This window comes from Sminthopsis crassicaudata, chromosome 1, assembly GCF_048593235.1.
Source record: "Sminthopsis crassicaudata isolate SCR6 chromosome 1, ASM4859323v1, whole genome shotgun sequence".
Classification (NCBI taxonomy): domain Eukaryota; kingdom Metazoa; phylum Chordata; class Mammalia; order Dasyuromorphia; family Dasyuridae; genus Sminthopsis; species Sminthopsis crassicaudata.
Window position 1 is genome coordinate 695,825,022 of NC_133617.1, and position 72,056 is coordinate 695,897,077.

At 39.3% G+C, this 72,056-nt stretch overlaps 1 protein-coding gene across 1 annotated transcript; it reads left to right on the forward strand.

Moving 5' to 3' along the window:
* Positions 1-29,764: 29,764 nt before the first annotated feature.
* On the forward strand, positions 29,765-59,605 carry RAB43 (RAB43, member RAS oncogene family). The gene is made up of 3 exons (XM_074283704.1): positions 29,765-30,183; positions 51,531-51,714; positions 54,159-59,605. Exons 1-3 carry the CDS (start codon positions 29,980-29,982, stop codon positions 54,407-54,409), a joined length of 639 nt encoding a protein of 212 aa, XP_074139805.1. The 5' UTR covers positions 29,765-29,979; the 3' UTR covers positions 54,410-59,605.
* The last annotated feature ends 12,451 nt before the right edge of the window (positions 59,606-72,056 follow it).

Below are 72,056 nucleotides of genomic sequence, written 5' to 3' on the forward strand. Positions count from 1 at the left end.
ATCCAGAAGACTTTAAAAATTTGACCAAAAGTCTTAATTTCAGTTAAATGTTCTAATTTTTTCCCCATCTAAATTTACAGATCTTCTCTCCCCCTTAAAAGCCTATTTTTTTAATGCAAAAGTTCATTGGCATATAATATTTTATGAACACATCACAAATTAGGCTTGTTAATGTTGCCCCTATCTGTACTTCACTCAGGGAAAATCTTTTGGAATTAGATATATAGGTTAGGAAGAGTTCTTTCCCATTAAGATTCTTATCTCCACCACCAGATCTACAAGAAAATGTGCATCATTGCCTAGAATGTCTTTCCTGTAAGAAATCATGGTTAAAAAGTAATAGAACTCCAAATGTGCATCTCTGCTCAGATGGGTGCAGGCGGCTGCTATCTGCTGAATTCAGTTACATTTACTCTTCCCAAGGGAACGTTCCCAAAAGCCCCCTAAAGAGAAAAGATATCATTCCTTTCCCATATTACAGTCATAGGTTGGTGGCTAGGCTCTTTCCCCCCACCCCCACCTAGCATGGCTAATTTGATGATTGTTTCTAGGAGTCAGGATTAAGAACTTGTTTCATCTTCTCCCCCAGTCTCTACTCAGGACCTGCCCAACAGCTCTGCTTCTGGACTCCAACAGGTCTTTTTGTGGCTCTAGCCTCCCTGATTGCTGCAGCCCATGGAATACCCAACAGAGAAATAGGGGCATCGAGGTGCACATTCTCCCTGACCTCTGACTCTGGAGGTCTGCTACTGTCCCCAAGTCATTGTTTTTCTCTGTCTTTGTCCACATGGAAAATGTCTCTACTCTCTGAGTTGAAAACTAGCCTCTAACTCTCTCAAACTGACTGCTTTTGACTAATGGAATATTTTAAGGGTCACCAGAGTTTGGGCAATCTTTGCACTTTCCAATTCAAAGAAAACTTTTTTCACACTGTCAAGAAATACATAGAAACATCTCTCTAGATAGGTTAACACCTTGTTAGATGTTCTCTTTTTTCTCTGATTACATCTTTGTCTCCCTGGCTATGGGCTAATCAGAGACCAGCTCCCTGAACAAAAAAAAACAAAAAAAAAAAAAAAAAAAAAATCACCCTTTTTGTTGTCTTCAGCCTTCCTGGCTATATTGAGATCATTCTGCACAATAAGACTCTCAAAACAATTCTTTTTTTTTTTTTTTTGCATTTGTAATCTCCATTTATTAATCTGAGGGCTAGGGTTTATATACATTTTAGGCTAGTGTTATTACTATCTACCTTCAGATGACATCATATACCTTCCAGGGTTAATGCACATTTCAGTATAAACCTTAGCGATTAATACCAAAGTACTTATCAACACAGAGTTGTAGATAATCTAAACTGTGATGCTCATCAATACCAACAGTCTCTAGTTGTGATGTTTATTAATAACAAAGTATTGTTGAAACAGAGTAGTAAATAGCAGAAATAATTCTTTTAATGTATTTACCTCAAGTATGTCTTTAATTCATTGTAGGGGCAGCTAGGTGGTGCAGTGGATAGAGCACTAGCCTTGAATTCAGGAGGTCCTGAGTTCAAATCTGATCTCAGACACTTAATACTTCCTAGCTGTGTGACCCTGGGCAAGTCACTTAACCCCAGCCTGGGGGGGGGGGATTCATTGTTAAGGGGCAAATAGCATAGTTAAAACACCTTGTTCCTGTCTCATGCATTCTCCAACAAGATTATCCTAGATCTATCAAGTATGTCTTTATAATTCATTTTTAGGGAAATGGGGAGCCAATCAAGTTATACCTGGACTGAATTCTTGCTGTTTAGGGACACCCCTCTACAATTCTCCATCAGTTGTATCTCTGGAAATGGATTTTTTATCACAAATCGTTTGGAATTGCTAAGAGAATAGCTGAGTCCCTCAGTTTCAAAGAGGTACAAGGAGAGGTCAATTCTTAAAGGACCCTGACACACTCACTCATTCCCCAGGATCTCTTCTTGCTTCCATCTTCTCATAAGTCAACAATGATAGAGAGGACAGTTCACTGGACTTGGGTTATCGGAAAAATCTGGGTTCAAATTTCACTTCAGAGACTTACTAGCTGTGTAACTTCGCTATGCCTCAGTTTTCTCATCAAGAAATGGAGGACACTTCACAGGCTAATTGTACACTATTTCAAAGTCCGATTCTTTTTGTACAGCAAAACAGCTGTTTGGACATGTATACATATATTATATTTAATTTATACTTTAACATATTTAACATGTATTGGTCAACCTGCCATCTGGGGGGTGGGGGAGGGAAGGAGGGGAAAAATTAGAACAAAAGGTTTGGCAATTGTCAATGTTGTAAAATTACCCATGCATATATCTGGTAAATAAAAACTATTAATAATAATTTTTTAAAAAGAAATGGAGGACAGACAATAAAGTGAAAAGGCTGTGCTATACTATCATTCAGATCCCTTCTAGCTCTAAATCTAGCTACTGAGAGTTCCCTGTGCATCCAAAACTTCCCTTTGAAATACATAATGAAATCTAAAGGACTCAGATAAACAGGAAAATCAGTTGGAGAAGCAGAAATTTCAGGTCACTATGTTTGTACCAAACCAGGAGGAAAGACAAATGGACTGCCAGAGAGAAATTTTTTTTTGACTCATTTTGGCTCTAAAGTTTGGGGATTTTTTTTCTTAGTAACTGCATGTATTCCTTATCTCAACTAGACATTGATGTGCTTGTATGAGCATGAGCAGGCAGATGCTCTTTCCTAGTTCCAACTCAGAATTCCAATCTGAACTTCTGCTGCCTCCTTCCTCCAAACCTTCCACTTATTTTTCCAAATATATGTAAAGATAGTTTTCAACATTCATTTCTGCAAAACTTGGTTTCCAAGTTTCCTCTATTACCTCCCCCTCTCCCAAGACAGCAAGCAATCTGATAGGTTAAATATGTGTAATTCTTTTAAATATATGTTTATATTTGTTCCATATTTGGAAAAATAAGTAAACCTTATACCTGGCAACCAAACCATGGTTCTTCCTCTGGATGACTGACTCAGCCTATCTATATACAAGTGGGAATCTGAAAGATCTGAATTCAAATTCAGTCTCAATTACTAGCTGTGTGACCCTGTGTAGTGTTCTGTTTCTCTTAAATCATAATCATTCTCTGGGGGGCAGATCTCTTGGGGAGCTTCTGGAGGCAGTCTTAGTTTCAGTTCAGTTCAATAATCCCAAAATGTAGCCAGGAGTTAAAGTCCTTTGCTGTCTCTTTCCAAATCTTATCTCGAGATCCTTTATTTTCTCCTTCAAGTCTTGTCTCCTTCACTTGGGCTCGGCTAGCTTTCTTAGAGACCTCTCTCTCTCTCTCTCTCTGGTTCCTGAGAGCTCTTGTCCAAGTGTCTCCAGACAGCACAAAAGTCGAAGTTGGAATGAATCAGACTCAGCCTCTGGGTTTCCCAGAAGTCAATCCTAGTTGTGAATCTCCCAAAGTCTTCTCCTCCGAAGTCCCCTTTAGTTCTCTCTCCGGAGACTTGACTCCATCCAGACTCTGATTCTCCCCACTGAATCCTGGTTCCTTATATCCTCCCCGAGAATGGGCTTGTGGGTACTCCCTGGGCTTGTGGCAGCTCCTTAAAAATATGCTCTCTTAAAGGTGTGAATCTCATGGAATTCTAGTAAATACATTACTGAACTTAGAGAATTGTTAAGTACCATGCTAAATTAGATAATTGTATCCATTCCAATGACTTAGCACCTTGTAAGAATCCTAACAGCCCTGGGCAAATGACTTAACTTCTGTTTGCCTCAGTTTCCTCAACAATAAAATGGTGATAATAATATTTACATCCCAAGGTTGCAAGAATCAAATGGGTTAATGTTTATAAAAGATAGGAAAAGGTAATGATAAATGTTAGAGGGGATATGGGAAAACTGGGACACTAATGCATTATTGGTGGAGTTGTGAAATGATCTGACCATTGTGGAGAGTAATAAGGAACTATGTCAAGCTGTGCATACCCTTTGATCCAGCAGTGTCTCTACTGGGTCTATATCCCAAAGAAATCATAAAAAAGGGGAAAGAACCCACATGTGCAAAAATGTTTGTGCAGCCCTCTTTGTAGTGGCAAGAAACTGGAAACTGAGTGGATACCCATCAATTGGAGAATGGCTGAATAAATTGTGGTATATGAATGTTATGGAATATTATTATTCTGTAAGAAATGACCAGCAGGATGAATACAGAGAGGCCTGGGGAGACTTACATAAAACTGGTGTTAAATGAAATGAGCAGAACCAGAAGCACATTGGACACAACAAGACTATGTGATGATCAAGGGTGATGGACTTGGCTCTTTTCAACAATGAGGTGATTTAACAATTCCAATAGACTTGGGATGGAAAGTGCCATCCACATCCAGAGAAGGAACTATGGAGACTGAATGTGGATCAAAGCACAGTATTTTCACTTTTTGTTGTTAGTTTGCTTAGTTTTTTTTTTCTTTCTCATAGTTTTTCCCCCTTTTGATCTGATTTTTCTTGTACAACATAACAAATATGGAAATATATTTAAAAGAATTACACATATTTAATCTATCAGATTGATTGCCGTCTTGGAAAGGGGGGAGGTAAAGTAAGAAGAGAGAAAAACTTGGAAACAAAGTTTTACAGAAATGAATGTTGAAAACTATCTTTACATATATTTGGAAAAATAAAATAATATTATATTAAAAAAAACACTTAGCATAATGCCTTATACCTTCCTTCCTGTCCACATAAGACCCTGGCCCTGACCTTTTCTCAATCCCCAATTTCTCAAAAGACCATGCCATGAGAGACTCAGCCTCAGCAGATGCATTCTCTCCACAGGCCCAGTTCTGCATGGGTCTGACAGGACCCTCTGCATTACAAGCAATTTAGAATTTCTCAACATGGAATGTCTCATCCTCAACTTCTCAGAAAGTAATTCCATTTGACTGTCTTCTAGTTCTAAGGCTAGAAGATAATAAACTTAATTAACATTAGCCCAAGAGGAGTAATCAGGTGGATGTGGCATAAGGAAGGGATAAATATACATATAGGGTATAAGGGCTTCTTTAGGGACTTTATAAGTCAAAAAGAAAGCTCAATAAACCTATGAAGAAAGACTGCTTGGTCACTTTCGTTTTCTGAGAAGTTGCATAATAGGAACAGGATGTCAGGTGATTTTGGGCAAAATGTGTTTGGGGTTAGAACACGTTAACCATGTAGTATCAAGAGTTGCCAAAGACTGTTGATTCCAATGGGATAATGCCTTTCTCTGAGGTTAGTCTTATCGTGGTGGGGCCAGAGCCCCAATTCAAGTTAGAATCTTCCTGTTATCAAATAAAACACAGCCTGAGGAGTTATCTCCATTTACCTTATCCCCTAGATCTTTTACTTTGATTTCTAATGTTATTTTTTCTAGGGAGAAACTGTTTTTCCCAAATTCACAATCTCTCCTCCTTTAAAATAGGAATTTATGGATGAAGACCAAGCCTCTAATAGACCTTTAGGGATGTAGAAACATCATAAAAATTCTTTTTAGTTTCTCTTGAAATGTTATGACATGATTTTCTCTAAAACTCTTTCCAGACTTCTGAAGAAAGCCTCTTAGAAAGGTCAGAACAAAAACACAGAATTGTGTCAGAGTTTTGTTTTGGTTGTTTTATTTGTTGTTTTCTTTTTTGCTTGTTTTTTTTTTTTTTTTTTTTTTAAAGGGAGATGGATAAAGGTGATACCAAACTTTTCACATTTGTAGCACTGACTGGCTGAATACATATATTTTTTAAATTTTTGAATAGTATTTTATTTTTCCAAGTCCATGAAAAGATTTTTTTCAACATTCATTTTTGTAAGATTTTGAGTTCCAAATATTTTCTCTCTCCTCTCTTCCCTCCCATCTCCCCAAAATAACAAGCAATCTGATAAAGAATATAAATTTATGTACAATTACTTTAAACGTATTTCCATATTTGTCATGTTGTGAAAGAAAAATCAGAACAAAAGGGGAAAACCATGAGAAAGAAAAAGCAAGCAAACAAACAAAAAAGGTGAAAATTGTATGCTTCAGTCTCTATACTTCTTTTTCTGGATGGGTTTATCATTTTCCATCCCAAATCTATTGGGATTGTCTTGGAACATTGCATTTCTGAGAAGGGTTAAGTCTATCACAGTTGATCATCACATAATCTTGTTACTGTGTACAATGTTCTCCTGGTTCTGCTTACTTTATTCAGCATCAGTTCATGTAAGTCTTTCCAGGCTTTTCTGAAATCAGCCTGCTCATCATTTCTTATGAACAATAATATTCCATTACCTTATAAAATAATTTCATTACATTTGTGAAAAATGGATGAGCATTTATTTGGTAATCTGCACTTTACCTGAGTGTGTGTCTCTCAAACCATGTTTTGTGTGTCAGAAACTATGCATCCTTTCTCATGAGAAAAAGACTTTTTTTCTTGCACTCATACTCAGACTTCTGTCTGTGGTCGCTACTGTAACCACACACATAACTTATTTAGCCATTCTCCAACTGATGGGAATGCACTCAGTTTGTAGTTCCTTGCTACTACAAACAGGACTGCTACAAACATTTTTGCACACATGGGTCCTTTCCCCTTTTTTATGGTTTCTTTGGGATACAGACCTAGTAGTGACACTGTCTGATCAAAGGATATGCACAGTTTTATAGTCCTTTGGGCATAGTTCAAATTGCTCTACAGAATGGCTGGATCAGTTCACAACTTCATCAAAAAATTGCATTAGTTCCAAACGGTATTTTCCTTTTCCTTGTTCAGGATTCTGATGTTTCCTGAAATCTTGGAGGATAGAGTTATGTCAGAAGGTATATGAAACTATGCTGGGTTGGACAGTTCTCTCTCCAACATAGAAATGATTTGGATGTAGATTAAGAATATTAAATTAAATAAAAACTGTTTCTGGTATAGCTGAGCGTAAGGCAACAAGGTGGTATAAGTAATAGAGTTCTGGGCCTGGCATCAGGAAGACTCATTTTCCTGAGTTCAAATCTTACCTCAGACACTTACTGGGAAATCACTTCATCCTGTTTACCTCAGTTTTCTCATCTGTAAAATGATCTGAAGAAGAAAATGGAAAACCACTCCAGTATCATTACCAAGAAAACCCCAAATAGGATCACAAAAAATCAGACACAACTTAAACAATTGAACAACAAATGACCTGGATCTAAAAACACAGGAGACATTATTAATATTCATCTTTTTCTTTCTTTGATGGGGAAATTCCTAAATTACTAGGGGATGAGCACTGATTGTAAAACTTTTCAATGGAGTTTATTTTAGACTTAACTTAGGCTGATAGGAGCCAGAACAGTACAGGTGAATCCTAGGGACAGCTGTCATTCAGGCAGAGAAATTGAAAGAAAGAAGGTCCTAAATCTCTCAGGTGCTGCACTTCTCCACTCTGTCTAGCAGCGTGACTCAGGGAGGGGAAAACTGGAACTGGTGTCAAGAACATGTGACTTCAAATCTTGTCTCAGACACTTTTTTGTTAGTTATGTGATCTTGGAAAAATCATTTTAACCTCAGTTTCTTCATCTGTAAGAATGGGGATAATAATTTCATGTTTCTCTACTTTCCATATTTACTGTGTGGATAAAATACATCGTATTTGTAAAGTGTTTTGAAAATCTTATTATGGAAATTCTAGCTATTTATTATTGTTATTGTTGTTATAATTATTATATTCCTATTGCTTACTGAGTAAAGTTCAGGCTCCATTGTTGAGTCTGTTTAATCTCTCAGTCTAGACCTATCTCACATTCTCCTTTTCTGTGCACTTGATGCTCTAATGAAATTTGGATTTCTCTCTTTTCCCTGAACACACACTATATCATCCTGCCCTCATGTCTTTGCTCCAGCCTTTCCTCGTGTTTTTCCTTTCTTTTTCTTGCTCTTTTTTCCACAGCTGAGTTCATTCATAATCCTTTAAGTCCCATTTAAAATATCATGGCCTCTGGAAAGACTTCCTGGATTTCCACAACACCATGTGAGTTAATTTTTTCTAATTAATGACAATGATTATATCTCTCTTTTACTAAAAAAAAAAAAAAACAAAACAAAACACAAAAAAACACCCTTTTGTAGCTTCCCCATTGCTAAAGAATAAAGATTAAACTTCTGACATCATTCAAAGTCCCCCCAAAATTATTCCAAACTCCTGGTCTGCCCTATTCCTCTTTCACATGTTCTATATCCCAGTCAAACCAGATGACCACTGGTCTCTATTCTCACATGACCTTTTCCTGTCTATGTCTTCTTTGCTCTTGTCATCCCTATGCTGGTTGGGTCTTTTGTGCTCAGACATCACTATGTCAGAGTCACTGTGCAGTGTGTCTGCCTGTGGCTGGTCAGACCAATATGAGCTTGGAAGACTCTCCCACAGGTCAGACACAAATAGCCATGTAAACATTTGGAGTGGAGATGTCTCCCGCTTTGTGCATCTCATATTTCTTCTGAGTTTTCTCAAAATTCTTTGCTCACAGAATATGGTCTCTACTTTAATGCAGACATATCATGCTGGGTGGTCCTGTGCTAGTGTCTCTCATGTCTCCCAATGAATACCAAAGTTCTTCAGAGAGACCTTGAAAGTATCTTTGTATTGATTCTTCTGACTCCATGTGAGCTCTTGCCTTGTCTAAGTTCTCCATAAAATAATTTTTTAAGGGCAATCTACTTTCAGCATTTGAACCATATGTCAAGTCCATCAGAACTGCACTCTGCTGCAGAGCTTGAATGTTTTGTAATTCAGCTCAAGAAAGAACCTCAGTTACATATAATGGATTTAACATATATTTTAACATGTATAACATATATTGGATTGCTTGCCATCTAGGGGAGGGAGTGGAGGAAAGGAGAGGAAAATTTGGCACATAAGGCTACGCAAGGATCAATGTTGAAAAACTATCTCTGCATATGTTTTGAAAATAAAAAGCTTTAATAATCAAAATAAATAAAGAGAAAGGACCTCTGTGTCCAATATCTTACCCAAAAGTCATGCAAGCATGCCGTCATTGAATCGTGAGCACAATTCTGATGAACTTCCCTGGGCCACTAGATTTTGTCATGATTGACATTATCAAAGGCCTTGGTCAGATCAATGAACATCGTGTACAGACTTCTATTCTGCTCCTGGCATTTCTCCTAGAGTTTTGCAGCAAAAGCCATATCAACTACCTAAGCCTTTTCTGAAGCCACGCTGTCTCTCAGACAGATGGCCACCTTCCAGATGAAGGATGAGCCTATTGAAGAGGACGTAGCAATGACTAAGAGAAAGACCCTTCTGATAACTGTCACAGAACAACCCCTTTTTTTTTCCCTGTTCTATAAGGAAGTTGAAGGGGATAAGCATTATTATTATTATTATTGCTTATTAAGCAATTACCACATGTCAAGCACTATGCTAAGTTCTTCTCATTTGTTTATTCTCCTATAGATGTTATTAATTAGTGTCCATTTTGCAGTTGAGGAAACTGAAGGAAAAGGGAGCTTAAGTGACTTGCCACATTCAGGAAGTATCTGAGTCCAGTTTTGAAAAATTACTCTCCTAAGTTTTAAAAACAAATATAAAAAAAATTAATTATTTTAGGGGCAGCTAGGTGGTGCAGTGGATAGAGCACCAGCCTTGAATTCAAGAGGACCTGAGTTCAAATTTGGCCTCAGACACTTAACACTTCCTAGCGTGTGACCCTGGGCAAGTCACTTAACCCCAGCCTCACGGGAGGAAAATTAATTATTTTAAAAGTAATTAGGGGAAAGCATTAAATATTTTTTCTTAAAAAAAAAAGAAAAGAAAATTTTTTTCTCCTTTGAGTTTTGTCTATTGAGGATTCTCTCTTCTTCAAAGCGTAGTCCAAGTGACTTCTTTGTTATAAAAATACAGAGAACCCAAGATTCCACTGTACTTGTTTGCTACTTTTTATAAGCTTGACTCAATCAAATAAGTATCCCCTTAAAGCTTATCTCCCAGGCAAAGGTGAAAATTATGCAAGATTCTTTTTAAGATATGACACATATGACCTTGGGCATTGATATTCTAATTAATCATTAATATTAGGTGATTCATAAAAATAGAGAGGCTTTTGCTTAGCCAGAGTGTTCCCCCCTGTCAAGGTGGAACTCCATCACAGAGTCCAAGTAGAAAAAGGATTCCCTATAAATACAGAACTTTTCCATGTTCTCCTGCTTACACGTGATGTTGTACAGATTGCACCCAGCTGCAGGAACTTTATTGAGACTTCCTAGACAAGACCCACAATCACTCAAGACTTTGGAGGCCACAAAAAAAGGCAAGTAGATATCCAGATTACAACAAGTATTTGGATAGAGGGCCTCTAGTGTTTCTCTGTCAGTATACATGTCTTAGTCTATTATCACAAAAGAACAAAAGTTGGACACTGAACTCAGGAGAAGAGTGAGCTGGATTGTCTTTGGGAAGATATAAGGAAATAAATAAAACCAAACTGTTTTCTGAAACAAAAAGCCTCTATTTTCATATAAGGATAGTCTACATAGTCTGTAGGTAGGGTTGTATGAACCAGAGTCCTACAAGACTACAAGTTATAAAGAATTTAAAATTAATGTCTCTAAAAGCCTTGGACTCCACCCTTGTATCTTCTGGTTCTGATGAGATTTCACTAATCTTGGAGGCCCCAGGCCTCCAGGTCAAAGGCCTTCATACCAAGCCATCTGCTTTCCTTACCATCTTTCTCCTCCCACTCCCTTTGGAATATAGGTTAAGTCTACACTCAGCCAGCTTCTCTTTATGTTTTTTCTTCTGTTAAAATGATAACTCCTTAGGACTGGGACTGTCAGAATTGTTCCAATTTGTAGCTCCAGGAAAGTGCTTAATAAATTCTTTTATCTCTCTTATCTATTTATTTATCTATAAATATCTCTATTTATCTTTCATTTATAATCTAGAGGATAAAAAACTCACCTGTTTTGTCCCTTCCCTTTTTGGGTATCCATGGATAGATCTGGTTTAGAAGTAATATGTTTTTTGAAAGATGGCAGGGAGAGTAATTGAAGAAAAAAGAAAAAAAAAAGGGGGAGATGGAGAAAAAGGGAGAGACACCTAAACAGACAGACAGAATCAAGAGAAGACCTGCGAAAGAAATAAATGGACTTCAACACATAACAAATGAGGAATAATGAAGGAGAATTTTAGTAAAGGATGCCTGTAATATGCTGTTGTCTCCAGAGACTGCCAATCGCTCTCTGGTCTAGAGGAGAGACTTCTCCCTCCAGAGAGCCACCTCAAGTCCGGTCCAGACCAGAGACTCTATCTCTCGAGTGCCACCCTCTTTTATCCTCTCAGAGAATGGGTGTGGGATAATGCAAAGGCTTCTGGGAAAAATTACTTCAACCAATGAACTTGCTCCTCCTAAGCATGCAAGCTCCTCCCTTGGAGTTCACAAGTAAAACTCCCAGTAAAGGCCGGAACCAGAGAATTGTTAAGTACCGACTTAGCACTTAGTAAAAATCTAATATCTCATTATCTCATTAGCACTTAGTAAGAACCTAACAGATGCCCTTGAAAATATTTGATCTACAATGGACAGAATCAGCTACACCCAGAGAAGGAACACTGGGAAATGAGTGTAAACTGTGAGCATTTTTTTTGTTTTTCTTCCCAGATTATTTTTACCTTTGGAATACAATTCTTCCTTTGCAACAACAACAACAACAAAATTCGGTTCTGCATATATATATTTTTCCTAGGATATATTATAACATATTTAACATGTATGGGAATGCCTGCCATCTAGGGGAGGGAGTGGAAGGAAGGAGGGGAAAAATTCGGAACAGAAGGGAGGGAGTACAAGGGATAATGTTGTTAAAAAAAATTACTTATGCATATGTACTGTCAAAAAAAAGTTATAATTATAAAATTAATAAAAAAATATAACATTTGTAGAAAGAAAGAAAGAAAGAAAATATTTGATCTACATTATACATGGCAACAAGATTATGTGATAATCAATTCTGATGGATGTGGCTCTTTCCAACAACGAGATGATTTATGCCAGTTCCAATGATCTTGTGATGAAGAGGGCATCTCTACCCAGAGAGAGAACCATGGGAACAGAGGGTGGATCACAACATAGAATTTTCACTCTTTTTGTTGTTTGTTTGCATTTTGTTTTCTTACTCATTTCTTCCTTTTTGATCTGATTTTTCTTGTGCAATAAGATAATTATATAAATATATTAGACTTAACATATTTTAACATGTGTAACATATATTGGATTACCTGACATCTAGAGGAGGAGGTAGGGTGAAGGAGGGGAAATTTTGGTACATAAGGTTTTCCAAGGGTCAATGTTGAAAAGTTACCCATGCATATATTTTGAAAATAAAAAGCTTTAATTTTTAAAAATTTGATCTAAATTCTGATGGACATGGTCATCTTCAACAATGAGATGAACCAAATCAGTTCCAATAGAGCAGTAATGAATTGAACCAGTTATGCCAGTGAAAGAACTCTGGGAGATGACTATGAACCACTACATAGAATTCCCAATATCCCTATTTTTGTCTGCCTGCATTTTTGATTTCCTTTCCTTCCTACTGCCAACAGTGTAATTAAATTTTTGCCTCTTGATTTGGAGACCACCTAAATCTACAAATTATTTTGAGACACCTCAAGACACTATTTCTAAACCCCAATATTTTGGGGGTTCAACCCCATCAACTATATTCCACTCCTAATCTCATGCTAACTGTGATCCAATAACTGAATTTGTAAGTATTTTCATGAGCAAAAACTATCTCTATCTAAAGCCTGTTTAGTCATACAGAAAAGATGGAGGGATAATCATATGTCTTTACTGTTTGGTCATTGAGTCAATGGAATGAGAAGTGGAAGATTTTTTTTACGGATTACACAGGCTAACCTCCCTCTGAGCTGGAATGCTGTCTACAGATGAGCCTCTTTACATTCTTTGAGTCATGAACCTCTCTGATAGTGTGGTGAAGTCTTGCTCAGAATCATGTTAAATGCATAAAATAAAGTATTACAAAAGAATTCAATTATGTTGAAATAATTATTTTTAAAAATTTAAACAAGTTCATGGATGTCAAGACTACAGCAGAAGTATCATCCAGAGTGCTAGGGAACAAGATTAAAATAATGTAACATGTAACATGTAACAAAATAAATAAAAACACGATATAATATAGATACTATTTATCTGTTGTTTTTACATTTAAACTTGGCAGTTGGTATGCTAAATGTAACACATCCTTGTCAAAAAAGTGGATAGAGTTCTATGAATTCACTAAGACTCTTCCAATTAAATCAACTTTAATATTAAGGGACTAAAATGCAAAATGACATGGGCTGAGACAGTCTGAAAATATACTGAAAAAAGTTGTAGGGAATAAGGAATGAAAAAGGCCAAATACCTATAAATTCCACAGAAGTCTCAATGCCCAAATATCATGAATCCTTTCTTTGAGAAAATCATTAGAAGACACTCAATACTGTGAGCACCAAATAACATAACAGAAAAAAAAGAATTTATGTTTTAAGAATTTATTCTGGGGCAGCTAGGTGGTGCAGTGGATAGAGCACCAGCCTTGAATTCAGGAGGACCCGAGTTCAAATCTGGCCTCAGACACTTAACACTTCCTAGTTGTGTGACCCTGGGCAAGTCACTTAACCCCAGCCTCAGGGGGGAAAAAAAAAAAAAAAAAAAAGAATTTATTCCTTGGGAAAGCTAATTGGTAGGGTGGATAGAGCACGAGTCCTGAAGGCAGGAGGACCTGAGTTCAAATCTGACCTCAGACACTTAATACATGCTAGCTGTGTGACCCTGGGAAAGTCACTTAACCCCAATTGGCTCAGCAAAAAATTAAAATTAAAAAATAAAATAAGAATTTACTTCTTTAAGAGAAAGCTAGGTAGACATAGCAGATAGAGAACTAGACTTGGGGTCAAGACCTGCATTCAAATCCTACTAGATTGTTGCTTTGATCCTCCCTCTACCAGTCTTGATTGTCTTTTTTCTTAAGTGAGGAGAGCCATGACTAGAACCCACACATCTTAACTGAACCCAATGCTATGGGACCTTGTCAAGTTTCTTCTTGCTTCAGTTTCCTTAACTACAAATAGATATTCATAAAAAGTCCATTTGTATTTGGCACATAGTAGGCACTATCTAAATACTTATTTTCTTCTCTCTTCCTTAAGAAACTGAAAATAACTTGTCACTGGCATAAGCGTAATTTCTTAATAAATTGACTATGTATAGTCAGTCTACTAATTTCTTGGAACAAATATAAAGTTTAATACAAAACTAAAACAACAAAAATGATACTCAAAAATTTGGTATTTGGATAAAATAACTACAAACTTACTTATTTAGACAAGTTATTGATGCTGAATATAAGTAAGTGGAGGAAAGAATATTGACACCATTTTATAATAATTTTATGTAAAAGTTTTTTTATATAAATCAAATTGCCATACTAAAGAAATTAGAAGCCTTAAAATTATTTCATCAATAAATTCTTGACTTGTTTGCAAGAAGACAGCAATAGCAATCAAAAGTAATATTGACTTAGAATAAAATTGCTTTTTAAAATCATATTGGGAAAGATGGAAGACCATGAGCAGTATTATTTCACATGGCAACAGGAGGCAATGGAGAGAAAAACCAGTTTGAAGAAATATTGGTAAAAGACCCAGCTAAACTAATTTTTGTTTGAAAGCTTTTTATTTTTTAAACATATGAATGAATAATTTTTCAACATTGATTCTTGCATAGTCTTGTATTCCAAATTTTTTCCCTCTTTTCCTCCACTCCCTCCCCTAGATGGCAAGCAATCCAATATATGCTATACATGTTAAAATATATGCTAAATCCAATATATATGTAAACATATATATATAGTTATCTTACTGTATAAGAAAAATCAGATCAAAAAGTAAAGAAAATGAGTAAGAAAACAAAATACAAGCAAACAATAACAAAAAGAGTGAGAATGTTAAGTTGTGATTCACACTCAGTTCCCACAGTCCTCTCTTTGTGTGTAATGGTTCTCTTCATCACAAGATCTTTGGAACTGGCCTCAATCGTCTCATTGCTGGAAAGAGTCACATCCAATCAGAATTGATCATTGTATAATATTGGTGTTGCTGTGTACAATGATCTCCTGGTTCTGCTCATCTCACTTAGCATCAATTCATGTAAGTCTCTCCAGGCTTTTCTAAAATCATCCTGCTGATTGTTTTTTATAGAACAATAATATTCATATACCATAACTTATTCATCAAAAGATAATTTAAGAATGAACCTCAAAGGAGAACATCAAATAAGACAAAAGATGGTGAAGATCTGAGTCACATTTGGATGCTAATGTAACAGTTTTAGAAGTAAAAATGGCTCCGAAAAAACAAAGAGGGAAGCTTCCTAACTGGACTAAGCCAAGTACATACACAAAGAAGGCCCACAATAGAGGATATAGAATTCTTAGATCTTCAAAGAATTAATTCTCAAGGTATCTGAAGGAAGTGAAGAAAACAAAGGAATGGGGAAAATAAATCTCAGACCTTATTATTTCCACTAAGACATCAATAACTGACAATTCATAAGTCTACTTTCCCACCTAGTATCAAATATCTATAAATATATAAAATAAGCACATTAAGGAATGGTATTAAGTGTATTGGACTACCTGCCATCTAAGGGAGGGGTGGGGGAAAGGAGGGGAAAAGTTGAAACAGAAGGTTTTGCAAGGGTCAATGTTGAAAAATTACCTATGTATATTTTGTAAATAAAAAGCTATAGTAAAAATAAAATAAAATAAAAAGAAATGGTGTTAAGCACTGGGGATACAAATATTTTTAAAAAGACATTTTCTATCCTCAAAAAGCTTACAATCTAACAAGGGGACAAAAAACATATAAAAGGAAGCCAGAAGCAAAAGGGAGAGAGTAGGTTTGGGAATGGGGAGAAGAGGGAGGGTACCAGGAATTACATGATAGAGAAATGTAATGTGGGAAACAGATGTTGGGCCTGGTCCCTCTTAAATGGAAGTTTTGGCTCTGCCTTCCAAAGGAGCAGAGGGTACTGATGAAGTAAGAGAACCAAAACTGGGTTGGTCTTGCAGGATGATGATTCCCAGTGATGAGGGTCCTAGGGAGAAGGCTCAAGAAGTAGAAAAGACAATTCTCAAACAATGTCAAATCCATGTAGTCTCTTATTCTTTATTAAATACAGATCCTATGATCAGGTATCTAGTAATGATAGAGACAATGAACATGTCAATGTAGACAGGATAGAAGAAACTAGATCTGTGACTTCACTGGAATATGGTAAGAGTTTTCAAACTATGGTCTGCAGAGCCTGAGGCTCTGGAGAGGTCAAAACTGTTCATAATGATAACAATTAATTAAATTCATGATTTTTCTCTTTTTACTTACCTTCTTTAATGAGTATACAGTGGAGTTTTCCAAAAGCTGCATGATCTGTGAATTCAGGTGCAAATCAAGGCATGATTCTCCTAATGTCACTGCACCTCTTTGATAACAAAGGACAAGATTATGGATGGCAATAACAACAACAAAGCTTTAGCTACACACAAAGACTGAGTTAATTTATCATCTGCAGAACTGCAACTTTGTCTTAGAAATAGACAAATCAATAAACATGACAAGACCTGCATTTAGTCTGTATTCCTCAGAAATCAGCACCAACTAATCATTGAGATCTCAGATATGAACAACAGACTTGGGCTTGTAGCTCTCCAGAACTAAGCACAGTGCAGATCTATATAGAACAGATCAATTCTAAATGGTCAAAGGATATGAACAGACAATTTTCAGATGATGAAATTAAAACTATTTCCACTCATATGAAAGAGTGTTCCAAATCACTATTGATCAGAGAAATGCAAATTAAGACAACTCTGAGGTATCATTACACACCTGTCAGATTGGCTAAAATGACAGGAACAAATAACGATGAATGTTGGAGGGGCTGTGGGAAAACTGGGACACTGATGCATTGTTGGTGGAGTTGTGAAAGAATCCAACCATTCTGGAGAGCAATCTGGAATTATGCCCAAAAAGTTATCAAAATGTGCATACCCTTTGACCCAGCCATACTACTACTGGGCTTATACCCCAAGGAACTACTAGAGAAGGGAAAGGGTCCTGTATGTGCCAAAATGTTTGTGGCAGCCCTTTTCATAGTGGCTAGAAGCTGGAAGATGAATGGATGTCCATCAATTGGAGAATGGTTGGGTAAATTATGGTATATGAATGTTATGGAATATTATTGTTCTGTAAGAAATGACCAACAGGAGAAATACAGAGAGGCTTGGAGAGACTTACATCAACTGATGCTGAGTGAAACGAGCAGAACCAGAAGATCATTATACACTTCAACAATGATACTGTACGAGGATGTATGCTGATGGAAGTGGATTTCTTCAACATAGAGAAGAGCTAATCCAATTCCAATTGATTAATGATGGACAGAACCAGCTACATCCAGAAAAGGACTGGGAAATGAATGTAAACTGTTATTTTTACCTTCTGAATCCAATTCTTCCTGTGCAACAAAAAATTCGGTTCTACACACATATATTGTATCTAAATTATACTGTAATATATTTAACATATATAAGACTGCTTGCCATCAGGGGGAGGGGGTTGGGGGAGGAAGGGAAAAAATCTGAATAGAAGTAAGTGCAAGGGATAATGTTGTAAAAAATTACCCATGCATATGTACTGTCAAAAAATGTTATAATTATAAAATAAAATAAAAAATTAAAAAAAAAAAAAAAAAAAAAAAAAAAAGAACAGATCAATTCAAAGCACATAACAGATGCTTTAAACATGTTTACGGACTGGATAATTTTGAGAGATGATAAAAACAAAAACAATCCTGTTCCAGAACATCTCTCCCACCAGTCAGTTTCTTCAAGGATGTCTAATGTTATCAATACATCTTCCACCATATGCTGAAAAATATGTTGAAATATTTAGTGTTGAATTGCTTTTTCTTTAATCTGACAGTTTTTCTGGGGACAACTGTGTTGACATTTGTACTAACAGTACAAAAGAGATAGTGAGTACAACTGCTGTCACCCTGGCACCAATTAAGGCAACAGTAGGAATAATCATTGTATTCTTCACCCCACATTCAAAGTTTTAAAAACTACCATTTTTACTTTCTTGATGAAACAAAAAAATATTAATTCTTATCAAATCTTGACCCTTGAATAAATCTTTTAATACATTTTAATATCATGTGACAAAATGTGAAATATGTGTAAAAAATTGCATATTCAAACAAGATGGTTGTCTCAAGAAAAATACTTGTAAAATTAATAATGCAAGTTGAGAACGGAACACCACTTTTACTTGAAAGAAACTATGGTTATTCAGAGAGGTAATTGGCAGACATTTTCTTTATAATGAAAAATGCAAGTCTATCACTTTAAGAAAAATGACAAACTATTGCCAACTATAAAATTTTAGCTTTCACAAGGAAAAATTAATTTTGGAATCCTTGTATCTATCACCATAAGTTTGAACAGCTTCCCAATACTTTTTAAAAAATTATTATTTATTTATAATACACATTGCTTTATGATTCATTTTGGGAGAGAAAAATCAGAACAAAAACCACGGGAGAGAAAAAAGACAGAAAAAAGTGAACATAGCATGTGTTGATTTAAATTCAGTCTCCATAGTTCTCTTTCTGGATGCAGATAGCATTTTCTATCCAGAGTTTATTGGGATTGTCTTGGATGACTGAATCACTGAGATGAACCGAGTCTTTCACAGTTGATCATTGCACATTCTTGCATTTTGTGTACAATATTCCTGGTTCTTCTTGTTTCACTCAGCATCAGTTCGTTCAAATCTTTCCAAACTCTTCCAAAATCACCTTGTTCAACATTTTTTATAGAACAACATTACCTCCATATATCACAACTTATTCAGTCATTCTACAATTGAAGGCCATCTACTCATTTTCCAGTTCCTTGTTACTACAAAAAGCTGCTACAAACATTTTTGCATGTGTGGGTCCTTTTCTCTCTTTTATGATTTCCTTGACAGACCCAGTGATGGAATGGCTGAGTCAAAGGGTATATACAGTTTTATAGCCTTTTGGGTATGGTTCCAAATTGCTCTCCAGAATGGTTGGATCATTTAACAACTCCACCAGAAACACATTGTGTCCCAGTTTTCCCACATTCCCTCCAACATTTATCATTTATCTTTTCCTGCCATCTTAGCCAATCTGAGAGGTCTGAGGGTCAGTCCTCAGAGTTGCTTTAATTTGCATTTCTCAAATCAATAGTGATTTAGAGCATTTTTTCATATGACATATAACTATAGATGGCTTTACTTTCGTCATCTGAAATTTGTCTGCCCAAAGGATATTAAGAGACAATTTTCAGCTTCCTACTACTTAAGACTTTTCCAATGGGATTGGCCAGTGGTATTAATGAATACAATTTTTAAATATTGTATAATGAAATGTATCAATATTTGGAAGATTTGCATAACTCAATCAATATTTCTGAAACAACTAATGCACAATATTACAAAATCATGAAGGGGTAAAAGACCTATTCGAGGATTCAAAGTACAAGACCAATGATTTTAATGAAATGTTTATTAATCCAGTTTTAGATTTCATGGTGAAATTTACCAAAAAAGAAACTATCATTTGTCTGGTTTTGATATCTCAAAGAATATCATTATGAACTGAAAAAACCATTAAAATCCTCCTCTTTTTTCCAGCTACCTATTTGTGGGAGACTGGATCTTATTCCTAAACTTTAAAACAACTTATGACAATAAAGTGAATATAGAAGCAAAGATGAGAATTTAATTGTCTTTTATTAAGCCAAACATTAAAGAGATTTGCAAATATGTGATATGTCACTCTTCTCACTAATTTTTAAAAATGATAGCTATTTTAATAAAAATGTTATTTATTTTATCATTGTTATTTAAATGTAAAAATATTTTAAATGTTATAAATTAAATTTCTAATGCGATAACAAGACTTATAACTACATAGACAAAATTTCTTTAAGAGTCTCAATAATTATTAAGAGTAAAAATAGGTCCTCAAAATTTTGATAATCACTGGTATAGGGAAATCCTGGATGAAAAAAATTCCTTCACAAATTGACACCTTCTCTGCAATTTTTAGTCATCAAGGATTATCTATGATTAGGGGTGAGGGACTTAGGATGAAGGGAATAAGCATTTTGTGTTAAATACAACAGTGGAAGAGAAAATGTTAATATTATTCCCATTTTACTGCTGAATGTTTGGGAAAGTATTTGTCTTCCACACTAGAGGTTTCCAACCTGGGGGGGGAGGGTATATCTCCAGGGCATATAAGAAACTTGTTAAACCTACACAGAATTTTTGATAACTATATCATTTTATTGAAATGCATTAATTTCCCTACTTTATTTTTTATGTACATGTTTCGTGAACTATAAAATTTATTTCCTTTTATATAGAATCAAGCATATAGGAATCAAAAAAAAAAAAAAAATTGGGAACTCCAGTTCTAGAGTATAGAGAGAGGGCACATTTTGTATGATAATCCCAAAAATCAAATTCATTAGGAAAGAATATTTAATAGAACACTAGAAAATTCAATTCTTAAGATAGAAGAATTTGCTTTACTAGACTGTAAATTTCAAATTGGAATCTTGTCTAAACTTTGTATTTTATCTAACATAAAGCACAGTGATGGCTAAAACAGATTAATCAATCAAACAAGCAACAAGCATTTGTTAAATACCTAATATATACCAAGCATTGATTAGGCTCTGAGAATACAAAGACAAAAATGAAACCGTTTCTGTCTTCAAGAAACTCATATTCTATTGGGTAAAACCAAATGCTTTAAAAATAAAAATAAAAGTTTATTTAATTGAGTTGAATGTATGTTCACAGCAAATATTTCCTGTTCTGATAAGTTTATGAATTCAGGTATATGGGAGGTAGCAGACTATGTTTTTGAGGGAAACATCTCTCAGAAAAAAAACTTTAGAAATCAAAGAAATAGAGCTACAATCCACATAAATACAGGCAGACCCTCTCAGGCTAGCAAGGACAAGAATAGCCTTATTTATTTTCTCTAGGAGACCTCCACTGCTTATCCAGTCTCATCAAAATATTCTGATGAGTTTACAAAGAAAACATCTCCACTGGAACAAGAGAGATTTCCTGCAACTCCAGAAATCCTGGTTAACATTCCAATCTCAAATCATCTATCACCCTGTCCTTATTAAAAATGTGTGCACCTTCACCTGATAGAGTCCTTTTGCTTTGTGTACCTGCTTATCAACTTGGCCACCTACCATCTTTTTATCTTCTTAGATATGATCATTGGAATCTTGCCTCTAAACTTGTTGAACTCCTGTCCACCACATCAAAGTGGGAGGAATTAGTCTCTGGGAGGATTTTAGAAACTCTAAAACGAAAAATTCTCTAACAAGTATTCCTTCCAATAGTCAGTTATCACCAGGCATTGAGGCAAATTAGTGAATAAAGCTCATCTGAGTTCAAATCCTGCCTCAGACATTTATTATCTGCACTAGCCTAGTTTCCTCATATATAAAATGGGAAGATAATAGTATTTACTTCAAGGAATAGTCACGAAGATCAAATGAGATACACATGTAAAATGTTTTGCCAATTTTAAAGTGCTATAAAAATGCTAGTTATCGGGCAGCTAATTGATAGCAGCTAGTGGATAGAGTACCAGTCCTGAAGTCAGGAGGACTTGAATTCAAATCCAGTCTCAGACACTTAAAACCTCTTAGCTGTATGACCCTGGGCAAGTCACTTAACCCTAATTGCCTCAAAAAAAAAAAAAAAAAAAAAAAAAAAAAAGCTAGTTATAATTATTCTAAACAGCTTTGGAGAGTTCTGAGCCAATTCACATTAAATGATTTGCCCAGAATCACATAGCTAGAAAATATCTGAGGTAGGATTTGAATTCATGACCTCCTAACTTCAGGACCAGGACTCCATCCACAGTACTTAGCTACCCATAATAAGCATTTATTAAGTGCTCAAAACATGACAAGTGCTATGTTAGCCCTGGAGTTTCTATTCTAATGAGGGAGACAACATGTAAATAACTAGAGACATACAAGACCTATGGAGAGTGAATTCTTTATAGTGACTCCATGGACCACAGCACACTGGCCATGGAGTTTTCTTGGCAAAGATACTGGGGGTAGTTTGCCATTTCCTTCTCCAGTAGATTGGAGCCTTTTGAGGACAGGAATGTCTTTCTTTCTTTTTTAGTAATTATATCCCCAGTGCTTAGCACTGTGACAGGCACTTAGTAGATGCTTGATAAATGTTTATTGATTATTGATTGCTCAGTGAGCTCCATTGGCTTCTTACTCCCACTAGGATTAAGCATTAAAATTCTGGGTGGCCTGATTCCTTTATACCTTTCCAATCTGCTTGCACTTCCCTCACCTCTGCATACTCTAGGATCAGGCTATACACACTCACCTACTTGCTGCTCCTTGAAAACAATATTCCACTTTCTGTGTCCAGACTTTGCATGGCTAGCCCTGGAATCCCTCCCCTCTTCCCACTAGGCTGTAGACTTCTTTAAGCCAAGGCTCAAATCTTCCCTTGATGTGCCCTTTCAGTTATTAGTGCCTTCCCCTCTCTGATTGCCTTATTTCCATTCTGTATGTATCTCTTATCTACCTAGTCATTTACTGACTCCTCCATTAGAAGGAGAGATTCTTGAAGATAGGGGTGCTACTTTTGGCTTCCATCATATCCTTTGAGTTTAGCCCAGAGCTTATCACCCAGTAATCACTCAATAAATGCCAATTGACTAAAAGCTAGAGAAACTAAGAAAGGGCTCCTGCTGATGGTGAGCAGTCTTCTAAATATATTCCCATATTTATCATATTGCACAAGAAAAATCAGATAAAAAAAAATCAGATCAGATCAGAAAAAAATGAAAAAGAAAAACAAACAAACAAACAAACAAGCAAACAACAAAAGGTGAAAATACTATGTTGTGATCCACATTCAGTCCCCATAGTTCTCTCTCTGGAGGTAGATGGCTCTTTCCATCATAAGTCTATTGGAATTGCCCTGAATCACCTCATTGTTAAAAAGAACCAAATCCATCACAGTTGATCATTTATCTTGTTACTGTGTACGGATGTTCTCTAGGTTCTGCTCACTTCACTTAGCATCAGTTCATGTAAGTCCATCAAGGATTCTCTGAAATCATCCTGCTGATCATTTCTTACAGAACAATAACATTCTATAACATTCATATACCTTATTCAGCCATTCTCCAGCTGATGGGCAGCCACTCAATTTCCAGTTCCTTGCCACTATAAAAAGGGCTGCCACAAACATTTTTGTACATGTGAGTTATTTTCCCTTTTTTATGATCTCTTTGGGAAACAGGCCCAGTAGAAACACTGCTGGATCAAAGAGTATGATAAATTATAGATTCTTATGCAAAACTACTTATTAACATTTCTTGTGAAGTTCAGGCCTCCCTTGAGACTCCCTTCCTGATGAAATGTATTTAATTCTGCCTCCCTCTGCCCCTCTTGGGCATACTGGCACTTTGGTGCTTTGTGGTGGCCCTGGACTGCAACCTCCTTGCATCCATTACTTTTTTTGCTACTTTGATATTAACCTGTATTTCAGGTTGAGGATAGGAAAGATTTGTAAGGACTTGCAAGATTGTCAGAGGCTAATGGGGAACACAACCTGCAAACAACTATTTATACATACACTAACATCTGTTAATGGAGATATGTGAGCCAAATGAGAATGAAAATTTGAGAATAATATGGGAGAGAAAAAGCCTTTAATAAGCTCTTTATTGTGTACCAAGCACTTTACAAATCTTATTTTATTTGATTTCTGAACCAATACTGAGAAGTAGGTACTTTTACTATCCTCATTTTATACTTGAGGAAACTGAGGCAGAGAGAGATTAAGTGACCTGACCAAATCATCTAGATAGTTTTTGAGGGTAGTTTGAAACTCAGATTTCCCAGACTCTAGCCTCAGTACCCTGTATAAGTAACAAAATGCCTTAGCAAGAAATTGCTGATGATTCCAGGAAAAGATTTTTTTTTTTATGTTCTTGTTAATAGACGTGATTTTATAACCTATCCCCAAAACATTAAGTCCTTCCCCTCATTCCCAATTGACTGGGTACTACAGAGGGAGGTTACAGCCTATCAGAATATCTAATTTCCCCATGGGAGTCCCCACCCCTAATTACATCTCATAACATGTCTCTTATTCTAATTTTATGACTTCTGTCCATAAGTTTCCACATCAGTCTAATCTTTAGATTCCACTTCTTAACTTTCAATTTCATTTTCTGGTCTATGTTTCATTTCTCTGAGTTTCTCCATTTAAGTTTCATAACTGTAGAAACTTAATCCTCATGCAATTCTCATACCCAATCCATTATATCCCTTAAACACATAACTTGGATAACTAGGAAGATAGGATCCTGAATAGTAATGGGGAAGTTGGAAAGGGGTCAGAGATAAAGAATAGTGTAAATTGCACTATATCCCCACTTCCCAATCTTCCTTCATCTCATCCCTGTCCTCCCATATATCCTCTTATAGCAGGTGTGACCAGGAACATTCTGGTCAATCATCAAGGTCAAAGGATGATCAAGGCTTTGAAGATCTCTCCCTTTGGAAGCCATAGATTTCACTACCTACATCTAAGTCAGGTAATAACAGAGTAGGATTTGGTTCTAGAGGAACTTATTTGAAATTCCAGATCTATTGCTTATCACCAGAGTGACCTGAGATGGTCATAGGATGTGAAGGGTCTCCAAGGTCCCACTGTGTTCTCTTCCTTACACAGTATTTTCCATCCCCCAACTCTGCAAGCACTGGCTGTCCCTTGTGCCTGGAAGGCGGTCCCTTATCATCTCCATATCCTAGCCTCTTTCATATTCTAGCTAAAATTCAACCTTCTGCTTCCCAGTGATAATATCTTCCCTCCACTATTCTCTACTCAGTATTCTCTCCAATATCTTGTTTGCATAGATTGTAGTTGTTTGCCTCTCCATGCTGTGTCCCCTTTAGAGTGTGAACTTCTTGAGAGCAGGACTGGCTTTGGCCTTAATTTTTTTGTTTGTTTGTTTGTATTTCCTTATTTTCTTTTTTTTTCTTTAAAAAGTTTTTTTTATTTTCAAAATATATGCATAATTCTCAATATTCACCCTTGCAAAATCTTGTGTTCCAATTTTTTTCTCTCCCTTTTCCCCCCATCCCCTCCCCTAAACGGCAAGTAATCCACTATATGTTAAACATGTGCAATTAGGGACAGCTAGATTCAGTGCATAGAGCACCAGCTCTGAAGTCAGGAGGATCTGAGTTCAAATGTGGTCTCAGACACTTTAACACCTCCTAGCCTCAGCAAGGAAAAAAAATGCAATTCTATACATATTTCCACATTTATTATACTGCACAAGAAAAATCAGATCAAAAGGAGAAAAAAAAAAGATAAAGAAAAAATCAAACAACAAAAAAGATGAAAATACTATGTTGTGATCCACTTTCGGTTCTCTTAGACTTCTTGCTGGATGCAGATGACTCTCTCCAACAAGTCTCTTAAGAATGGCCTGAATCACCTCATTGTTGAAAGAGTCCAGTCCATCAAAGTTGATCATCACATAATTTTGTTGCAACTCCCTCTTTTTTTTTCTTAATAGTTTTTATTTACCAGATATATGCATGGGTAATTTTACAACATTGACAATTGCCAAACCTTTTGTTCTAATTTTTCCCCTCCCTCCTCCCCCACCCCCAAGATGGCAGGTTGACCAATACATGTCCAATATGTTAAAGTATAAATTAAATACACTATATGTATACATGTCCAAACAGTTGTTTTGCTGTACAAAAAGAATCAGACTTTGAAATAGTGTACAACTAACCTGTGAAGGAAATAAAAAATGCAGGCGGACAAAAATAGAGGGATTGGGAATTCAATGTAGCGGTTCATAGTCATCTCCCATAGTTCTTTCGCTGGATGTAGCTGGTTCAGTTCATTACTGCTCTATTGGAACTGATTTGATTCATCTCATTGTTAAAGAGGGCCACGTGCATCAGAATTGATCATCATATAGTCTTGTTGTTGCCATGTATAATGATCTCCTGGTCCTGCTCATTTCACTCAGCATCAGTTCATGTCAGTCTCTCCAGGCCTCTCTGAAATCATCCTGCAACTCCCTCTTTTAAAGGCTAAATCCAGCAATGGGTGGAAAACACACCCTATAGTGCCTCAGTCTATTTTTCTCAATGAATGAATGAAAAGCATTTACTTAGGTCAACCAGCATCCTTAATTCTTTAACCCCTCTGGGAGTTTACTTTATAAAGAAGGACACTATAATACCAGGGAAGGGTGGTCAGGAAAGACATCAGGATCGGGACAATTCTTAGAGACCAATGCAACAATAAGGGCAGTCAATTAATACTCCACTTGGCTGTCTAAGAAGCAAGAATACCCCTAAGGCAAGTGAACTTTTTGTACTCATAGAGAGTGTCAATCAAAGCCTGATCATTTGACCTTGCAAAAATTGACCTGGCTGCTCTCAGTTACAACTCCTACACTCCCCAGAGAATATACCCATGGCCCCATGGGCTGCTTCAGTCCCTGTTTAGTCTTATTGATCTACAATCTGATAACTAACATTTCGGTTTGAAGATAGTGATCAACCCACATCTTGTTCTGATCGTTCAATTCTTTGCTGATAGGAAAGTAGGCATATGAGTTATGGTTGTTTGTGTCCTTCTAATTGCCTTTTATAAACCAAGAATTTTTTTCCACCATACTTTAGCATCTTCCTGAATGAGATGAGGTGAGATCTTTCAAGACAGTTGTGAAAATCGAGTAAGGCTTCATCCACTTCAGAGTTTGAGTAGGCCTGAAGGACTTTGAGCATTGATTCAAAGGCACAATTGAGTCCCCTTCTGGCTATCCTCTCATGACACAATCTCCTCCCTATTTCAGTCAAATATGGGCAACTATGTACTTATTGGTCAAGTTCAATTTCGTGGGTAGATCTGAGTTTAGAATGTAAGGCTCTCAACCAATGAGGATGAGGGTCAGTGCTGGGAGGGGGGTGTTTGCATTAGGGATTAAAGGGGCTGTCCTGCCCACAGGAGGTGCTTCCTCTCTTCAATTGTCTGCTCGAAGGGTGGGACGCCCTTCTCCTAGAGAGAATGTAAAATAAACTTTGCTTTACTCTAGAGCTCTCTCCAGCTTTTTTTATTAAATGGTGACCCCTCACCATTTCCGTACCACACATTCCTCTCCCAGTTGCTTGGAAAATCGATCCTTTACTGCTTGCCTCCAGTGAGGTTTTCTTCAGAGTGTACAATAATTTACAAATAGATCATTATTTTCTTTTCCACTAAGAAGGGAGAAAGGTCTAATCATTCCTGAGCAATTAGACCTTTTGTTATTCAACATTCGAATATAACCTCAGATGTGAGTCAATAAATCTAAAGAATTACTGGTGGCTTCTGTTTGTCTTTTGAAATAAATTACCTCCACATTATGCACATCCACAGATCAGTTTACTCAGTACCTAAAGTGGAAAACTCAGTAAGCTCAATGATTTCAAGGTCATTGCTTCTTTCAAGGTCAAGGTCATAACCTCTTAAATAATATTTTGTAAGATCAGGAATTCCTTGGGAAAGGACCACAGGCAGACTCAGGATTGTAAGTAACATGGACTCATACTTTTTTGTTGACTTTATAATCTATAAAGTTGTTGTACTAATACAAAGAATGTTGTACTAATGAGCACCAGGAACAGTTACAAGGCACATAAAGATAAATAATTGAGGTAGGGAGCAATTTCTAGCTAAGGGTTGGGGTCATCACCAAATGGGCAGTGTTCGGAAAAACTCCAGTGTACTGAAGCCCCAGAAATTAAGTATCCATCCATTAAACGAATATTTGCTAAATACTGATTATGTACAAGACACTGTGATAAACACTAGACATCATTATCATCATCATTATTATTAAGACAAAACATGAAGTTCTCAGTCTTATAGTAGAAAGATGTAAATCTTTTGGATTGTTTCTAAAATCATATGGAAGATAACTTTAAATTTAACTTAATGCTGATTGATTATGAAGGCAGAAAAAGTGTGCATTTGGGGTTGTTTCCATGACTAATATTTGCAATAGAAGGAGAGCTAGCTGAGGGCAGGGGCTGTTTTTACTTAGTATTGCCAGAGGTTGCTGTCCCTCGTTCTGGAAGAGGACCAAAATGATATCATTATGTTAAAGCCCAGTTACAGTGTGTCCAAATGTGACTATTCAGGCTAATTAGAGCACTGAGTGCTCTGCCACAGGTCAGACACAAATAGTCCCTGACATTGCTGAAGGAAGGTGGATCGACACACAGGAAGCACTTCATACTAGTTTACTTGACTTGTAATAATTATAGTTCACCTATATTCATACCTGGAGGGATGTTTTGCCCTCCAAACCGTCACAGTCTTCTGTGATTCTTAGATTTTTGTTCAAACTTGGGATTTTGGCAGGCAGTTTGGGTTTAAGAGTTAAGAACAGATTGCGGAGATCAAAGATTTGAGCACTGACCTGGGTCAGCTATATGGCTTTAGACAAATAGCCTCCTCCTCCTTTCTGGGCCTCGATTTTCTGGGGGGGGGGGGGGAGGGAGGACGGAGGAACCGAATGATGTCTAAGGTCTCTCCTAACATATGATTACTGTAGTTCGGATGGCCCTAGCTGGGCCCAGAAACCTAGGCTTAACTTTACACGACCCAGATCAAGCTAAAGTTCTCAGCAGCTAGCAGAAAACCCCGGACTCTTCGGCTATAGCTGAGGTCCCCTAGAGACAGGAAAAGAGGGAGGGAGAGGGGCGCGTCAGCAAAGGCTGGACCCAAGGGGCCGAGAACAGTGGGCGGAGCGGCGGGGCCAGAGTGAGCAAGGGACTGTGGGGGGAGGCTGATGCAGAAGGCTCCTCTTAGTGCAGAGGACTGGCAGGGAAGGGTGAAGGTGGGTTGGAGTCCGGTGGAATAGGAAAGGGAACAGCAGAACAGTGGGGTGAGGGGCCGGGGCCGGACTCGGCCGGGGCTCACTGGGGACCGTACTACGCCGCCCGACGCTGGGAAGCGAATGATGTAGGCGGGGCTAAGGGGCTGGGCCGGGCAGGGGGAGGGGCAGACGGGTCGGATTAGGGAGGGGACTAGAGGGTAGTGAGAGTAGGACCGAGGGGCCGGGACTCGACTAGGGTGGGGTACTGCCCAGCCAGAGGAGGGAGAGTCCAGCAGATCTGGCCGGTGGGAGGCGGGGAAACTGAGCGGGAGGACTCCGAGTGGGGAGAGGTGATGCTGGGCGCCGCGCAGCGTACAAGGACCAGATTAGCGAGGGAAAGTAGAATTGTGGGGGTGGGGCTGGGATTGGGGGGAGCCGGACTTGGGCTAGGGGCGGGGCCGAGGGCTGGACTGAGGCTGGGTCCGGAGGGGATGGGGGAGGTGTTCAGCAGGGGAGGAGAAGGGGGCGGGGGCAGGGATGAAGCTCCGAACCCGGACTGAGGAGCCGGCGCTGCTGTGGGCCGGGCTGCCGAAGGGGCGGTGTGGAGGGGCCGGACTGGAGACGGGGCGGGCAGAAGGCGGTACTCTCGGGGCCGGGCTGGACTAGGGGCCGATCCTGGCAGCGGGGCGGCAGTTCCGTGGTGTCTGTTCCGCAGGTGCAGCGGCGGCGGCGGCAGCCTAAGCAGCGACTGCTCCACGTCGTAGGGAGGAGGAGCAGAAAGAGAGAAAGCAGCGGAAAGGACCGGCCGGGCGCTGTCTTTGCGCGGAGACCGTGGCCTTCCTGCTCTCTCCTCCGCCGCCTGCGTGTCCTCCCGTCCCCACGGGGCCGGGGCCATGTCGGGGCCGGGGCCGGGCCCGGGGGAGCCGGACGAGCAGTACGATTTCCTGTTCAAGCTGGTGCTGGTGGGGGACGCGAGCGTGGGCAAGACGTGCGTGGTTCAGCGCTTCAAGACGGGCAATTTCTCGGAGCGCCAGGGCAGCACCATCGGTGTGGATTTCACCATGAAGACGCTGGAGATTCAGGGAAAGCGAGTCAAGGTGGGGCCGGCCAGCTAGGTCGGGTGGGGAGGCTGGGACGCAGTTTGCTGCCCCTGGAAGGGACAGTGTACCCGGACTCCGGAGAGCCCGTGGAGCTTGGCCTGGGCTGGGAGGAGCGAGTTTCTGGTAGCCCAGGAGCTTTCTCTCCTGTCCCCAATCCTCGAGAGCGAGCCTGGCCTTCGGGGAGGGGGAAGGGGTTAAAACACCCCTGGTGCTCTGGGGATCGGGGATGGAAAGCGGGGGCAGGGCTGTGCCTCCTGCTCCCCCGAGGACCTCTCTGTTCCCTTCCCACCTCTTGACCTGAACCTGCCCTAGGCCTTGACCAGCGGTTCCGATGCTGCTGGGTCCCTTTGCCCTAACTTTTCTCCCCCGAAGGGGAAAGGGCTGAAAAAAGTTGGGCTGAAGTGTAGGTTTCATTTCGAGGTGGTAACTGAGAGATTTTCCAGTGTTCTTTGTTATAGTCAAGACTCTCCTAGAATGTTAACTTTCCAATTCTGTTTGGCTGCGCTCGGCCACCCCCTCCTCCACCCTCTTGTCACTGCAAGCTTGCGTCTTGAGGTTAATTTGGAGTTTGCTCTCCATTCGTCGCTGACCTGTCTGTTTCTTCCTTGGTGTTCCCTGGACCGCTGGGAGCTGGCCGGATCTCCGAAACTAGGAAACTTACCCAGAATAAAATCCCCAGCCTTCCTCTCCCTCCCACCCTTTTCACTCGGTCCAAAAAGGAAGGAGGGGTGCTTTTCACAGGATGAGGGGTGAGCTGGAAATAAACTCGGTCACGAAATCTGCCTAGGGATAGAAACTTTGCTGGCAAGCTGGCCGCCCTGTCTGGGACCTTGACAGAAGCTGCTTCGGGCTATAGGTGGTGGAAGTGCAGTAAGGAAGTCCACACCCTCCCCACCCTTTGGCCCCCCTGGAGTCCTAGAGGGACTAGAGGGTGGGCAGGTCTCGTAAACACTGACCCTAGTGCAGCTGCTCAGGGATTTTACATAGAGGGAAAAATCTGGAAATCTCTGAAGGATGAGAATGAAATTTAGCAATATAACCTAAACAGGGTAGTTTAGAGCAGTGGAAAGGGCTGTACTTAGAGCTCCTATACCCCTTGTGTGACCTTGGACTGTACACAACCCTTCCTAATAGTTTCCTCACCTGTGAAATAGAGGTTAGACTAAATAGAAACTGTCTTCCTACTGTGAGAGGAAAAAGCCTTCGTTTAAACATGTTTGTGACCAATTATTAAAATCTCTGTAACTATTTTGTGCTACTTCTTGGGTTCTAGGCCAGAAGCAGATAGCCAAGTGCCCTCAAAGTAAAGTCAGAAAATAACCCAGATAACTCAGGGCAGAAGTGGAAGTAATTTGGGCCTCCCTGTAACATTTTACATTGGCTTGGGGCTTTCCAGTTTTGCAAAGTACTTTTCTGTTAATGTACACATTTGGCTTTTTGAGACCTGTAGGCCCATTACTCTCTCCTTTTGATGGATTAAGAAACTGAGGCTCTAAGAGGTCCTTTTGTATTCCCAGCACCTGGGAGAGAATAGGTGCTTCACAAATGTTTATTGTTTAATTGATTAAACAACTCTTTATCTGAATGGGCCATCTAAAAGCAGAACCTTGCTAGTTTGGTTAATGTCTTAGTTCATTGTTGACCTTGGTCAGAGTACTAAGCTCTGTTTTTGTTTCTGGGAAAAAGTGAAGATAATATCTGCCTTCCCTCTTCCTTATAGAAACTTTGATAAAACATGTAAGTCAATAGTATTTTTGTGACCATAATGTTAGGAACATTAGTACAAGTCACACACAAAAAAAATAGAAGATACTGTTCTTGTTTCAAGGAATCCACAATCTCCTTATTTTTCTAAGTGTGTTTAGTTAAGGGGGGTAGCTATGGAAAAATGCTGAGTAACTTTAAGAAGTGATCTGTGACTTTCCTCTTTGGAACAGGTGGCCGATCCAGGTGTTTTGGATGTGGGTGTGGGAGGGGGCGGTGCTTTGGGGTAGGTGGATATTTTTGTGCATAATGCCAGCTGGTGGAGGGGGGGAGGAGTGAAGGGAAGTGTGTTAAAAATACAGGTATAAATAGTGGTGGTGGTTTCCATCTCCCAGACTGCCTGCTCAGCAAGCATCTGAAGTGACCTCATGAGACTGTATACCACATTTGTGGTTGGTTGGGATCTGGCAGGATGTGCCTGTTTACCTGTCAGTGATAACAACCTGTACTTAAGAGGGGAGTTCTTAGTGTACTATGTATGCCCCAGAGCACAAGTTAATGTAAGGTAAGTGGTTAGTTATTTCTGTTTTGAAATGGTCTTTTAAGGTACCTGTGGATAGCCTAAGAAAAACCTAGATCACTGGGGAATAGCTAAGGTCTTTTGCCATTCGTTGTGACATTTCTCCATTAAGTTTTATCTCACTCATTCTTTCTATTATGATTACCTAGAGTTTCCCAGTGGAAAGAACCCTGGATTTTGAAATCCAATCCTGACCTGTGAGCTCTAGACTCCTCCCCCATTTGCTCATCTATAGTCCAAGTTTCTTTATATTCCTCATACTCTTCTTTGTAACATTACACTGGTTATATTAAGATATTAAGTGAAAGTCTTGCCTGAGACATTGGAAGTGTGACCCTGGCCATGTCACTTAACTCTTAGTAACCAAAGCAACAGTCTTGATTTCAACGATCTCCATATTTTATACATGAAAAAATAAGAGGCCTAGAGATGTGAGGAGATTGACTTACCTGCCCAAGACCACCTGAATTAACTGGAATGGAGAGTATAATAGGAAGAGCCTTAGACTGGCAATCTAACTAATTCTCTTATTTTTCATCATAAAAATTTTGTGTGGAACTCTGGACCTAAACAGTGTTCTATAATGGCAACCGCAGTCCTCAAGTGAACCAAATTTTCTATTCTCTCCTCTTGACTTTTGGGAGAAGGAACCAATTCACAAGAAAAAGTCAGAATTTAAAATTTAAAAAAACAAAACAAAACATTCCTGGCCTATGTCCTTGGGTCAGCACACCTTCTGCATGGTATTCCATGCTTCCTTGACCTTTTACAATAAACCTTCCTGTTGGCAATCAGTGACTCTGAGACATGGTAAATTCCAAGATTCCGAACCAACAACCTTTAAACTTAGACCAGAAATCAGAATAGGTGTGTTAAAGTTCTAGCTTGGTGACTTAACTAGATTATAACTTGGCATGTCACCTGACTTACTTGCAGGCCAAATATTAAATGAGGGTTGGACAAGATTATCTTTGAAGTCTTATCCAGCTTCAATTTATCCTATTTTTAGTTATTTTCACTTTCCATTTTAAAAATCAGGAAAGGAATATAGATAAAACTATGGAGATTGAATGTAAATCAACACATATTATGTTCATTTTTTTTCTCTAGCAGTTTTCCCAACATGATTTATAGGGAAATATGCAAAGAACTGAATGTAACATGAGTGACCAAAATTTTTTTCTATATGTAACTGGAAAAAATAATTGTTTTTTAGAAGTCAGGAAAATAGATTTAAATAAGAAAGCTTTTCATCAAAAGTTGAAAAGGTGGGGAACTTGAAATATTCCTGGGAATTGTGGCAAGTGAATAAAATGCTGGATACAAATGCAATCTAAGTTATAGTAGATCAGCCTCCAACTTCCTATAGGTAGAATCCGCTAGTTTTGGCCCCATAGAAAAGGAATCCAAAGACTGCTTAAATTTGATTTGGCAGAAAACACTCATGTGCTAGGGTGAATTGTGAGTTTGCTTCCTCGAGGTGCATTGTGGGAGAATCAGGTCATCCCCCTCTAATGCAAACGAGTTCTAAATCCCCCAGGCTGCTACTTGACCTGTTATCTGCAAGAGCAGAAGGCTATAGTATAAAATATTTTCTGAATGCACAAAGACAAACATCTAATACATCAAAGGAAGAATCTTGTAGATCATAATAACCCCTACTTCCCCAACCTCAAGTTAACAAAATTAACTTAACATTTTTGGGGAAATTTTGTCATGTATCTCTTTCTGAGGAGGCCTTTAGTTTTAAAGGGGATATTCACTCCAAAGCTCTTCCTGTGCTGAAATGTTTGCCCCATTTTTATCATCTGTTAAGACTCTTTAAAGGGGGGAAGGGGATGTTAGGTCAAAGATCTTGTGTAGATTTTTAAAATTGGTAGTCCTGCCTTACTGCAGTACTGCCTGTTTTGTTGTGACATTTCCATTTATTATGAAATTCTGATTGGGGTTTGTCTTGACTTGAATAAGATGTTAGAAAATATACATATTAGGTAAGAGGAAAATTCGAGGGCGATGTGGGCTGGCTAACAAAAACCATTTAATTGTCTGCCTCATCTGCAAAATAAACCATGCTTTGGGGCACATGGTAAGGGAAAACGAAACATTTGATATGCATGCCCAGCCAGGCAGGAGAAATGATGGGCAGTTACCCAAGGTCTTCCTGTCATTTAGTCTGCTTCATTGAAAATGAGTGACCTATTGGACAGTGTTGGATAATGACAAATCTATGAAATCCAGATCTTGAATGGATTTAAATTCAAACCAATCCATTTAAAGCATATTCAGTCTCCCCCCTACAATAATTCAGTTTTGTTTTCAATTCCCAATTCTCTATCCTTAACTCATTGAAAAGGCAAGAAAAGCAATCCCTTATGAAGATTGATAGTCTACATATTCATTTCAATGTATCCATTATGTGCCAGACACTGCACTGAGTGCTGGACTTAATAATTCTCAGGCATAATTGTTATTCCATTTAGGGAATAGTTAATGCAGTGATTTTAAGCTACTTAAAAGAACATCCATAAACAGAGAATGGTGTTTGAAAGCCTTTGAAAACCTCGCTGGAAGCAATACAAAAGTGCTTTTCTCATAATAGGTAATTACATGTTTGAAACCCATTTTGTAGGTAAGAAAACTGAGGCTTGTATTTTAAATGATTAACCTAAGAATCAAATGACAGGTAAGTAGCCAAATCTGAACTTTTCCATGTCTTTAGATAGAAAAAAAAAAAAAAATCCAATTTCATAGGAGAGATTCCTTACTTTATTTTTCCTTTTTTAAAATTTTATACTTTCACCCAAGACACACTTATTCCAAATGCCTCTGTGTATCTAAATTACAAATCACTGATTCCATTGTTAAACAACAGAAATGGGTAGGACCCTGGCTTGAAGTATTTTAGCCACTTTCAGTCTACCTTTCTCTTAAGTCATTCCAGTGGCCTCAGTTTCTGTGAATGAGCATGTTTCGTTCACTGGTACTCGGGTTATTCTGGGAAATATGCTTTGTGAACTATTAAATCACTCCATAAATGTCTAAGTAAAATCTCAGTAATACTACTTTACTATTGGCTATACAAGTGTGTCTGTATGAATACCTGTGTATATGTATGTGTATTTATGTGTTTGTCACTTCTTTTTTTACTTTGTTTTAACTCTATTAATCCACAATATATAAACTAGGAAAAAGTGTGGGGTAATGAATAATTTAGGTTTGAATCCTTTCTATTACATAACTCATTTTGCTTCTTAGTAAACCCATACAATTTTTCTTTCCTAGTCTGATCTTGTTGGTAAAAATGATTTTAAAATGGCATTTCCAAAATAATTGGTTTTCTTTACAATTCAAGTATTTTTGTTTTATGCATTTAAAAACATTAAATAAGCATTCTCAGATAGGTTCAAGGAGTTGATGACTCCAATTTAAGGACCCCTGGTTTATGTTGCAGATAGCAATCTGCACTGAGTTTACCAAGTCCAGCAGAGTGTCTATACTTGATAGCTCCCACCAGATCTTTGATTTTATGGTGTAATTTTGATCAGGACCTTTTATTGGATTTAGGCTTTTAGAGATTTGTGTATAGATATGCTGAGTGAGGATTTCTGAGGATTCATGGATGGAATTTGACTTGGAGGTGGGGTGGGATGGGGTATGGAAAGGAATAGATGTATAAAATAGACTATAAATAAGAACCCACTCTGTACCAGGTACTGTGCTTTTTTATAAATAATCTCATTTGATCCTCAAGCAACCCTGCATTATATATAGCTGCTATCATTGTCACGTTTGTTTTTTCCCTGAGGCTGGGATTAAGTGACTTGCCCAGGGTCACACAGCTAAGAAGTGTTAAGTGTCTGAGACCATATTTGAACTCAGGTCCTCCTGAATTCAGAACTGATGCTCTATCCACTGCGCCACCTAGCTGCCCCTATTGTCCCATTTGAGGAAATGAAGGCAAAATATGTGTCTTCTGGCTCTTGCAGCTAGTAAATTTATTAAGCCAGATTTGAATTTAAGATTACAGGGGGGGAGAGGGGGAATCTCCACTGTAGCACAAACTACCCGTTCCTTTGCTTATTAACAAATACAGTGTTGTGATCCACACTCAGTTCCCACAGACCTGTCAGGGTACAGATGGCTCTCTCCATCATAAGACCATTGGAACTGGCCTAAATCTCTTGACTATTGAAAAGAGCCAGGTGCATCATATAATCTTATAGCAATGTATAATGATCTGCTGGTTCTGCTCATTTCACTCGGCATCAGTTCCCGTAATTTCTCCAGGCCTCTCTGAAATCATCCTCCTGATAGAGGATAGAACAACAATATTCCATTACATCCATATACCATAACTTACTCAGCCATTCTCCAGCTGATGAGCATTCAGTTTCCAGGTCTCTTGCCATTACAAAAAGGCTCCTGGTCACTTAATTTTAAGGCCCCATATAACTCATGACTCATTACTATCAGATGAGCAGTTTTCACCTCCCCCCCCAAATTCCTTAGTAATCTTCTTAATCATGTTCTTCTCCATGACCCCATTTGGGGTGTTTGGGGCAGACATAACCAGTGGTTTGCCATTTCCTTCAACAGCTCATTTTGCAGATGAGGAAACCGAGGCAAATGATGAAGTGATTTGCCCAGGGTCACACAACTAGTTCCCCTAAGTAGAGGAAACTCACAGTTCAGAACAATAACATTTTATTAGCCCCCACAGTGTTTAGGCCGTAATTACACCAGATTAATGGCATATTATCAGTGCCCTCACAGCGGGAACCTTTTAAGTCCTTCAAAGCCTGTCTGAGACCAGGATCAGAAAATGAGATGATCTGAAGGGAACTTTGTTGATGGTGCATTTTTTTTTTTTTTTTTCAAATTCAGGCCCCAAAGAATCCTGTCTCACATTGCTTCTTCAGTCCCCTCCAGTGCCTCCCAAGATCCATTGGGGAAATGACCAGGCTGAAGTAAACTCAAACGTTGTTATTACTCTTAAGTACTAGGACAACCAGAGCCAAGAGCTACTAGCAGAGTTTTAAAATACGACTATTTTATTTATTTCCTAATCTGGGCAATCTATTTTTGTAGGTTTTCCTCCATTTCACTTACTAGTACAATTCTAAAATGGGACTTTTATTTATTTCCTCTTCTGTTAATCTGGAAAATTTATTTTTGTAGGTATTCTCCATTTCACCTCCTAGCACACTTTTAAAGAGGTCCTGCCGAACATATAAGATATTTGTTAATGGTTATATGCAAACATAATATGGCCAAATGCTTAAGTTTATCTGAGAAGATTGAGCAGTTGCCAGCTGGTGACCCTGAATAAGGCAGCCATACATGTCTCAGGAAATTCTTTTTCACAGACAGGAGAGTTTGGTTAGGGCACCTGGAGTCAGGGAAACCTGACTTGCAGATCCTGCCTCCTGGGGGTCCTGGGTAACTGGCTTAATCTCAGCCTTCATTTCCTTAGCAGTAAAATAGATTAATAATAACAGCTACTTCCCTGCGTTTTTCTAGTCTTGTCCAAATTTTGTGACTCCATTGAGGGTATTCTTGGCAAAGATACCATGAGTGGTTTGCCATTTCTTTCAGCTCATTTTACAGATGAGGAAACGGACAAACTAGGTTAAGTGCCTTGCCCAGGATCACACAACTAGTGTCTAGATTTGGCCTGAGTTGACTTTGTGATTTCATTTCAGGCTTTGGGACACCTAGGTTAAGTGATTTGCTCAGCTAGTAAGTGTTTGAGGATGGATTTGTACTCAGGTGCTTCCACTGCCCTCCCAGGCTTGTTAGAGAGGATCAAATGAGACAACATTTCTACCGATTGTTACTGTTTTTGCATAGACTTTGTTTGCAAAATGCTTTATACAAATCATTTCATTTGGTCCTCATGATTTATGCTGTAATTATCTCCATTTTAAAAGAAAATTGAAGCTTGTAGTGATTCTGGTCATACCTCCTAGTAATTATATGAAGTGGGATTTTTTTGAATCCCATCTTGTTGTTTTCCAAGTCTAATCACCTGCCCCAAATTTTTATTTTTACAAAATCCTGTTTTATAAATTTTTCTTCATCCAAAAACAAACCAAAAAAAAACACTATTAAACAAACAATTGCAGAACAAGAGAATTGGCAAAAATTCATAGCAGTGAAACAGGCAAGATTGAAATGCATTTTATTTATAACATTTTTATTTAGTGTGAGATGGTATTTTTCAGGAAATGAGATTTAACTTTTTACATTTCATAGAGTGAAAGGCAGGGTAGTGCCGAGAACATTGGAGTCAGGAATAGCTGGGTTAAGCCCTTCTCACACCAGATGTGTGACCACAGACAAGTTGGCCAACTTTTTAGTGCCTTGGAGATCCTTGTTGTCACCTAAACAGCTCTATTCAAGAGAGGCTGCCAATTGGTGGATTCCTAGCATTGAATCAGAAAACTGGCTGCCCAGAGGTCCAGATGGTCTCCCAAAGATGATCTGCACATGCCCTGGATGGGCAGGAGAGGGTAAGGGCTCCTACATTAAGAATTTTTAAATCTCATTTATGGCAAATCAGGTCAAGCATATCTTTTGAGTGTGTGTGTATGTTGTTGTTGTTTTGTTTTGTTTTTAACAGCCAGAAGGCATTGAGCTCCTCTGGAAATGAAGTTTTTCCCTTATTGAAAACAAATTTGCTGATGATATTTGTAGTTGAAAATGATGTGCGATCCTTGCATTTCTAACATCACCTGGCCTCTAACTTGAATGCCTAAAAAGGAGACAAATTGTAAGCAGCATTTGGATAACATCATTGCTGAAACAAGAGTTTAGCTTCCCAAGATTTCAGGGTTCCAGGGACCTGCCCAAGCTATAAGCCAACATGTATTTAGAATTATATTCTGTTAAGGTCTTGACAGAGTAAGAATCTGTGGTTTTGTTAGTATGTGACCTGCCTGTGATAACCAAGCTTCCTAACCCTTCTGAATTTAGGAAATTTGAAGTAGGGGGTCTATGGAAGAGAGAATGGCCTCTAAGTCCCCTCCCAGATCTAAATCTGTGATCCGATGAGCTTCGCATCTTAACAGATGGTCTTTGAGGGTTGTGGGCCAAAAAAATTCATCATCAACTTATAGCCTTAGTAATCCTCTCAACTTGGCTGGACTGGTCCAAGACTAGCTGGTGCGATGTCTGGGCCCTACTGAAGTCTTTGGGGAATGATAGTCCCTTTTCTTCTGGAATAACTAGAGAATCTGGTACTAAAAGTCTAGGATGTGACTTTTAAAAATTCTTTATATACGAATTAAAAAGGAAATTTGTTTAAAATTGCCTTTTAGAGTCTCGTTTAGCTTTCAATATGACTGGTATCTTTTAGGGGAATTGACAGGAGTGCTCTCCCTACAACCCAGAATTCCTAAAATTGTTCATTTGTTTTCAGTCATGTCCAAGTCATTGTCATTTAGGGTTTTCTTGGCAGATATGTTGGAGTAACTTGCTATTTCTTTTGCCAGCTCATTTTATAGATGAGGAAACTGAGGCAAACAAGGTTAAGTGCTTTGCCCAGGATCATACAGCTAGTGTGATTTGGTCTGAGTTGACTTGATTTCAGTTCAGGCTCTCTATTCGTTGGGACACCTAGCTGCCCTTTAAGGTGTATGGCAACACAAATAAGCTTTAAGAATAATATTATAATTGAATCACCTTATGTTAGATAACATTGGATCTTTGACAGCATCAATAGACGTTCATTCATTCAGTGCCAGAGGAAAATGTTTGGCTCCCCAGTTGAGTGAATATGTATATATATTTTGAACTGTATTTTTGCTTTAATTTCCATGGGTGAAGGGACTAAACTCTTTGCTCAACAGCTTAGTATCACTCTGTACTTCTGTGGGTTTTGGCTTCTTTTTAATTTTGTCATCATTTTCCATTCTCATTTCTTTCTTTCTTTTTTTTTTTTTTTTTCCTGTTTTCTGTTTCATTTTGCAAATTGGCTCAGTCTCTTTGGAAATAGATATGCAATTCAAAGAAATGTTTATACATTTAGTAGACTTTGAATTTGAACTTTCAAAGACCTAGATTCAAATCCTACTTTTTGCTCTAGGACTTTGGCGAGTGAATTCCCTGCTCCAATCTTAAGTTCTTTCTCTATACATGTAAAATGAGAGTTGAGCTAGAAATCCTGTATGAAACCCTATACTAGGTAAGACAAAGATGAGCAATTAGAGACTAGTCTCTAATATGGGACCTTTTAAATAGCATTTTGCAAATATCTCATTTGTTCCTCACAATTCTGGAAGAAGTTCATAATTATTCCCATTTTACAAATGAGGAAACTGAGGCAGAAACTTAATTGTAACTGTTAACTGTCTCCTCCCCCTCCACCACATTGACTCTTTCATTTGCACAAGGCATTTATCATGGTGGTATGCACCCCTAGCTCTGCTTCTCAGTATCTCTGAATAGTACTGTGTTATTGTGTTATATACTGGGAATATTTAGGACTTCTGAAGAATACAGAGAATTCAGGAAGAATACAGGGCAAGAACTATTTTATTTTGTCTTCTCATGTCAATTTCTAGCACTATTTTTGAATATCAAAGGTGCTTAATAAAAACTAATGATTAGTAAATAAAATACTGCCATAAGATCTAGATGTCCCATACTCCAATCCTTCCTTTACCATAAAGAAATCCATATTTGAGTTAATCGTTTGCCCAGAATTACAGAGATGAAGTATTGGGGGTATGTTTGGAATTCAGGTCCTGATTTAAGAGTCAATGCCCTTTCCTCTGCAACTAAATTGTCTTCTTTTGGAGGAGTAGTAATAATGACTAACATTTATGCAGCAATTTGAGGTTTGCAAGGCATTTTATAAATACCTTATTTTGCTTCTCATAATAACTCTGGGAAGTAGGTACTACTATCCCCATTTTACAGATGAGATCATGGGTTATTTATCCATCAATAATTGGAAACCCAATATGATTGTTCAATTACCAAATTTGTCATGATAACATAGTAAATTTAATTATTTAATTAGAGACTGTTATTCAAAGGAATACACATATTTAACCATGAGATGTTGGCCCTGAAATTCCTTGGTGAATAAAATTTTAGGAGAATCGGGTTTTCCAGGTTGAAATTTCAATCAGTAAGCATTTTAAGTGCCTATTTTGTGTCAGGCACTGAGCTAAATATGGGACTACAACTGTAAAAAATGACCAGTTCTTACTTTCAAGACATTGTCTCCTCCTCTCTCCCTTATTTGACCACTAGAAGAAATGAGGCTGAAGTAAAGAAAATTAATAAATTACTTGGCCAGAAGCTAAAGACTCAAATTTGAGTTTCTAATTACAAATCCACTACCTCTCCCATTCTTCCATGTTCCAAAGAATTGCCTTTAAACCTTGACTCATGCTGCCCTAAGAATGAATGTACAAAGAAATAGAAGGGGAAAAAAGAGCTCCACTACCTATGGGAGCAGACCCAAAGTTCCCTCCACCGACTCCCTAACTGCCTAATCTCCCTTTTTCAAATGTTCCTTTCTTCTAATCTCTCCACCTTCATAACATCCATTCAGAAAAGAGCCTAGAAGTTCAAACTGAAAAATGAATGAGGGTTCTGTTTTAATGGGAGGCAGTACCTTAAAAAACATTGCCGACTCTTTCCCTAATGATAGAATGGCCTCCTCAGTCATAGACGTGGTGAGCTTTAGAACCTTTGGCTGGCTACCTGTTTCCTCAGATTCCAGTAGCTTTTGTCCTTCAATTAATTAAATCAGAAGCTGAACAAATAATGCCCACACAATGCACCTAATTCTTTGGGTTTGATTAGTTGGAAGTCCATCTCTGAAGAAGTGAAATCAGACAGACTTCCACAAAAGGGTTGTGGGTAGACTCGGGTCACAGATGACACTCCCAATTCTGATTCATCTTGTCCTAGGAGGTGATGAAAAATAGCAATTTCTATTTGGGTCAGCATGACCAGTTTTCACAAGGGTTGTCCTGGGAACAGAGTTTTCTGAGTTTCTCTGCTAGTTTGGAGAAGCAAGGAAATTTCCACTGTCCCTTTTACTGAGAGAAAAATGGTTCACCCGAAGCCTCCTCTTGTTTAGATGGAGGTGCTCAGCCAAAGTGCTATAATTGAACTGATGATGTCCTGTTAACCTAATAAGCAAGGATAATTTTATACAGAAATAAATAAGAATCATACTCAGTGGGGACATGATGAAATCCCTAGAAAGCGCTTCTTCGGCCTGACTGCTCTTGTCCCTGTTTTAGGATGTTTTTTTTTTTAATAGGAAACACTATCCTTTCAGCAGATGCCCAAACACCTTGTAGTCATCCTTGACCAATGGTGATAGCACACAGGAGAAAAGAAAAATCACTTTCTGACTCACCAGCAGTGGTAAGTAGGAGGTAGTGGAGGGACTTGCCCAGGCAGTAGAATCAGCTTGGTTCAAATCCTTCCTTACCTTTGTGGCCTTTGGGAAAGTATCTTAATAATGTTCTAGCTCACATGTATGGCCATAAGGTGAAAGGCTTTTGCGAGGCAAGGGAGATTTAATTCACATTTTATTATTCAGACTGAGACCCAGAGATGGACACACAGCTGTGTCTGAGATAGAATTTGTCTCGATTCCAAGTTCAGAAAATAATGAAGAGATAAGCATTTATTAACAGATGAGTGCTAATCTCCATAGCCTAGATGCGTTATGGACAGCTCAATTCAAATTCTGGGAACATAATTAAATTAGCTTGTTAATTAATATTTCTGAAAGCTCCAAACTATAGTACCCTCATATTCTTTGTATGACTCTAATCACCATCCCAGCCTCTCCCTAGAAGGAAGGGAATTTCTTAAGTGCCAAGGTATCTAGGGAGTATAGTTAGTAGAGTGCCTGGCTTGGAGTTGGAGACTCCCATTAGCTGAGATCTTGGATAAGTCACTTAAACCTATTTGCCTCTAGTTTCTCATCTGTAAAATGAGCCAGAGAAGGAAATGGCAAATCAGTATCTTTGCCAAAAAACAAACGAAAAAACCCAAATGGGTACGAGTCAGACAATGTGATAGGAGCCTTGGTAAGCATTCTACAAATACTAACTCAATTGATAAACAGTTGCCTAGTTTTTTTACACTTGAGGAAACTGAGGCAGACATCATGGGGCTACTATCTAAAGCTGAATTTGAATTCAGGAGTTCATAACTCAGGCTCATCATTACTGCACCACCTAGCTGCTACCCAGAACCACATTTTATTATTTATTTTGAAGCACTTGGGGTTGACTTGCCCACACAGCTAGGAAATAATAAGTATCTGAGACCAGACTTGAACTCAGGTTCTCCTGACTTCAGGGCAGGTGCTCTATCCACTGCGCCACCCAGCTGACCACATTTCAAGAGAAATGATGACTAGGAGTGTCCTTATTTTGAGTTGAAAAAGTTGGACAGGGTTGATCATACAATCTCCTGGTGCTCAAGCCTCTACTTGGAATACTTCCAGGGAGGGCAAGCTCATTATCTTAAGAAGCAGCCTGCTCCATTGTTAGGCAGCTGTAATCATGAGGAAGTTCTTTCTTACTTAACTAAGAAGAAATCTACCTCCCTGTTCAGTCATGTCCAATTCTTTGTGGCCCCATTTGAGGGATTTTCTGGCAAAGATACTAGAGTGATTTGCCATTTCCTCCTCCAGCTCATTTTACAGATGAGGAAACTGAGGTAAGAAGAGTTAAATGAATCTGAGGCTAGATTTTAACTCGGGAAGCACTACCTAGCTACTATATTGCCTTGTCTTGGTCGCTAATTCCTCCCGGACCAACATTAAAGTATCATTCCTCTTCCATATAACAGCCTTTCAGATATTTCAGAACAGCTTTCATACACTCTTAATATTTATTTTTGCCCTAAAACCACAGTCTTGAGGTTCACTCTCTGTAATTCCAAATTTGCCTGGAGGTTAAAGCTGAAGACTTCCCAAGGTGTCCTAGACCCACAAAAGTCTTTCCTGTGTCTCTCTTGGCTAACTAACTTCTGCTGAAGGGGGAGGTAGAGAGGAAAATGCAATTGGTTCACTTCTTCAAGTATTATTAAACTTCCTCCTTCTTGGGGTGAGCTGGACAATTTCCAAGGTTGCCTCCATCAAGGCCCTGAGATGGAAGGTTTTACATCTTTGCTTGACCCAGTGCCTTCCCAGATGTCAGTGGCTCCAGGATTTTATCCTGAAGATGAGGCTTTGGCATGAGAAAAAAAAAAAAGAGAAAGAGAGAGAACAGAGAAATTAGAGGCTGGTTTGCTAGCTGGAAGTTTATTAAACAAGCTTGCGTGTGGGAAGGAGGGGGGGTGGATAAATTTTATAATCCAAAGTCCGTGTTGATTCCCTTGGTTTGTTTAGATAACGTAAGCAGAGAACTGTTCAAATAGGATGTGTGGAGGGGGAGTCCATGTGGCTGTTTAGACTTGGCTGTTGTTTTAAGTAGTTTGAAGTCTATCATGTGATCCCACAGTTTGTTTGGAGATGGGGATGGGTAGTGAGAGACAATTTCAGAAAGATAGAAGCCTGAGGCATCAACTGTGTGGATTAATCAACCTTGAGTTTCCAAGAGCAGTTGGTAGGGTTTAGGAATTTGTTTAAACAGAGTTAATGGGCAAAGGAAGAGGAAACACTCATCCATTCCTAAGAAGAAAGGGAAAATTCAATTAGAAAAAGGGAGAAGAGGCAAAAGTATTATGGAATTAGGGGTGGAGAGAGCAATCAGTGCTCAATTTGAGATGATGAGTGAGTGAAAGAGATTGGTAGAGACCACGGGGATTGGTGTGGGATCAAAGGCAAGAGGAGAGGTGGAACAGCTGTAAAAAGAAACCACTACAGACTTCTGGGAAGGATGCTCACCTGAGTGGGGTAATGATGGAGGGAAAAGTGGCAAGGATTGGACTTGATTTTTTTTTTTTTTTTTTTTTTTTTTCAGCAGCCCAGGATAATTCTGGGCTAACTTGTCTTTTGTGTTTTGGTCCTTTCTCTGCTGCTCCCTAAACACTTTCTAATCAGTCTCATTAAACTTTAGAAAGATCCCTCTTTCCCCTGGGCTCCTTGGGAGACTGTAGTATCAGGTTTTGCTGCTTAATCAGAGGGCTGGGATTTCATATCGAGTTAGAGCCCTAATAAGAATGAGGATCTAATTAAGTAGGTAATTGACTAGTGGTTTAGTGGTGGTAATCTTGTGGGTCTGGGCTAGGAGGGGAGTGGCTAAGTAATTAACTTCCTCTTTTCCTTCCCCTTGTTTTTCATCCTCTTAGGGGTGGATGGTGGGAGTGTCTCATAGTGAAATGATTGTGACTTAGTTTCCAAGTTTAGTTCTTGGAAAGCTTGGTAATTAACATTCTTGCTACTTTGACTCTTGCTGGCTTTCTTTATCTCTTCCATTATCCTAAAGTGCTGTCAGAGATTTGTAGATCTGATTCTTGGTGCCTTAGCCCACAGTTTTCCTCCTGCCCTGAATATGCATTGGACAAAAGCAGTCACAAACTGGGCATTGGGTCAGACTTACTCTTACAGCAGCCTGTGGTACTGGGTCAAAAACTTCTGCAACATCTGTAAAACTGAGCAAAGATTTAACCAAGAGTAATGTACCACAAATTAATGGCCGAATTAAAGCTACAACTTGAATGGGAGTCTCCAGATTTTCAGTCATCCCCCACTGCTTTGATGGCAGTGTCCACCATCTCTCCTATCCCTAAGAAGTTTATATTTAAGGGAGAACACAAAAATAGCCATACTGGGCCAACCTCCAAAGCCATTTAGCCCAGGCTTTGTTTGGTCTCTGAGGACACCTTGGGTCAGATTGAAAAATCCTGCCTCTGCTCCTTGATGTCAGCCTTAGAAGTGGAGAGAATTCAGATCTTGACTTAGGTCTTGTGGATCCTACCTGGATGAGAGCATGAGTAAATTTTACTACCCCTTTGGGCCTGTTTCCCCTTTTAAAATCAGGTGAAATGGGCAAGGTGACCTCTACAGTCATTGCTAATATTTTATGCTTCTGTACCCAACTTTCGGGAAGCACTTAAATCTATTAGCCTTGTTCATATTTTCTTTGAGGTTTCTATTTTCAGCATTAATTACACCCAAGATACCAAGTTTACTCCTTTTTTGTAGTTTGTTTTATTCATCCTAAATTTACATCTTTTAACTAAAGTGTGTCTTGGGAGCTTTGAGTATACCTCTTATGGAAATAAATATATAGGCTAGGTAGCTAGGGGATACTACAGAACATTAAGTGATCCATCTGCCCCTCAGAGACTGTGTGGCCTGATAGTGCTGGTGAGAGATAGGGTAGTGGATAGCAGTCATATAAATATGACCATTTGCAAATGATTTAATTTTTTTTTAATAAATTGAGGTTTGAATTTAAAAAAAAAGGGCCTTAAGGCATCATACCTAAATTACAGATATTTACTATTTGCAATAAATTAAACTGCTTTTATGAGTTAGTGATTTCAGCTTCTTTAACTGTCATTTCTTTTTTAAGCATTCTTTTCTTTTAGAATTTTGAGTTCCTATGCCCAAAGGGCTATCAAATTATGAATACCCTTTGTTCCAGCAGTGTTTCTACTGGGCCTATATCGTAAAGAGATCATAAAAAAGAGAAAGGACTCACATATGCCTTTTTTTTTTTTTTTTTTTTTTTTTTTTTTAGTGGCAAGGAACTGGAAATTGAGTGATACCTATCAGTTATCATATATGAATGTAATGGAATAATATTATTCTATCAAGAAACAATAAGCAGGATGATTTCTGAAAGGCCTGGAGAGATTTATGTGAACTGATGCTAAGTGAAGTGAGCAGAAGCAGGAGATCATTGTATACAGCAACAGCAATGATCAATTCTGATGGACATGGCTCTTGTCAACAATGAGCTGAGTCAGGTCAATTGTAATGGTCTTGTGATGAAGAGAACCATCTGTACCCAGAGAAATGGCTGTAGGAATTGAGTGGGGATGACAATATAGTATTCACTTTAACTTGTGTTTTGTTTTCTTTCTCATTTTTCCCCCTTTTTGATCTGATTTTTCTTGCATAGCATAATTGTGGAATTATCACATCTAGAATTCGCACATGTTTAACATAATTCCAAATTCTTTCCTTTGACTCCTCCCACACAAAAAATATTATATTAATTGTACATGTGAAATATCATGCGAAACATTTCCATATTAGTCACATAAAAAAAAAGGCAGAAATTATAGCTTGCACAGATTAATTTCTCTTTTGGGTGATCAGTACTTTTTCACCATGGGTCCTTAGAAATTGTCTTGAATTATTGTATTTCTGAGAATAGCTGAAGTCATTTGCAATTGATTGTTATACAGTATTGCTATTAGTGTGTAAGATGTGCTCCAGGTTCTGTTCATTTCACTTTGCATCAGTGCAAAGTGTCTTCTAGGTCTCCATGTATTTTCTGAAACCACTTTCCTTGTCATTTCTTACAGCATAGTAGTATTCTATCACAATCATATGCTACAAGTTGTTCAGCCATTCCTCAACTGATGGGCGTCCCTTCAATTTCTAATTCTTTTCCACAAAAAGAGCTACTACAAATATTTTTGTACATATATGGGTTCTTTATTTTGTATGCTCTAAGATCCCTTCAGGAAAATTCAGGATTCCAAGTAATTAAGGGATATTATATATATTAAAACAAACAAAAACCGGAGGTTGAAAGTTTAGGTGGTACCAAGAATTCTTACCTTGTCTTCTTGGTCTGATACTGTTTCTCTCCAAGTAGCTGGAATTTTCCAGGAATATAAGGTAGCATTACTGATAGAAAAAAGAGCTGGAGGGGCAGCTAGGTGGCGGAGTGGATAGAGCACCAGCCTTGAATTCAGGAGGACCCAAATTCAAATCTGGTCTCAGACACTTAACACTTCCTAGCTGTGTGACCCTGGGCAAGTCACTTAACCCCAGCCTCAGGGAAAAAAAAGAAAAAGAAAAAAGAGCTGGACTTGAAGTCAGGAAGAAAACCATTGTTCAAATTCCACTTTAGACACAGCTATGTAGACCTAGGCAAAGTCACTAACCTTTGCTGCTCAGTCTCCTTATCTGTAAAATAGGTATAATAGCACCTATCTACCAGAGCTGAGGAAAGGATGAACTATATGTAAAACATATACATGTTAGCTATAATTTATTATTTACATGTGATTTTTTTTTTTTTTTCCTATAGAACCATTACAGGAACCACATGTAGTATATTTCCATTCTCAAACCTTTTTTTTGCATTGAAATGGAGCTTTTTCTTTAGTCATCATGAAAACAAAGATCTAGAAGCTGAAGGAACTTGAAATGGCCTGCCTTGGGTTACACAGCTAGTAAATCAGTGAGGTGGGATTTGAAATTCAGTCTTCCTGGGTCCAGCACTGTCCCCTATAGCATTCTGCCTCTCCACAAGTCCTCCCCGATCTGTTTGGAGAGACTCTCTAGCTTAGAGAGTCGTGATCTCCTGAGGAAAAAAGCACTGAAAATGATGAAGTGTAGAGTTGAGATTGCATCATTCCTTCCAGCCCTACACACAGCCAGAGACTGATCTAATCTTTTTAAACTGTGTAATTGTGCTAGGTGATCATTAGGCATATAGAAAGAGAAAAGTGAGTGAGCCTTGAATAATGCCAAGAGATTTGAGTCACGTAGCTCTCGCTTCTATGTCTATTAGGTTCAGTTAACTGAGCCAAAGTTTCCTCATCCACAAAATGGGTAGATTGTAAGGAAAGCTCTTTCTAAACCATAGAAACACCATATAAGTTAGCTATTACTACTATTGCTACTACTTCTGAAGATAAAATCTTCCAAAGAGAAAAAAATATAACAAATTGAGAGAGAGCTAAAACTTTCTAGTTAACAGGCAACTTAATATAAATAACTTTTATAACATCTAGGATGTAGATAATGAAATTATCTCCCTTAGCTTCAGAAGGGGAAGACTACCTAGATTATTTTATACATTGTCAGTGTGGTCACTATTTCCTTACTTGTGTTTCTTTTTATCACAAGAGAAAACTAGAGAACCAAGACCTGGGTTATGCCTCGAATCCCTACTAGTTTTGTGATATTAGACGGGTCATTTATAAATTGTCTTGAGCTTTGGTTTCTTTATCTGTAGAAGATTTCTTATCAGGATGTTTGGATTTTGAAAACTGAATCATTCATCTCTAAATATCTTAAGTGTATCTTGTAATTTGTTTGCTTTCTTATTGCTTAATACAAAGGGAATGGGAAATTTTAGGACAAAAGGATGGAAGGGGTAGTAGAAGAAGAAATCCTCAGAAAAAGTGACTTTAAGTGTAGAATGAAGGGAGTAGGAGAGATAGGGCAAGAGACACAAGAGCAGAGAAACAGTTTGCACAGATTCCTTTCTCTTTTGGGTGCGTAGTAATTTTTCACCATGGGTCCTTAGAAATTGTCTTACATTAATTTCAGGACAAGACAAGCTTTAACATTCTGATACGCCTGGAAACCAAGGTATCTTATCCCAGTTAGTCTTGAGGGGTGAGCTAGTCAGCCACACAAAGGGAACTTGAGCTCTAGGCTGGCAAGAGACAAGTAAAAGTCTGAACAAGGTCTTAACTCCTGAATATTTTAAAGTGCACCAAATAAAATATAGAATTAAAATGAAAATAAGTTAATTTAGTCCAACTCCCATTAGGAAACCAAAGCCTTAGACAGATGAAATTACTGCTGAAGGTCACATAATTTACTAATTAATTACTATTTAGTACCTAGCAAAAAAAATTAGTAAATTTTTTGTGGAAATGGTTCACTGGACCCTAATAATCTTAGATCCTAGTTGGGCCTCTTAACAATGGATAAATGTGTAACATCCAGTAAGAAATAGGGTCAAGTAAACATTCCTGCATTGACTGTATCCAACATGAAAAATGTCTCAATCTACACTCTTGAGTCTGTGACCTGTATTAGGAGGTGAGTAAGTAGCATGTTTCTTCACTTGTTGCATTGATGTAGAATTAAGTCTTTCAAAGTTACAATGTTGTTCTGGAATAAAATTATTTTGGCTCTCTCTGTATCAGACGCATTTCACTCCACACCAGTTCATAGAAGTTTTCCTATGGTGAGACTTGGGCATGGGGTGCTTCTCACACAATCTTCCTTTGCCTTTTCTTCATAGAGGAGGAGACAGCTTAGCCTTTCCTCTAACTTCCTAGAGAAAGACTGGAGACAGAACTAAGCTTCCTCATAATTCTTATGGCACAGTAGTATCCCATTACCACCATATAGCAGAATTTGTTCTGCCCTCCCCTCAAGCTCCCTTTCCAAAAAGATCATCTTTTCACTGTAGGCTTATCGCAGCTAATATCACTTGGCTAAGGAAGCAGTGATTGGTTATAATTTCCTCGAGTTATTCTATATGCCTCATCTTTTTTTGGATACCTGTTGAAACAGAACTAGAGGAGGTGAGAATTTGAGCAACAGTTACTTCCCTGATGAAAATATATGTCCAAGGTGGGTGGATAACTGGCAAGGAAGGCATTTTCACAAATGCCTTCTCTGTCTTCTCCCCCAGTTATCTTGAGTTCTGGATGTGTTTCTCCTTAGGAGGTTGAGAGATGGGCTTTAGAATTCCTATCTTTGTCTTCTGAGTAGGAGGGCTTAGAGACCCTTCTGGTTCTGTGAAGTAAATGTGATTGTAGTTTGGGAACGAGTGGTACGGGAGCAGTCAACCAGGGCAATGATGCCCACGATGAAACTGGGGGCAGCAGCTGGGTGGGGGCTTACTGTGCTGAATTCCATGAAAAACCAGATCCTAGGATCTTGGCTCAGGAACAACTGCCTGGGCTGCCTGGGGTAAACATTTACCTGAGTGTCTACAACCTCTATTGCATGGCACCCCTGTGGGCCAAGAGCACTCGCCCACCTGGTGCCCCGCTCCCTTAGACCTCCTCACTGTCAGCTTTAGGATCCAGCACAAATAACATCCATCACTAGGGATCCTGTCCTTTAGGTGTCATTATCTCTCTTGGTTTCATTTGGATCTCACAATTACCCAATCTCTCCCCTCTCTTCATGTAGCTACAAATCTGGGACACGGCTGGCCAGGAGCGTTTCCGGACTATCACCCAGAGCTATTACCGAAGCGCCAATGGAGCCATCCTTGCCTACGACATCACCAAAAAGAGTTCGTTCCTCTCTGTGCCTCACTGGATTGAGGATGTCAGAAAGTACGCAGGATCCAGTATAGTCCAGCTGCTGATTGGTAAGCTTTAGAGCTTTCTTTCCTGACTTCCTGGCAATCCAATTTAGCATTTATTAAACACCTAAGGTGTACAATGTGCTTTGGCCACCTAACCCCAATAGAGTTGTTATGCTGTAGCTTAAATCTCCTCTTTTTTTTTACAAATGAGGAAACATATAGTGGCCAAGCCAGAATTTCAACTCAAATATCCTCTATCCTAGTATTAACTCGGAACCCTTAAGACAAGGCAGGTATTTCCTTCTCTCTCTCTTCCCCCCACAACTACAAAGATCATTACAGGTCATGAGACCCAATCCTCTTCTTTTCTGTGTTCTGAGAAATGAGATGCCCAGAGTCATCTGGGGAGAGAGCCATAATTTGAACCCAAATCCCTTGATTCCTAATCCATTGTTCTTTCTCAGCTTGCCAACAATTGAAACATAAACCCCTACTATGTGATGTTGATCCTTAGCCAGTCTAAGGAGAAAAACTTTTCCTATTGAACCTGACTCCACATTCATGTTTAAAATTCATTCATTCACTTAAGCACTTTGATTTATTTCCTGATTCCCATCTCATTCCTTGAATTATTCCAAATATCTATAGTCCTCAGCCTTTTTCCTTATTTATTCATAATCCTGCAGGATACTCTACAGACAAGCCATTTTTCCCTCAATGTCCTACAACTCTTCAATCTTCTTAAATCACTTTTTCCTCCTTCCTCTCATCTCAGGGGAAATATTCCTTTTAGCTTAAGTTTATACTCCACCTGTCTTTAAATTATACTTTGAAAATCCCTAAGTTTCTCTTTCCCCTCCTCCAGAACTTTGTCTTGTCAATTACCCAGGTGATATATCTTTAATCTTTCTCTTTCCCTTGGTCCATATCCGTCTGTTTACAAACGTGCTTAGCTCTCACAGTCCTTAAAAAAAAAAAAAAAATCCTTTGACCCTTCTATCCGGAGGACAGCTTGGAAGAGCATCCCTCAAATGCTATCATGGCTTGTTACCCACTTCACCATCAATCCCTTGTTATTTGGCTTCTGGCACTACTGTAACCCTATAGAAACTGCTCTCAAAGCAGATTTGCTGGCAAGGTTTATGTCTCCACATTTAGATCTAGAATTGAAAGGGACCAAAGTTGTCTAATCTAGTCACTTTAGTAAACTGAGGTCTAGGCAAGGGTAAGTGATTTAATTTATTCAGGTATGAAATGGTAGAACTATTGCAACCCAGGTGCTTTGGCTCCAAATCCAATTTTTCTACCATTTTTCTATAAGGTAAATTCCCTCTCTTCTTTTATACATTGTTTTTCAATGCCCTTTCTTAATCATTACCCCTTGCTTCTTTTCATCTTCCCCCACAATATTGAAAAAACAAATAAAGGATAGTCAAGTAAAACCAGTCTCTACATTGACCATTCCAGAGCCAAATGGAATGAGAGGAAAGGGGACATTGTAGCTCACTCATTACCTATATACATTTATACATCATATACATGTATATTATATACCCTAAACATTGAGGGAAGATTAGCCCTTCTGTGTGAAGACTTGCCCATCCCTGTTCTGAGCTGCTCATCCCTCCGCCACACAACTCTTACCTCACACACAAGGGCCACACTTGGTCAACAGCTCACCAAACAGGCTAAATCAATTTGAAGGTAACCAACAAGCCTCAAAAACATTGAATTAGAGGAACTTGTACTCCTAGCATGTGAAGGCATCTCCAGTCTAAATGGGAGGATCACAAAAATTTGTTCATCCGATTCTTCCAGACCCATCTCCAATGCCTACTAGTTTGTGAAACTTGTATACCTCACTCCCCAATTTCAAGTTCTTCCCTTCTTGACTCTGGGCATTTTGTATCTTATCTCACATTCATTCTCTTCTGCATAAATGGTTAGTTTTTCCATTTCATGTATGAATCACATCTCCCTGGCTGAATTGTAAATAAGGTCCATGACCTCAGGGACCACATGATGCTATCAGTGTTTACCCCAGCACCTAGTCCTGTGCTTAACTGGGAATCAGTAATTATAATCTGATTAAGGGTGCAGTGAAAATAGAATGAAGAGGATGGAGGTGAACAAAAATGGGGGGATAGGCTGTCAGATGAATGAGTTGAGTGAACAAGCACTTATTAGACTGGCCCTTTAGTAGGTAATTAGTTGGGCCTAGAAGATAACTAGAGGAATAGAGTGTTGAGAGATTTAGAGGAGTTTTGGGGGTTTAATTGTGGGGTTAGGGGAAGATAAACACTTCCAGGTTAATGCTTATTATGTAGTATATTAATATATTAGTTATACATAAGTAATTTTATTATATACAGAATTCCTGTCTCAGGGGAATTTTATGCTTTTACTTTGTTTTAATCTGCTTCCTCACTTCACTTCTTTCCTTACCTTCCCCCTTCAAGAGAAGATTCCATCTGTTTTAACTGACACACACTGCCTTCTCCCTGCAGGAAACAAGTCAGACCTAAGTGACCTTCGGGAAGTCCAGTTGAAGGAAGCCCAGCTCCTGGCCGAGCGTTACGAGATCCTCTGCGCCATTGAGACGTCAGCCAAGGACTCCAGCAACGTGGAGGAGGCCTTTGTGAAGATGGCCACCGAGCTCATGATGAGACACGGGGGCCCCGTGTTCAACGAGAAGAACACAGACAACATCAAACTGGACAGCAAGGACGTGGCGGAAGGCTGGGGCTGTGGCTGCTGATGGCAGTGGGTCCGGGCGATGGATGCTGATGGAGTGATACAGTGCTAATACTGTAGTTTCCTTTGACCTAATGCTAAGTAGTGTTACTGCAATAACTCCTGCCCCAAAATGGGGGACCAACAATTCTGTAGCAGCCAGAGCAGTTATGATTGTGCTTTGCTGATTTTTTTTTTCTTTTTTAAAGGGACATAGATAAGGCAATTGTGTCTACTAGTATGGCCATAATAAGGGGGAAATTCTTCTGGAAGAATTGGGGGAGGGCGTTAACTTAGTCCTTTGTCTCCTTTGCTCTGAAGATGAGCCTTACTGATTCTTTGACTTTGGTGTAGATGCAGGGAAGAGGAAGGGAGGGCAAGGTTTTTTCCCCTCAGACTCATTTGAGATACAAGTAGTTTCAATTCAGCCCCAGCATCCTTTGTCTAAGTTCTTCACGTTGCAGGAGCCATCCAAGCTCCTACAAAATTAGCTGGTGGGATAAGAGAAGAGGATTGTCCTCAGCTCTGAAAGGGAACTGATACCCAGTGAGATGAGGTACTGCTTCCCCTTGCCAGTCCTGGTTTCTATCATGTTATTCTGATCATTCAGATCTTTTTAAATTATATTTTTAGGTAAATGGTCTATAAGTGAAGTAGAGTTTGAATGGGGTTTAAGTCCTTTTCCCCCCCTCACTTTTACCCTGTTTTTGGTTTTCATACTATTTTGATTGGCTGTTTCCAAGTGACTCTGGTCACTTTAGGTTTCTTTCTTGGACCAAGAGGCAATCTCCCCTTTCCGGGGCCACCCCTTGTGTAAACAGAATTGGATGAGCAGGGTGTGGTGAGGGCCATCTTGGCACCCATCAGCTTAGTTCAGACTCCCCTCTTCCTGAGTGTGGGGACCCAGTGGGAAACTGGGAAGAGACCAAATTCTGCCTTTTTTTAGCTTAGAAGGCTTTGTTCTTCCAGTTCTAAACACCCCTTTTATTCCTGCCCCAGGGTTTTTAAAAGGTAATTAAATGTAATTCAACAGCTCAAGTGTTCTGAAGAGCAGGTATGGAGGGTGGGGAGATAAGGTTCAGACAGTCATTAGTGTTCTTTCTCAGTGGAAACAAATTCCTGAGAAAGTTATATTTTTAGAAGAATTGTAAACCTGTTAATTAGAAAGTGAAAATACCCCAAAAGCACAGAGGGGGGCAAGGTCCTTCCAATCTGCTTCTCACCCATGGTTAGGGTAGGGAAGAACACCGTTATCTCGAGGTCCAGAGATTTGAGCTCTTGAACATTTCCATTCAGAGCAGTTCCCTGCAGCTCATCACACAGGAAAGAGATAGGGTCAAAGCTGGCACCCAGCCACACGAGCTTCCTCTCTTTCTGGTTTCTAACAAGGTAGGCCCAGAAATTCCCCTCTGCTCCTTTGAAACATTAGCTTTTCCTCCAGACAAATCTGCTAAAACAATGTTGAAGAACAAGTTCATTCTGTCTCCAAATGAAAAATTTTAAAAACAAACCCTCCCTCTTTTCAGAATTCTCTTCTAAGCACTGTAGTTAAGTCTCTTAGAAATTTATGAACCCCGAGTTCACAAATGAACCAACTTTGGGCATCCTCACAAGCCTACTCATGTCATTGGGAACTGCACAGAAATGGCCAACCCATTGGCCTTTGTGTCAGCAAGTCCTCTGCCCTCTCTGGGATGTCAACTTGACCTGTCCATCACTGCCTCCCTCTTCTTCCCAGATATTCTAGATTGCCCTCAATGACCCTAGTTCTGAGCCTCCTCTGACTTGGAAACTTTCCTGCCTCCAATTCCCTCAGGACCCCACTTAGAGGGACAATTTTTAACTTTTAATAATCCGTGAGGTTAATGGAACATAACAAGGCTGCATGTGCTGCATCTCTAAGTCTTCATTTCTGAAGTGATCTGAGCACATTCTCAGGGGCCCTGTTTTTGTTACCTTACTGTAGAACTTTGAGGAGCAAAAAATAACCCATACTTACCTTGCACTGTGTAACTCTGTCTTCCTAATAATTCTGGCAGCTTTGTGTCCTCAGACCCTTTCTTTGGATTTCAGGATATGAATTCTCTATATTCATTCCCGAAGGAGGTTTCTGGGTTCTGGGACCTGCTGCTACCCTCCCTTCCAGGGTTAGCCCTGGGGATGGGTGGAACCAAGCCAGAATGGCTGCAGGTACTGCTGAGAAATGGTAGCAGCTGGTTGGAAGAGTGAGCAGCTGTTGCTGCCCCATTCCAGCCACATCCAGAAAGTAATGTTGATTCCAGATGGGGTCCTGATAGTTTGTCTAGGGAAGGAGATCCTTCTCTCCTCCCAGATCCCTCTCACAAAGCTGCCAACAGGAGATCCAGGGCCCTGAGATCCCAACTTTGCCAGAATCTACTGCCAAAATTTGGATTCTGCTAAATCATGATTCTGAGGATGGCGGTGGGTTAATAGCCTCTTCATGGATGTGAGGTAAGGGGACAGAACCTAGTACCTAGAAGCCTTTTTTTTCTTTCTTGGTCTGGGTTCCCCAACAAAGGTGCCTGATGTCATTGCACAAAAGCCACCTCTGTCTTGTCCCCAGTACAAAAGTAGCTAGACCCTAGTTCTCCAAGGTGCATCTGAGATACAGGTTTGGAAGAGGTCCCTTTTAATAGTCAAGAAGGGGGAAGAAAAGGGCTTCATTCTGATCTTGCTATACACCTCCCCCATCCTTGGGTGTTGGGAAAGGAAGCCACCCAAAATCGCTATCTGGAGCCAGATCTTTCTCACCTCACAAGGTTATTGTGAAGAAAGGGCTTCTTTCTACTGACTTCTTCCATGTGACAAATCATTTCCTAGGAGTAAAATGTGGGACCAATGGTTTTTTTCCTTAGCACATAATGATGGCTATTTCCCCTAAGCTGAAGATTTCACTGTTATTCAAGACTATCATCCACTGTAGAATTCCCTTTTTATATGAAAGCACAAGTTGGCTATTTGTCAGCCTACAGCCAGAGCTATAGCTTGCTTTCTTACTGTTAGTTTCTCAGCCTCTCAACTTGTTCATTTTCAACCCCTATGGAGCTGCCAAGTTAGTTTACTGTGCATTTTGTGCTTGGGCTGAAAAAAGGGCTTTGGTTAAAAATGTGTGCCTTGCTCCCAAGACTGTTGTCTAGGACAGGAGATTCATGGTTCTCTTGTAAAAGAAGGGAACTCCTGGTATGTGGCTTTTGTGGAAAACAATCTCTGTCCTTGCTGTTCTTCCCTTAGTGTAAGCCAGGTCCCTTCCTCTATTTCTCTTGACATCATGTCTTCATTTCAGTCACCCATGTTGAGTAAAAATTAAGGCTATTTTAAAACTCCTTTGTCCCCTAAACCCAGTTTCTCCTGTGGCACCTTTAGAAATTGTTACCCTTGTCTTTGACCACTTTCTTGCTAACCAGATCCAATCAGTTGCTAACCCTTCAACTTGGAAAATCTCCATTCCTTCTGGCAGGCCTGCCCTACCACAGGCTTTGGATCACCTCAAGCCTGGATTAGAGTAATAACCCCTTCACTGCGCCTCCGCCGCCATTGGCTCACCCCTGGAGCACGCCCGACACATCACCAGATTTAGCTTGCTAAAGTACATCTCTTATGCCATTCCCTTTGATATCACCCATACACTTGCCTTTGCCTGCTGAGTAAATCCCAAATTCAGCCTTCCATTATTTTTCCAGTCCTTTCCCAAAATTTTTCCTTTCCTAAAATTTTTCCTTTCCTGACATTCTGCCCTTCCTGGAAGGTCCCCTGGAGTGGACCTATCAAAATCTGACCATCCTGTATGGCCCTGATTAAAGCCTCAACAACCTTCCTCTCTGGAGCTTGGTACCACCCTCCCCTTACTGGCATTGTGTGGTGATGGTCTGGGGTGGATAGCGGTCCGCTTGTAAGGTACAAGCACCCCATCTTAACTTAGTGTTGTCCTAGGGTCTAGCCCAGCACCATCCGTTAATCAGTAGGTTCTAAGTATATTAAATAAATGCAATATACAAATTTAAAAGGAACTGGGAAATAGCTTTCATTCCACTTGAGCCTTTGGAAGACCAAATGAGAAGAGTGAGAGCTTGTTCTTTCCATCAGCCTGGTGTTTACCCATCAGACTGCTGGGTAACTGTGGAGAATTTGGCCAAGGCGAACGCCAACCTTCTTAAATGTCCTTCCCTGAATCGCCTCCCCCACCTAGAGTGAGGAGAACCTGTTCTAATCTCTTCCTTGTTTATAAATTACCAAAGAGCAGGAGGAGGAGCTGCTCGGGCCCAGTGCAGCCAGCCAGGCCAGCGGGGGAGGTTGGCTGTTCTGGAAGCAAACGGCCCGAAGTGGACACTGGCTTCTGGGGGACAGGCCGTGAAAGTTTGGGTTCAGCTGGAGTTAACACGGCCAAACCATGGCCTTGTCCTGGCACCATTGGGGGGGGGGTTCAGTGAGCTTGCCCCTGATCTCCCAGATATCTCAACTGTAATCTTGGCCATCTGCTGAGATAGCTTGTCCAATGACCAGGGTTTGCATGTTGTAATGTATTTAAAATAGAAACTGGAAACAGATTTGGGCATTCTCTACTCTGAGGAGGTGGGGATGAGGAATCATTCCAAGACTGTACGATTTTTTTTTTCCTTTTTGTGAAACTGCCATCCTCCACATAGATCTGTCCTTACTCTAGGGGAGACTCACAGATGCCCCCAGACTGATAGTGGTGTGTCTATTGGTCCCTCAAGGGCAGAAAGTTGAGATCCAGCGGGGATTCTGGATTGCCAATGCGCAGGAGGGAAGAAAGCTCTTAATTCATATTGAATTCAATTATTTCATTTCCAAAATTACTTCAGAGATGACAGTGTTGGGTGGCCACCTCTTGGGCTCCCCTTTTCTCTTCTGTCACATTCTCTGTGTCCTGTAGCTCCTCAGTCACTTTTCTCCTCAGGAGAACGTGGGGAACCATTCGCTTTTTTTGACTTGACCTACCTGGAAAAGGCCAAGGCAATTTGGAATGTGAGGCCTTGAGAGTGAACTTTGTATACTTTAGTCATTTTTTTTTTGATATTTTACCTTTCATCTATTTATGGATTTATAAACTTTATTAATAAAAATGTTTATTTTTAAAAATATGAAACTTGCCTTTTGGAAAATTTTAGCAGAACCAGAGTTGCTACACCCATGTACACCATTAAACAGATTTCATTAAAAAAAGCAGACCTGCAAAGATCTTTGTTGTTTCTCCATCAGTGTTTCCCACTCGCATTAGATTCAAGCTAAAGTAACCACATCCCCAGCCAGAGCTTCATTTCCTGGTAGGAGAGTGAGTGAGTGTGTGTGTGTGTGTGTGTGTGTGTGTGTGTGTGTGTGTGTACCCGTACAAGTTTTATGGGCAAAGGGATTTTGCCTTTTCCCTCAGAAAACTATAGTCCAAAGAGCCACCAAGAAATACTATTTTTCCAAGTTGGCCTTCTCAAAATTTGGGATGAAGATGTGAATCCTAGGTTTCAGTCAATAATTTTCAAATATAGAAATTCAAATTTCAAAATATAAAAACTTTGGGGGGGGGGTCTAATAACTGCATTTTAAAGAAAAGCGCAGAAATGCTGACTTGTTCAAAGTTCCACTGACTTTAGAGCCCTAGAACCCAACTTCCCCTCTGGTCCACTCCTTCCCCTACACACGTCATGCTGGTTTCTCGCCCCAACTCTACCAATGACTCCCCCAAACGCTTCACTTCCTGAATTTCAATTTCTCTGCAGCCATAGACCATAGACCTGATTTGCTAAAAAAAAGGATTGGATCGCCAAGTTCCATATTTTTGTGGCAAGAAATATAAAGGATGAGGCATTTTCTAGTCCTAGGCATGAATCACTCTGAAATCCTATTTTCTCATGTGTAAAATGAAAATAATCCCCACTTTAGAACAAGATGAAGATCAAATGAGAACATGGATATGACCAAATCATCATAAGATATTTACAATAAATGATTATAATATTATTTGTAAACCAATTTATTATGATTTTATAGGACCATTAATCTCAAGATTCAGAGGATGCCTAGGGCCATTATTAATAGTAGTTAAAGTAACTAACCCAGTGAGGGCTCTAGATCTGGAAGAAACATTAGAGGCAACTGACTTCATTTTGCAAATGACACCCACAAAAATGGTCATACAATAAGGGGAAAAAAGCATTTATTAAAGTCCTTAACTATGTGTCAACCATTATGCTAGGATAGAAATACAAAAGCAAAGTTCCTAGCTTAAGGACCTTATATTCTAATGGAAAAATAGCCTTTTTTTTTTTTCTTCAGTGCATAGGGGGTGCCAAAGGAATTAAAATCTAGTCTTAAGACTCCCCCTTGGACAAGTTACTTAACCTATCTGCCTCAGTTTCCTTCGCTATAAAATGGGCATAATTATAGCACCCTCCTCCCAGGACTGACAGCTAAGTGAGGTAATTATAGAGTGTTTAGCACAGTGTAGTGCATATTGTAGGCACTTAATAAATGCTGGTTTCCTTCCTTTCATAGAGGCTGAGATGGTGAATGATTAGGCCACCGGAAGAATACTATAAGAATGCTGTAGCTTGCAGCTTCCAAGAACAATGTTAATAAATTAAGTGCATGGTTCCAGAATGGCAATGGGGCTTTACACAATGCTTTCAGAGTATTCCCCAGCCTAGGAAGATTAGCACGGGAGCAGGAAGTGAAGTGAAGCATGGGAAGACCCTTCCAAATCACCTACTGGGAAAGAAGAGCCAAAGATTGGGTCATGTTGTACAAGCAGTTTTTTTTTTTTTCCCCTTTCAGAATCATGCTTTTAAATGCATGAAGTAAACTACACAGGATGTTAAAAGAGACTAATTATATATATATAATTTTTGGTAGTTTAGTCATGTCTGACTCTTTGTGACCCTGTTTGGAGTTTTCTTGGCAAAGGTATTGGAGTGGTTTGCCATTCTTGTCCAGCTCATTTTACAGATGAGAAAACTGAGGCAAACAGACCTAAGTGATTTGTCCTGGGTCACACAGCCAGTAAATGTCCAAGGCCAGATTTGAACTCGGGAAGCTGAGTCTTCTTGACTCCAGCCCTGGCACTCTATCCACTGTGTCCCCAGTTGTCCAAAGATTGGGCAGAAGGTCTCACAGAGAAGAAAGGGTTAACCCCTCAGGGGGACATGGTGTCTGCTTTAGACTCCTGGGCGATGGAGACAATGGGATGGCCATTAGTGGTGAGGGAGAGAGCCAGAATTCAAATTCAAGCTTCCAAGTTCAGTCCTCAAAATTCGGGTCTCAATTCACTGTTCCATGAAATACAGGATGGGAAGCAGACAATGGAAGTCATTTCCCTGGGGGCAGGCAGTGGGCACTGGCAAAGCCAGCCAAGAGTTAAAACCCTTCTCAGAACCCTGATTTTCATCTTAGAGTGGGCATAGTTCCTTTCATCTTGTCCTCCCATCTGATTCCCCTCTCCCCAACCACAGTAGGAAGGGAAGGGAAACAAAACGGCGTCACTGGAGCATCCTTCACAAGGTCTACAACCACTCTCTGATCCAGCGCCCGTTGGAGACTAAATGATGGAACTGGGGTGAGCAATTGGCACCAGATGTTGGGTTGTCATCATGTAACAAATCCACAGTGGCTCATTCTTTTCCAAAAGGTACATTTATTTGTGAGAAGACCTTACAGATAAAATAGGACAAGAAAATAAATTTGGGAAGCCATATAAGGAAAAGGGGTTTTAATCATTTAGCAATGGTAAAGACAAGTTCTCTAGTCTTGGAATTAACCAGGGGAAAGGAAATAATCCATGAGGTGTATGGAACTGCCAGGCTAAAGGAGTTAGGGCATGGGAGAAGGGACTGAAGGAACACCAAAAGGGAGTACGCATAGATGGTAGGGGCCATGGACTGATATCTAGGGGAAATTTGACTTCTGATTGCATACAGGTTACCCAAGACCTCCACAAGGAGTGGGACTGTAAGGCTGAGCCCATCAATGCCCTTCCCTGCTTGTCTAAAGAGTATTATAATCTTAGCACTTCAGACTTTCTCTGCCAACTCACCTAGTTACCCAGCACCTCATCATACACTGTCATGTACCTCACCTTATGACCTCATCAGGTCAGTTTGGCTGAACCTTTCAGTTGCACCTACATGTGGAAGGCGACAGAGTGCCAGGCTGGGAATCAGGAACTCCTTTCAGACAATTATTACTTGGCAAGTCCCTTCACCTTATTTGCCTCAATTTCCTCATCTGTTAAATGATCTGGAGAAGGAAATGGCAAATGACTCTAGTATTTTTCCAAGAAAACCTTAAATTGAGGTCACAAAGACATGGCTGAAACTCAGTAGTTGAGTTGCAATGACAATGGTTCTTTCCCTTGCTTTGCTCATGATTACGTCCTGAGATAAAGGAGAACTATAAAGGTAAAAAACAAAACTCCACTGAGCTGGGGAAAGTCCCTGGGGGTGCCCTTGCTAATACCCAAGACTTCCCCAACCTTAGCTCAATCTCCAGGGCTTCTAAGGAAGAGGAACTACCCTGTTCCTCAGGTTGTCACTGAGCCCAAGGTCTAGATTTGGGTCCCCACTAGAAACAAAATTGTAAAGTTTATCATCAGCATGGATTTCTCCTCCTTTTTTCCCCTTCTCTCCATCACTCAAAATAGTAGAAAAGAGGCTAGGATTCCACTTGGACCTCTTTGCTTCTCTATAAAATGAAGGGATTAAACCAATTTCAGTGTTCCTGGGACTGTTTTATTCAAGTGGGGTTGATGAGAGGGGAAAAGCCCTGAGGTGAAGCTGTGGCCTGGGGGTCTTGACATTTGAAGATGACAGGTTGTAAGCCAAAAGGGGCTGTCGATGCTTTGCTTTTATTTTTTTGAGGCAGTTTCCAGTTCCTGAGAGTTTCCAGTTTGACAAAAAAGACCCTTGGAAACCCCAAAGCCTTGTTCACGCAGGACAGGAGTGTCCAAGAAGACTGTGTCCTTCCTGAAGCTGTAGGTGCTCACAGCTGTATGATAAACATCTTCAGCCCTTTGGACTGGGCCCAGCCCAGGAAGACACTCTTGAGCAGTCCTAATTGCTGGGGGTGGTGAGAGGCCCAGGTCATTCCTAGACACCAGTCCTCGCCTTGCCTCCAGGGTCCCCGAGCAGCTCCCAAACCACCTCCTTTCTCTTCCTTGAGGGGGGCTCCAGGGATGGTCTGGTCTCCTTTCTCTGTCATTTCCAGCTAAACTTTCTCTCCTGCCTGGCCACATTGAGCAACCACAGGAGATTTCCCAGCTTTGTCCCTCCCTTTCCTTCCATAAGGCAGACACAGCCCTCTGGAGGTTTTAACTCAACAACAAAACTGCTAGAAGCAGTAGGAGAATAGGATAAAAATAACAAACTGGGGAGAAGTTACAGGGTTCCAAGAAGTCTCAAATGTGCCCCTCCCCCTAAATTATTCCTGGATTTTATTTTAGCATCAAGATGTGTGGGACAGTATGGGCCACAAAAACAATCAGAGACTCTCAGTGTAAGAAAAAGCAAAAAGGGGTTATTATGATCTCCTGAGAAAGGGCATCTCCCATCTGAGATGTTTATCAGTAAAAGGGAGTACAAAGTAAAAATTACAAAACACAAGATTAAATATCCTCAACACAGAAGCCCCCCCCCTCATTGTTTTCTCCCATTGTGTGGGGGGGGTGTCTGGGCTTACATTTTAATCGAATAAATTGCCTTTTAAAGTAGTACTTAAATGCTAATTAAGAGATGGTGGGACAAACACCTGCAACTTTTTAGCTATAGCTGTATTTGTTATTATAAAGTCTCAAGTCACAATGAAGGTATAGTGTAAGACTATATTCCCCATGAGTGTCTTTACTCAGTTAATTTCATACAAAGAGGAAATGCTTTGAAAACTATACAAATTTAAGATTTTATTTGCCATTTTCACATGTAGAAAGTCTAACTGTCCTACAAAACCTTCAGGGCACAATTTATTCCTTTGAACTTCCTCCTCCTCTGATCTCCCAAAGTACTTATTTGGTATACATCATGCTCATTACTTTATCTTTTCCTTAAAGAGGCAATCCTGGTAAATGTCTTGTCCAGGTCAGGTTTGACCTCAGGCCCTCCTGACTCTGGGACCAGGGCTGTCTCCACTGGGCCACATTGCTGCCCATTAACACCTTTAATATATATCTTTGGCGTTCATCTTATGTTGCCTCCTAAAGCAGAAGCTTGGGGAGGGCAGGAATGGTGTTTTATTCATTTTTATCAGCCACCATTGTTTTCTTGAAATATAGCGCTGAAGAAACATTGTGTTTTAAATGGAACAATTTAACTAACCTTTAAAACTCAAGTCACTATGGCTTTCATTGAATATCCAATAATAGCTCCAAGCTTTTGTGGTTCATTGTTTAGGTTTTGAAAACTTAGAATGAGTATAAACATAAATTGTTTTCTATTCTAACTCTCCCAGATTGAAACTATTGTGTTGGTAAAGGAGGCCATCTTTTGTCTCAGTTCTTACCTAGCCCTTAGTCATTGAGTGTTGTCCTGCACTAACTGAAACTTGGGAAAGACCTTTGGAAAGATCAAGGTCATCCACGATATCCTGAGTCACTTCTCTTGACTTCTGACTTGCCAACAGACTGATGACTCTGGAAGAGAGTTGGAGGCTGAGGACTTTGCTCAGCTCTCCCTCACTTAAATCTAATTCAGGCACGAGTCAATATGTCACCCTCTGCTGTCATTGGTCCTCATCAAGACAAAGCGTGAACAACAACAATAATGCAGGCCTTCATCCTACTGTGAGAACTGGATGAGGATTTAATTTCCACAGAATTATGAAAATTAAATTGGAGAAAGGAAACAAATTAGAAAACTGAAACCTAAGAAACCACATTGGTCTGGGAAACAATCACAATCCTTATTGATTTGAAAATTAGCCTTCAATTGCTTCCTAGCCCTACACCATAGAAGGCTAATAAAAAAAAACCCAAAAAACTCTGTACCCCAAACCTTTGCTAAATTCCTATTTGGAAGTAGCCCTCTGGAAAGTAACTTTTCAATATAATAAACCCATTTTTTGCCAAAAATCTCGCCTGGAGATCAGGATTACAAATTCTTTCCCAAAAACTTGTGACACAGGCCTGTTAGGGTATCTCTCACCCCTCATTTTCTTACACCTCAACAAAGAAACTGAAGCAGAGGTGAGGTGACTTATCCAGAGTTACACAGCTATTAAATGTCTGAAGCTTGATGTGAACTCTAGTTTTCCTGATTCCAGAACCAGCTCTCTCTGTCTCCCTCTCTCTTTCCTTCTCTCATTCCTTCTTTCTCCCTCTCTCTCTCTCATAGACGATACTTTAATTTTTCATTCATTCATTTATTTATTTTCAAAAAGCTGAGACTATTTTTGTCCTCATCAGTTTTCATTTATGATTTCTTGAAATATAGCCCAGAAAATACAAACTTTTAAAAAGCCTATTTCAGTGGAGCTGCTTGATTGTGCTTTGAAAGTCAAATCGCTCTGGCTTTCATTGAGTGGCTAATAATAGCTCCTAGCCCAAGCCTTTGATACTCATTGTTTAAATTTTGGTAGCTTAGAATGAGTATAAATAGCAATTGCTTTCTATTCTGACTAAAAACTCTGAGACTTCTCCTCCTATATTGAAACTTTTGTGATGATAAACTAGGCCATTTTTTGTCTCAATTCTTACCTAATCCTTAATCATTGAATGGGTGTTACCTTCCGACAAACTGAGACCTGGGGAAGACTTTAATTTTAAAAGTCAAAGATTACTCACTGCATTTCATTGAAATTGTCTTGATTTTTGTATTGTAATGCTGGAGAAACTGAGGCAAGATAGAGATTAGAGAGTTTTGAATATTTTATTTGGGTTTCTGAGAGGGAGAGATAATTGGAGGCAGAATAGAATCCATTCTGCCTCCAGGGCTAAATTGGACTTTGTCTCAAAGAATTCAGCAGTGAATGTGAGATTCCAATGATTTATATATAGCTCCAAGTGATCAGGGGAGACAAAGGCAAGATGAGCATGGGAATTTTCAGGAACTGGCCATCAATTTGGTTTTGACAGATTGGGAATAGGATCATAAATTATGATAATTTAGGAGGATTTAGGAATCAGGATGTCTGAACTCCCCCTTATCTGAGATTAAACATTTACAATTTATAACTTTAGAGTAGCCATTCCTAATAGTCAGGAAGGGCGGGGGGGGGGGGGGGTTGCAACCAGGGGGATGGAGGCAGAACAATTCAAGGAAACTGAGGCAGAACAATTAGGGAAACTGAGGCATGACAATAAAAGGAAACTGGCACAACAGACTCTGGAGAAGAGTGAGGCTGAAAACTTTACACAGTTCTGCCTCATTTAAATTCAATTTATAGCAACTTAAGAATGAAGGACAAAAATGCTGACAAACTGTTCAACTTTGGTTGAGGGTCCTGGGTGACTAGGTGGGGTTGCCCTCCCCTCCCAAGGCAAGCAGGGAAAGGGACAGATGAGGATCAGCTCAGCCTTACAGTCCTTCCTCCTGTCTAGGGTGACCCCATCTTACAGTATCCAATCAGAAAGCCAAGTTATGTCAACTCCCCACCCCCAGTTAAATTTCCCCTATAAATCTGACCATGACCCATGGAACCTTAACTGAAACCCTTTTGAGTTAGCCATTTGGCATTTTGCCTTATGGTGTCTTTCCTGTCACCCCCTCCTCCAATTTCTGCTGTAGCTCACTGTGAGAAATGGATGGACATTTGTCTGGTTTCCACAGTTGTGAAGGTTCATTTGGAGAAACTGGACATGAAATGGAGGATTGAAACCTCAGGGGACATTGAAGGGTGATCAGGGATCTCCCAAAAGCAGGTATGCTCCTCAGGGGCAGGGACCAGGTGTTGTAATCAGCCCTGAAATTTGAAAAGAATCTTTTCTTCTTTTTTCCACTTTCCCGTTACCTTCCCCTTCTGGGGTGGAAGCTCCTTGGGGGCAGGGAGGGGATTGAGTGGGAAACCCTACTCTGTCGTGTATTTGGGAGTCTCAGGCTTTCTTACCTCATTTTTAGAAACTGTGCTTTAGAAACCCCAGACAATTGGGAAAGAACCTGGGGATTAGGGAGGGGAGCTTGAATTAGGGAATAGAAAGTGACTAGCCCTAGCTTGTGTGTGTCTCTCTCAAACCAGGCTTTGTGTTTCAGAGACTATCATCCTTTTTCTGAGAAAAAAAAACAAAAACTTTTTCCTGCACTCAGACTCAGACTCTTGATTATGTTAGTGGTTTCTATTGTCCCATACATAGCTAGGTCTTTTTTTTTAATTATTACTTTTATAATTATAACCTTTTTTTGACAGTACATATGCATGGGTAATTTTTTATAACATTATCCCTTGCACTCACTTCTGTTCCGAATTTTCCCCTCCTTCCCTCCACCCCCTCCCCCAGATGGCAGGCAGTCCCATATATGTTAAATATGTTACAATATATCCTAGGTACAATATATATGTGCAGAACCAAATTTTGTTGTTGTTGTTGTTATTGCTAAGGAAAAATTGGATTCAGAAGGTAAAAACAACCTAGGAAGAAAAACAAAAATCCTCACAGTTTACACTCATTTCCCAGTGTTCCTTTTCTGGGTGTAGCTGATTCTGTCCATCATTGATCAATTGGAATTGGATTAGCTCTTCCCTATGTTGAAGATTTCCACTTCCATCAGAATACATCCTCATACAGTATTGTTGTTGAAGTGTATAATGATCTTCTGGTTCTGCTCGTTTCACTCAGCATCAGTTGATTTAAGTCTCTCCAAGCCTCTCTGTATTCATCCTGTTGCTCATTTCTTACAGAGCAATAATATTCCATAACATTCATATACTATAATTTACCCAACCATTCTCCAATTGATGGACATCCATTCAACTTCCAGCTTCTAGCCACTACAAAAAGGGCTGCCACAAACATTTTGGCACATACAGGTCCCTTTCCCTTCTTTAGTATTTCCTTGGGATATAAGCCCAGTAGTAGCACTGCAGGATCAAAGGGTATGCAGAGTTTGATAATTTTTTGGGCATAATTCCAGATTGCTCTCCAGAATGGTTGGATTCTTTCACAACTCCACCAACAATGCATCAGTGTCCCAGTTTTCCCACAGCCCTTCCAACATTTATCGTTATTTGTTCCTGTCATCTTAGCCAATCTGACAGGTGTATAATGATACCTCAGAGTTGTCTTAATTTGCATTTCTCTGATCAATAGTGATTTGGAACACTCTTTCATATGAGTGGAGATAGTTTTAATTTCATCATCTGAGAATTGTCTGTTCATATCCTTTGACCATTTATCAATTGGAGAATGGCTTGATTTCTTATAAATTAGAGTCAATTCTCTATATATTTTGGAAATGAGGCCTTTATCAGAACCTTTAACTGTAAAAAATGTTTTCCCAGTTTGATACTTCTCTTCTAGTCTTGTTTGCATTAGTTTTGTTTGTACAAAGGCTTTTTAATTTGATGTAATCAAAATTTCCTATTTTGTGATCAATAATGATCTCCAGTTCTCCTTTGGTCACAAATTCCTCCCTCCTCTACAAGTCTGAGAGGTAAACTATCCTATGTTCCTCTAATTTATGATCTCGTTCTTTATGCCTAAGTCATGGACCCATTTGGATCTTATCTTGGTATATGGTGCTAAGTGTGGGTCCATGATTTATTCCCATTTTTAAGATCATGGATTTAGAGTTAAAAGAGACATTCTAGAACATCTAGGCCAATTCCTTCATTTTACTACTTAGAAGCTGAGATTTTTAAAAAACTGAGATTAAAAAAAACTTTCTCAAGAAGACTGACGTTCAAGTGTTCCCCTAAATACTAATACACTAAAAGCCTTAGCTAGTCACTTAAGGTACACCTCAATTTCAGTTTCCTCTTTTATAAAATGAGCATAATAATACCTAGCCTAGCTCACAGAGTTGCCGTGAGGTTCAAATGAGACAGCAAAATGTAAAAATTCTTTGGAAATCTTAAAGTGGTATATAAATTGCTAGTAATTATTATTTGGAAACAGGTCCTTCAACTCCAAATGCAGAATACTTTCCTCTGGATTTCAATGATTCCCAACTAACCTAGTAAATAGTATTCTAGTTGAGATGAGAACGTTTAACATAAAATGTCAAAGAATTTCAATAGTAGAGGTGCAGAACTTTCTCTCTCTCTCTCTCTCTCTCATTCTCTCACTTTACAAGGCAATTTGGATTATGTGACTTAACCAGTGTCACACATAGTGTTAAATGTCTGAGGCTTGGATTTGAACTCAGGTCCTCTGACTTCTGAACTGTGTTCTATACACTGTACCATTTAGCTGCCCCAGTTTAGATTTCTTTTAGAAAAAAAAAAATTAACAAATATAACAGTCACTGCAGACACAAACAATCCAAGATACAAAGAAGAAAAAAGAGGATGCTAATTTCTTTTGGAAATTCAACCTGCTTTGTAATGGTTTTATAATTACTTGGCTAAGGAGGAAAAAAAAGGAAAAGAAAAATCCAAAATTCAGCATAGTAGTGATGAGATACAATAAGTCATGAAGGTGGGGAGTCATCCAGAAATTCACAGACTCAGACCACCTTCCAGCCAAGGGGCAAAAGTTTTATTGGGAGGCCATAAGGCCGCTCTCCACTTTGGGCTTTCCAATGATGGGATGGATAGACCCCAGCACAAGCCCCCTGGTACCAAACCAGTGGCTGGATTTTATCCTGTTGAATTTCTTGCATTGTCAGGATTGAGCTACCTTGAACTGCCGTGGTCACTGAATACAATCTGGAGGACAAGGAATCCATGTCAATCCCAAGACTATTTCGTATAAACATTCCTTAATCCTAGATGACTTTCTGAAGTAAGTAAGTAGCATAGTTAACATACTTTCAGTCTTTGCCTATAAAAGATTCCCTATTTCCCAATGTAAATTGTGAGAACTAGGGAACTTAACCCAATTTATGGCGTCTTCCCCCTTGTAAATTTTGAGTTTTTTAGGAACTTTGCCTTCCTTATGGCCTCATAGTAAAGCTTTTGCTCCTTGACTGGAAGGTGGAATTCTTTCTGGATGACCCCTCTTATGACTTCTTGTACCACATCCCCACTATGTTATAGAACTTTTGTTTTCTCCATCGGTTTTTCCACTAAATTTTGTTTTCTCTTATAGAAGGTTAACTCTTCAGAGATCATGTTAAAAATATAACCCTCCCTTAAGGATTTCCATCCTCCCACCCCCCAACCCTTAGGGGGAATATATCTTGGTATCACTTTGTAGAGATCTATGGTCTTGGGCTGCAATCCTCTGCAGTGACTCAATCCTGAAATGGGGTAATTCCAAAAGTCTTGCAAATAACTAGAAACTGAAAGCTCAACCAGATTGAAAAGGGAGATACTAGAGATTTCTGTGTGCCCAGCCCTGTCTCCTCTTTATTGGGCTCTGCCTCAACTGGGGATTGCCTAGTTTTTTACAGCCACACGCTGCTCCGATCCAACCCCGAGTTTTGAGTCAGGACTTAACCTGTACCTAGATCGGGAGCTCCTGGAAGACAGGAACTTCATCTCTGTCCCCCCACCCCTCAGTACAGAGTACAGGGCTTTGTGTTGGAAGGTTTTTGAGCAGTCTTTTAGTAGGACAAATCTGCCTTTCACAGATGAAACTAGAGAATGAAGGGAGGAAAAGAACTGGGACTCAAACATTGATCCAGAAAAAGAAGCAATAATATTCTTTTTGGTACTTCTAGGCAATGTGTAAATATCTGTCCCCTATTTTATTAGATAAATGACTATCCTCTTGTCCCACATCAGCCATACATCAATCAATAAATATGTATTAAGTGCACCTATGTGCCAGGCACTGTGCTGAAGAATGTCTGTGAGGTAGGGTAGTTCGGTATAAGAACATTGGATTTGGTGACAATTACTTGTCATAATACCTTTTTATTTTCAAATACATGCAAAGATAGTTTTTTGTTGTTGTTGTTGTTGTTGTTTTTGGGGGTTTTTTTCTGAGGCTGGGGTTAAGTGACTTGCCCAGGGTCACACAGCTAGGAAGGGTTAAGTGTCTGAGACCAGATTTGAACTCGGGTCCAACTGAATTCAGGGCTGGTGCTCTATCCACTGCGCCACCTAGCTGTCCCCCAAAGATAGTTTTCAACATTCACCTTTGCAAAACTTTGTGCTCCGTATTTTTCTCCCTCCTTTCCCCACCCCCTTTCTTTAGACAAGTAATCAGATATCGGTTAAACATGTACAATTCTTCTATACATATTTCCATATTTGTCATGCTGCACAGGAAAAATCAGATCAAAAAGGGAAAAAATTAAGAAAACAAAAGCAAGCAAACAACAACAAAAAAAGGTGAAGATACTATGTGGTGATCCACCTTCAGTCCTTCTAGTCCTCTGTCTGGATGCAAATGGCTCTCTCCATCCTAAGTCTATTGGAATTACCTTGAATCACCTCATTGTTGAAAAGAGCCACGTCCCATCACAGTTAATCATCACATAATGTTGTTGTTGCTGTGTACAACGATCTCCTGGTTCTGCTCACTTCACTTAGCATCAGTTCTTGTAAGTCTCTCCAGGCCTCTGGAAGTCATCCTATTGGTCATTTCTTACAGAACAATAATATTCTATAACATT

Bases quoted from the DNA above. Each gene is read 5' to 3' on its own strand.
- RAB43 (XM_074283704.1), top strand. From the start codon at position 29,980: ATGTCGGGGCCGGGGCCGGGCCCGGGGGAGCCGGACGAGCAGTACGAT. The intron at 30,184-51,530 runs GTGGGGCCGGCC...CTCTTCATGTAG, and splicing joins TTCAGGGAAAGCGAGTCAAG to CTACAAATCTGGGACACGGC. The intron at 51,715-54,158 runs GTAAGCTTTAGA...TTCTCCCTGCAG, and splicing joins TATAGTCCAGCTGCTGATTG to GAAACAAGTCAGACCTAAGT.